Below are 51,729 nucleotides of genomic sequence, written 5' to 3'. Positions count from 1 at the left end.
CAGAATCAGTCGCTGTGGCCATGACCCTGAGCTTCAGAGTGACTGCAGGGGCTGATCCATCATTTCATTAGCACCTGATGAGGTGTGTCGAACTGCAGAGAACTTCATTTCCAGCCTAGCAATGCTGTTCTGGAAAACGGCTGGTCTGCATGCCCGCAAAGCAGGGATGACAGCTATGTAGGCACGACAGAATATGATGTTTCTGTTTTTATAAATGTGACGTGTAACATCGATGGTTACTTTTAAGCATGTTTTCTATTTTTATCTATTTGAATTTTCACCGTTATTGGGAATTATGGGAGGTTAAACAATATTTATGTAAAGACAGTAGATGTTGCAATTCAAAAAGTTCAAGTTTTCTAACCTTTAAAACACAAATTGCCGACATCACATGTCCAATTATATACTGTAAATATTCTTAAATCAAACTCTAGTAAGTTCTCAAGCAGCATTTATCTTCCTTTGCCTAGCTATGAATTTCAATGATTATCAATGGAAATATTTTGTCTTCGGTTTGTGTGTGTTTGGTGAAATCGGTGTTTACTGACATTGCCCGATAAAAACTGAATCCTTCCAGGCCTCCTGATACAACTAGGAATCTGAGCAGGGCTGACACAAATAACAGGGAAAGGCCTGTTTCTCCATCACACCAGCGATGTCAGTTTTGCCAGAGAGACATTTAGCTTATGAGTTCTGGAGAATTTCAGAGGATTTGAGTCTGTGCTGTTGGAAGGGGAAGAAGGGCTGCAGGAGTGTAATGTGTATTCAGTGCCCAAACATGTATGAAGCAAAGATATCACAATCCAAGCTCCACGGCATTTCTCCACTGTGCCTCCTGGGACTGGACTCTTGTGCAAAAGAGCCCAGGGGCAGACTGTGGTTGAATATAGTCAGCTTGTCTCCCTGCTGACAATCTGACACACTTTGCAGCCTGATTCGGGTTCACGTTTCACAGCCCTGTCCCCATGCTGAGGGCCATTCTGATCAGGTTTTAGATCGCTACTGTTGTGCTGGAACTATGCAGCCTCAGCATTGCTGCAATGGAGGTTAGGCCTTTAATAAGTAGATGCATCAGCATCAGTTTCCTCCCTTCCCTTGGGCCAGGGAACGTCTTCCTGGTAATATCATTAGGGCAAGAACACAAAGCTGACAAGTAGGCAGCATGCCATTTTCTACTGAGTGCTGGAAACTGCCTTTCAGCTCAGCCCAGCAGCGCCAGGAATGAGACGGGCCCAGCACACAGAGCCACCAGCACCGCACTGGCACAGGGGAGACACACTGGGGCCAGGGAGACACATAAATTGCACAAACAGTGAAACCAGGTGCAGAGGGCATGGAGCCCTGCCACCATCTCACTCCTCTGATGGGCGTGAGCACACAGGCCCCCTGCTGCCCCTTGGCTCACAGCACCTCTGCTGGCCATGTCTCCTGGCTGTTGCTCTCTGAGGCCTGGGACACCTACCTTCTCTCCTGGGACGGCTGGTTGCAGCTGTAAAGGGATGTCTGATCTCATTAGCGCTGCCTCTGATGGGCATCAGAGTAAGGAGCCGGCAGGGTAGCTAAACAAAGGCCGTGAGAGGACCTTGCCGAGAAGGTACTGGCTGGCTGGCTGCTCGCCCAAAGGCATGGTCTGCACCGAGGCACAACACACAATAGTGAAGAGGGCGCAGAAAAGAGCTGCAAAAGTGATTCAAGGACTGGATAAAATGCTGTACACTGAGAGACTTAAAGCCCTCAAGCTGTTTAGATTATCAAAAAGAAGACTGAGATTGATTACAACGTACTGTTTCAGGGAGAAAATAATGGGTACTAAAGGGCTATTTAATCTAGTGCGAAAAGGCAGAACAAAGACCAGTGACTGGAAACTGGGGCCAGGCAAATTCCAATTGGAAATAACGCCCAGATTTATACCAGTGAGGATGGTGCTGGAAAAAACTCCCAAGAGCAGTGATGGATTCTCCATCTTTTGAGGTCTCCAGATCCAGACTGGATGCCTTTCTCGGAGACGCTTTAATCAAACGCAAGTGACTGGGCTCAATAAACGGTGACGGGGTGAGGGTCTCTGGCCTGTGACGTACAGGCGGTGAGATTAGAAAATCTAATGGCCCCTTCTGGCCTTAAACTCTCTGAAACTATGAATGATTGCTGGGTGTTGACCTAAGTCTCCATTTCTGTACAAACTACAAGAGACACCAAAAGGGAACCGAACAGCCCCTGTCCAGGTGGGAAGGGGTTGTTAGCAGCATGCCAGGCTGCTCCAACACACACTAGTTTTTAGAAATGTGCCAGGTTCCAGACTCCCTGTTGACTTTGTTTCTTTAGCATCTCACTTGAAACCAACTTGAGTTCCACTTTGTGGCTTCCCTGGAGGTCCCAGCACAGTCTGTCAGGTACATCTACTCTTCGAGCTGGAAGTATAATTTCCAGCTCCCAATCAGACATACCCATACTAGCTCTTTCTGAGCTAGCAGGCTAAAAACAGAGTGTACCCACAATGGCGCGAGCAGTGAGCCGGGCCAGTCACCCTGAGTGTGTACCTGTCTGAGATGGTCGGTACCACTCAGCTGCTAGCCCTTCCCACCGTCTGTGTCACCATGGCTACATGCTATTTTTTGTGCACTACGTCTATGAGAGCTGTAATGAGTATGTCTACTTCAGCTGGGAATGACGCCCCGAGCTCCAAGGATAGATGTACCCTCTGGCTGTCAGCTCCGAGGCAGAAGGAGGAGGCCACAGAGGTGGAGGGCACATGGAGCTGCTGTCCAAGCCAGCAGTGGATTTCTAGGACCTTTAAGACATGGAGGGGTGAGGGACAACCCCTCAGCTGCTGAGTGGGGGAACCACGTTCCGGGGTGAACGGGACTGAGCTGTGGCATCCCTGCTGCTCTCCCTTCTGGGCTGATGGAACTGGCTGTGGAGGCGTATGTGTCTGGTATGTTCTCTCTAGACCTAGCAGAGGCATCAGTCATGGCTGTCACCCTAATAGAGACCTCTGGGCTCTGTCTGCTTCCCCCAGGGGAGAGAAATGAATGGCTGGCCAAGCTGCGAGATCAGGTGCAGGAACAGAAGAGCAGTGGCGGGAGTTGTGCTGGGGTTAATGGGGCTTGTCGCCACCCCGGCCCAAAGATTGATGTTCCCACGGCAGAGTGGCCGCGTTTCAGGGACACCACACACTCTGCTGTTGTTCCCTCATTAGGACACCTTTTAAATCTTGCCACATGCAAACTACAAAACTTCCAGGTCTTGGAGTAAAGTGACAAAGCGAGGGGAAAAGAGCAGGGGGCTGCCCATTGCTGGATGGCTGCAAGCTGCTCTGCACAGGGCTCTGTGTTAGAGACAGCAAGTGAGGCAGAGCTAAGTACATTCATTAGCTTCAATGGGCACCATGCAGAGGTCTGAACTTCCCTTCAGAAACCTGCCTTAGCTGTCAGCGTACAAGCCCCGTGCCCAGGGGCGGGGGAGGCAACGAAGGGGTTGGATGTTGGGCTTGAGAGAGCAAAGGTGGTGCCTGACTTTGCAGCCAGGCTCAGGTACCAGGGGCACAGCTGGCTAGACAAGGAGTGCAGGAATTGTTGCATTTGCCTGCAGTGTGCCTTGCCTGTGGGCATGGAACTCGGTGCTGGCTGTAGCTCTTGGGGATTCCCCAGGCTGAGAGAGGGATTCAGCTAGCTTGTCTCAGAACTGCCTTGGGTCAGACACTGCTTCAGTTTCTTTTCACTGCCATCCCCTGCTGTATTAATTTAGATGTAATATATGGGCGCAAAGAGGCAGAGATGTTACACAAGCCTGTGACTGTCTAGCATTAGACGATGTTACACAAGGTTCGGAGTTTATACAGAGACCCCAGCCCGCTTAGTCCAAAGGCAAGCATACTGTGAAACATGACTGGGGAGAGATTTTAAAGAAGGCCCATCTGACAGTCTTTTCAATGGCCTAAAAGATGGAAATAACTGTCCCATTTGGGGAAAAGAGAAGTTAGTTGACAAGGGGTGGGGCTGTCGTTGCTGCTGCTGTTAAAATCCACTCCCGCCTCCTAAAAGACAGAACAAGACAAATGCACACAAAAGGGGAAAGAAGAGAACAGCAAAGTCTGGTGTTGACTTTTACTTGCAACCTCAATTGCTGGAGAAACACGGGCCCAACCCATGGTCTGATCGGCCACTCTGAGACCTGCCACACTTGTACCAGCATCAGGCTGTTTAGGGCATTGCCAGGCTTATAGCAGTTGCAAATGTTGGCCTGCTAGGCCAGGCCCTTATTAGACACAAGGCAAAAGGAGAAGGATAGGAAAGAAAATAAATAAGGTGGGGACAGAAAAGGACACATAGAGTGTGGGTGGGGGTGACAGTCTCACATCCCAAGTGATGTTAAGGATTTAGCCAGAGCCGGAGCAGGTGGCGACATCATCTGGGTCCTGCTCTCTGGCCCAGTCTGATGAGGACATCTCCCATGTTCTGGATGATGAAGGTCCAATTGTGTTACTGTGGATCCTGTGGGGTGGGGGTGGCACCCAGGATGGTGAAGCTCATTCCTTCCCCTTCTTTCATCTTTTAACCAGCCAGCATTCACTTGTCATTTCCATCCATATTTCCTCCCAAAATATCTCTTTAAAAAAAAAAGACCCCCAAAGGGTGTGATGGTTGGAACAGCCCATCCCCTCATTATTTTGTCCACCAGTTAGGCCTGGTTTCCAACACACCAATTCTTGTCCATTGATTTCAGTCCCACTTGCCTCTTGTGTATCAGGTGTGATCTTAATACAGTCCTTGAGTTAAAGCAGGTGGCCTTTTTGTTTGGACTAATGTTGGGCTGTCATAACTTTCCCATCAGCCTTTCCTGTTCTAGGTACTGTGACAGTGTATGAACTCACGCTCACTTTTCACAGTTCAGCTCACAATGAGGCTAACTGGGCAGACCCAATGATCACAACCGCCCCAACCGTTGCTGACACCCCGTTCCGGTTCAGTGAGCAAAGCACGAAAATGCCCTCTTAGGGCCATCCTCCCTGGGCTGTAACCCCCAAAGCACATGTACCCCCAAATCCTCTAGCACTTCCCCAGGGGGCAGAAACCTCCCCAGCCAGGTTTCTCCCACTCCCACTGCAGAGCCACGCCAATGCTGGGCTCAGGAATAGGAGTGTAGCATGGGTACATGCTAAGGGCAGCATGTGGCTGGGTGAGACACTATGAGAGAGAGTGAATGGGTGGGGAGGGGTGAGGTTGGATGGGCAGCTGGAGCCCAGAAGGGATGGGAATGCACCATGCCATGCAAGCGATTGGCTGTCAGTGCCGTTCCAAGAGCTCACTGCAGGTTAACTCCTTGGTGCACACAGATCCAGAGAGCGCTTGTCCTGCCACTCCGTAGCTCCTTGCCATGAGATTCAATAGGAGCCTTGGCAATTAATTTCCCCACCACCTGGCTCTGCTCCTGACACATCTCAGCCCATCTGTTACTAAGCCCTGCTGTATCCCAGCCCCGGAGCTTTTATAATGTGACAGCACCTCCGTGGCCATGTGATTTCTCCAGCTGCCTGGGTCTCATGTCCGACTAGCAGCACATCTCTGTCAGCGGCATGGCCAGCACTTATCTCCACGTCTGCCTTCCACCTGCTCTTTCATTGCCACTGTTCGCCTAATTTCTCCTTATCGCTGCAGTGTATATCTCACTGGCCCCTGTTCCAGTAACTAAGCTCTTTCTTTGGCTTCCAGAAGATGTTCCAGAGACAGCTCTACCCACCTGGCAGGCCTGCAGGGACAGAGCTACTGGGGCCCAGTAATGACTTTTAACCATTCTGGGCCCAGTGTGAGGTTTGCACACCCATCACAGCCTGCTGCAGGCCCCTCCTCCCCCTGAGCCTGCTGCAGACCCCCCACCCCCCCGAGCCTGCTGCCTCCACAGTGCCCCCCCCCCCCCGAGCCTGCTGCCACCTGGCCCTCCCTGAGCCTGCCCTTGCCACAGGGCACCCATGAGCCTGCCCTGCTGCGGGGCATTGTAATGAGTGGTACAGAGTTCTCCCCCACTCCATGTACTCTCTGATTGGCCAGGGGAAGGGGAAGGCTCCACTCCCCGGCATTCCCGCCAGAACATTCATTCTATTATGGGGACTGGAGAGCTGCAAGCAATTGGCTACTGAAGGCCCGACATCCATTGGAGGGCTGGTGTTTGTGCTGGGGCTGGGACCCAGGACCCCTTCCCAGCCCTGAGAGCCTCCACCTGACAGTATGGTGTAGGCAGATGTGCTCTGTGTTCACCATGGGCAACCTGGGCCACCAGGGCCCTGTGATCTGACAGGCACCCACCTAGCTACAGTGGCCTTTAAAGCCTAGCGGGCTGCACAAGAGATCTAACAGCTTGGGTGTCGGTCCTGCCTGTGGGGGACTGAGCTGTGTCCCCAGGCCAGCCAGTCTGCTCCTCTCCTGCATGTGGTGTTGCGGGTCAGTGCTATGGGGACAGCCAAACCCCACTTTGCACTGGGCGAGATCTGTATACAGAGGAACCCTGCCCCGTGTGCTGGTCAGGGGTGGAGAAACAATTGGCCCCTGGAGATAAGGCCCGGCACATAGCACAGGAGGTAGTTCCAGTTTCAGCTGCGGCAGGAGACAGGGCAGCAAGGCGGTTCCTCAGCCTGGCTGGCAAATCAGGGGGCAGTGGGTGCAGAGAGCATCCCAGTGGGAGCCCCTGCCTGCTGCCAAGGGAGGGGGAGCCTGGCTGTGAACACACTCAACAGCAAACGGGCTCAGGATCAGTTCGCTCAATACCCAGCCCTAGGAGCTCCTAGCTCCCCCAGGCCCCAGGGTGTGTATCTGACAGGCATCCATCTGTTATCACTCTGCCAGGCCTCCTGCCATGGGTGTGATGGACAGATGGAATCAGGGAAATGACACAAACATGGAGCAGCCCTGCAGCGCAAGGAGAGTGACTGCAGCCATTGGTCATGCCCCGCAGGTATAGCCAGTGCCTCCTGGTATCACATGTGAGCTTCCACTGTCATGGCAACGCTGGGATACTAGTCCCCTGTCCCCTACACAGCTCTGCTATTGCTGGGGCTGGGGAAGCAGCAGGCTGGATCCCGCATTAACCAGCTGGCCCCCCCGACCCTCTGCCCTGGCTTCCAGTCGCCATCAGCTAAGCTGCTGCCAACATATTCAGCGCCCTTGAGGTCAGAGCTTCTGCTTGCTGACATGATTATTGTAGCAGACACCAGCAGTGAGTTTGCCACTGGGCAGTCGCACCTGTGAAATCACAGGTCATTAGCCAATGTCACCAATTACCGGGAAGCCAATGCTAGTCCTGGTGCCCCAAACGAACCGTTAAAATGGTATCTGAGGGGCTCTGGTACCCCAAAAGCCAGCACAAATCCGTTCGGAGGAAACGCCAGCTCTGCCTGGACTAACTCCTTTAGCCTGGGCACAGGGCAGCACCTAGACAGGCGGGATGGAGAGGCCCTCATCCCTGCTCCTGATGGTGCTGCCTAGCCCTGCTGTGTCCATGACTGGGGAAGACTGAGGAACTCCAGAGGGACTAGCCCAAGCGAGGTGAACGAGCAGCACGGTGGGAGGTGAATGACAGTGCTGACAGGTGCAGAGCAATGCCCATTGGAAGGAACAATCTGAGCCACGCCTTAGGGCACTCAGTGAATAGCGTCAGCTCAGGGGGTGGGATACAGGATATGTCTGCATGCGGGTGTGATGTCTGCACGGTGCAGGTGCATACCTTGCTAGGGGAGCTTGGGGGTGTTGTGCTGGGAGTTCAGCCTGGAATGATGCTGGCACTGAGATGGTCACACAGACCTGCGGGGGAGGCACAATTCATGCATGTGTTCTGGTTATGAAAGGGTTACAAACATGAGTAGAGAATGGGCTGAGGCTCAAACTGAGGCAGCTGCTGGGAAGTGACGCTTCTGTGCGCTCTGGCTCTGAAAGGGTGACAGCTGCTGGGAAGGGCCTGGGAGCAGAGATGCTGTTGCCTGTACTCCAGGGGAGAGGATGAATCCAGGAAGGTCTGTGTCACTGGGGTGGGGGCTCTGGGTCGGCCATTTGAAATCAGAAGGGTTTGGCGATGGGAGCAGAGCTTTGCTCCTCAATCCTGGCCCGGAGCAGCCCAGAGTTCGCTGCAGACGCCCGGCACCTGAACATTTCACAGGGCCGCTGACAAGCCGCTGCTTCTGTGTAAGTTGAAGAACTTTATCAAAGGGGCTGCTGCACTAGAAAGGCAGGAGCTTCACACCTTTGAGCCAGGCAGTTGCGGGCTCTCAGGCTAGTGTCAGGGCCTCTATAGGAAAGCCAGAGCTATGGGACTTGCTTGGTAGGATTTGCATTACTGTGGCACCCACATAGGCTGCACCATGCCAAGCCATGTACAGACATAGGCTCTGTCCATGTGACTGTCCAGTCTCAATAACTGAGCTAGGGCACAGGTCGGAGAAAGGACGAATTATTCTCCCCGTTTCACAGATGGGGAGCGAAGCCCAGAGATGGATTTGCTTCCAGTCACACAGGGAGTCTGGCAGAGCTGATGTAAGCAGGGGAATGGTCCCGCTATTGTGTGGAATTTTCCTGTCTTATACACTACCCCAGTGAAATGGGCTAGCGAAAGGATCTGAGTCCTTGCTCCCACTCCCCTTACCCAGAGGCCTGCCTGACCTAGAGGTCTCCCCTTCCACGCTCCCGTGTGGCAGAGTCCTCATAACCCCAACAAGGCTGGGCCCAGGATTCCTGGGGGGCTCGACCCCCAACCTTGTCGTGGTCACTTAGGGCAGGGGCTAGGGTGTCCCCACTCCGGGGTGCTCTCTCTGCACTGGACACTTCCCTGACCCACTGATCATTGCCTAGAGTTCAAAGCAAATACAATTTATTAAACAGAAATCAATTTTAAAAAAATAAGGAAAGAATGGGAACAGTGAAAAGAAAACCCGTCACCCCACTCTGCAGCACAGGGACATCACAACCAGCCCTGGCTGGCAGGGCCAGATTAAGCCAGGGGCTTTAGGGGATGCAGCCCACGGCCCCAGCTCAAGGGGGGCCCCACAAAAATAAATCACAGGCAGTGATCTCGAATTCCAGGCCGCTAAAAGTCCCACGGCGCAGCGGGGTGCTCAGGCAGGCTGCCTGCATGCCATGGCCCCACACCACTCCTGGAAGCGGCTGGCTGCTAGCACATCTCTGCGGCCCCTGGCGGGGGGAGGGGGAAAAGCCAGCTCCACTTGCTGCCCCCGCCACCATCACTGTCCCCACAGCTTTTGCCAGCGCACTGAGACCCCTCGCGGTGCCCAGCTGCTCCCCGCACTCAGCTCCAGACTACTCCAGCCCCAGCCCCAGCTCCAGACTGCTCCAGCTCCAGCCCCAGCTCCAGCTCCAGACTGTTCCAGCTCCAGCCCCAGCTCCAGCTCCAGCCCCAGGCTGCTCCAGCCCCAGCCCCAGCTCCAGACGGCTCCAGCTCCAGCTCCAGCTCCAGCTCCAGCACTGCTGCTGCTCTGCCTCCGGCCCCCTGGGCTTCTCCTCTAGCTCTCTGGTTCCTGCTCTCTCCTTAGCTCGGCCCCTCTGCTCAGGCAGCTCCAGCTCACACAGAGGATAGCACATATCTGCGGCCCCTGGCCTCCTGACTCCCTCATTGGCCTACCTGCCTTGTCAATCAGGCTGACCTGGAGCATTGGCCTCTCTCCAGTGGCCCTGAGGACTGTCAGTTTCAGGGTCCTGATTTCCCATCAACCCTTCCCCTTCCTTTTGGCATTGGGAGATGGCAAACCAAAACCCCCATGAATTACCAGTAAGGGGCCAATAGTCCCCTTACATTGGGAATTGAGGGCCACGTCTCTGAGTGCCACCCCTGTAGGGTGACCAGACAACAAGTGTGAAAAATTGGGATGGGGTGGGAGGTAATAGGCACCTTTAAGAAAAAGCCCCGAATATCAGGCCTGTCCCTATAAAATTTGGACATCTGGTCACCCTACACCCCTGCTCTCCATCTCACCCTCCTACAGCCTGAGCCCCACAACTGGCTCTGTCACTTTACTCGATCCCACAACTAAACAAGGGACAAATTCAAAGCACTTGGCATTGGCTAACTCTGTCTCCGTTGCAGAGTCAGGCCAGCAATGAGACCTTCTGCAAATCCCACCTGAAATAACTGAATCCCACCTGGATCTTCTGGCCTGGGATGAACCAGGGGGATGCTCCAGTCAGAAGGAGTTTTGTTTACCCAGCTGCTTACAAGCTAGTCCAGGGGACTCCCCACACAAGCCGTCTCACGACTGCCTCAGACAGGCCAGGGTGGGGTGAGCGGGAAGAGAGGAAAGGTTCCTGGGTGGCTGATTTCCAGTCATAGTGAAATCAGTGACAGGATGAGAAGTAATAAGGCAATCAAAGCAACTGGCCCACCACTGAGCTGAGCACTGCATGTGCTGGACGCATTAGGCTGGCAATACCCACTAGGGGTGCAGCTGCTCTGATGTGATGCCAAGAATGTAAGTGCCCCACACCTGTGCCCGGCGGCGCACTGGCCGAGCAAAGCACAGTCTGACACGCCATTCCGTGGCATTTCTCGGCTTGTCTGTGTGAAATAGGGACAGCAACATCTGCACCCGAAGAAGGGAGCTGGGGGACCCAGTGAGGGAAGTGGATGTGAGAAGGCCATGGGCATGAGAGAGACCAGGTGGAGAAGTCCTGTACCTAGAAGGCTGGGTATAACATTGTTGCCGGCACCCAGTGCCAGAGGCGAACAACAGCAAGGTTCATTGCCCGGTGTGCGTCACTCAATAATCACAACAGGGTGGAGAAGCGGAAAAGTTTATTTGAAGCTTCAAAGAAGGTACAGGGAGAATAGAATCTCAAATCCTGCACACAGAGCAGGAAGTTACACAGGCTTTTATACATCCTTTTTTCAGCATACTTATCCAATAGCAAGCTGCCCTAAGTATCCATATAGCCAGCCAATCCAGTTCCCAGCTAGTGCCCTTGTGCTCTGTATCATTTCTTAAACCATACATAAAGCTGCTTTATTCAGCATTGTTCTTCCATATCTGCCCTGTTTGGCCTTGTTTAGTTTCAGGCAGTCTGACTCTGCAACATATTGTTGCAGATCCTCAGCATAACTGCTGCAAGTGCCTCCAGGCAGTGGGGGGGGGGGGCAAGGACACTTGGGCCTAGTGCGAGGGGGCTTCATCGACTCTCGTGGTCTTCCATCCCCTCGAGTTACCTAGTGGCCATGCCCCAGTGTCCCCAACAACTCCCTCCTTTGAGAACACTCAACAACCTTGGCTCTGAGTTTTCTCACTTGGGCTACTTATTTCTTTACAATAGGACTTTGCATAAGCACTTTGTGATAGCCCTGAAGAGAATGACTTATTAACTTTTGCAAAAGGGTCCTGACACATGATACTGCACAGCATAATACCAGTAATACAAGCAATACAGGAAAGAGAAGTTTCAGTAACAGGCTAAATAAACCACCAAGCCAAAACGACAAACCCCAGCCTGAAAACAAGGTTTGCAACCAATTGCTATCGGGGACAGTATAGGCAACCTGTGCTCCGGCTCAGGCATGAGCCTCAGCCTGTGCCACCTTTTCATAGATCTCATAACTGCTATCATTTACATATACACAACATCGGGGCCCGACGAGGGCACAAACCCCTCCTTGGGATGCCAAGAGATAGTCCAAAGCCAGCCTGTTTTGGAGGGAAAACGTCCTGAGCTGCTGTACCTCTTTATTTAATGTTTTTACTGCTGACTCTAAATCGCTAACCAAGTCCTCTAACTCTAAGGCAACTTTCTCAAGTACCATTTGCAGCCTCACAGTATAGCGGCCTATGCATGCCATGGCTGGCCCGGTAAACAGTGGCGCTATTCCCAGTACAGAGCACCCTACAAGCTTCTCGGTTGTGAGGAAATTCTTTATATTGCCCTCCAATGCCGTAGTCAGTCGCCGCAGGGTCTTTTCTCGTGACTCAACAGAGGTATCTCGGGCATTTCTAATCTTTCCTTTGGGCAGTGTGGCAGTTATTGACAGATGAGGAACTCCATGAGCTATATAACAGCTACCTGTCCAGTTGGTTGGCAGCACCTTGTAAGCCTTTCGGCCAGATACAAAATAGTGACCCTGTAGGGCCCAGTAAGTACTGTTTCTTACAGGGATTCCTGGGATATTTAAGGCTGCTTTGGCTGCTTTTCCAAACAGTTCATATACCCCTAAGGGGGCATCCCATCCTCCTGATTGGGTATGTAAGCAGTGTCAGGATGAGCTCCACCCTGACATCTGGTGGTGAGGTGTGGCAAGTTGTGGAAAAAAAACTTCAGGGGCCGATCTCATTTGCATAGGCACACCCACCCCGCCTAGACTGAGGCCATAGCTGCCCAAATGGTCACTTTGGCTGCTGTGGGATCCCCAGTGTCTCTGTTATTGGGGCAGGAAGAATAAATTGTTATTACCCTGATTATGAGAACTGTGCTTGGAACTGTACTTGGCCTTTTGTTATCATGGAGGGACTCACCATCAACTAAGTAGCACTCGCTAGGCAAGGGTCATGGATTCCAAAATTGTGTGACTAGAGAGAGGCTGGGGACAAGTATTACTACTTGGTGGTATGGATCCCTTGGTGAGGGCCTTATGTGCTAATTGCACTTCCTCCTCTCTCCACTGTGGAATATCAGAGCTAATTTTGATTTCATTAGAAGTCTAGTTACAGGCTGCTGAGCTCACTTTGGGCTAATAGTGCACCAGCACTGAGGCTCCCCTACTACAAGCTGAATTCACTAAAGAGCTGACCTGACTAAGAGCTGAAATCACTGAGCATTGTGTTAAGTAGTGGGGGAGCCTGAAGATATATCGTGGAGCAGTTTGCAGGACGGCTGGAGTGCCTTGTGGACAGGCTGGCGGAGCAGTTCATAGGACGGCGGGAGCTGTTGGTGGGACGCGGAGCAGTTTGTGGACCGGCTGGTGGAGCAGTTCGTGGGACGGCGGGAGCTGCTTGTGGGCCGCGGAGCGGAGCTGAGCTGAGCGAAGGAGTTTGTGGGGCGGCTGGCGGAGCGGAGCGGAGGCCTATGGAGCTGTGGGGCGGTCAGCTTCAGATCATGTAAGGTGCCTCTTACCCCCGTCCCATCTCCACCCAGGGTGGGAGGTAAAGCTCCGCAGATAAACTTTCGAACTCTGGGGCTGCCCTGACCAGGGACAGAGACTTTTGGGTCATTGGACTTTTGGGACTTTGGGTGATTTGGGGTTGCTGGACTCAAGAACCAAAGGGAAAGGGGCATGCCCCAGTTTGCTTGGGGTGGGTTTTTTTTGCTCATGGGTTGTGTTATGAATCCTGTTGGTGGTGTTTCCCCAACATAATGCCACATTGTTTCTCTCTGTTATTAAAAGGCTTTTTGCTACACTCAGACTATGTGCTTGCGAGAGGGGAAGTATTGCCTCTTGGAGGCGCCCAGCGGGGGTGGTATATATTTATACCAGGTCACTGGGTGGGGGCTCGAGCCGGTTTGCATTGTGTTATTGGAATGGATCCCCTAGATATTGAACCCGGCCCTTGTTGCTGCCAACTCTGACGGGCAGAAGGGTTACAGGTACAAGTGGGAGTGTTTCTAATTGTGCCGTTCAAATTACACTCGCCATAGGGACCACTACAAATCCACCATTGGCTTGCTACATTGGAGATATTAACTGGACGGCAAGTTATATTTTCAAACCCTTTTTTTGTGGTAAGACTATTTGTAAGAGTTTTCCTAAAAGGGGAGGAACCATTATACCCACACTGCTGGCCTCCCCTTTTGGTCTTTATTCAATACCCATCAGCCCACTGTGTAATAACTCAGGAGCTTTTTCCCACAGGACGCCCATAGTGATCAGATTGGTTTCGGGTAAAACATAATACTCCCTCAGTGAGTACTGCAACTGAATACTTCTGGTCCTGATAGGTGGCTTGCTGTAAAGAGGTCTTGTTCTAGAACAGCGAGTCCATTCTTTCCTGCTCTTTGGTGGTGGCTAATTCTGCTAGGGTCAGGGGCAGCATGTCAAGGGGCATTCCCGTTTTGGGGGACAGTGGAGTTGGAGCACATACCCAGCAATCAGTCTGGTTTGTTAATTTAATTGTTAATTTTGGCATTAAGGTGCCCGCTATTTGTGTCTTTTAAACAGTAGCTTTAGCCCGAGATCGTCACTAGATGAGGAGTCAGCAGGTTGGACGGTCCACTGTTCTGCTGACGAGGGGGCGGGTACTGCCTTCAGACGAGAGTGATGGATCCAGTTCTTGTGTCCCTCGATCTTTGCCGCTGTATGGGAGATCAGCAGGACGGTATAGGGTCCTTTCCACTTTTGCTGGAGAGGCTCGTCTTTCCAGGTACGAACAAGCACGGAGTCGCCAGGCTGTAAGGAATGGACGGGAGAGTACAAGGGGAAAGGCTGGGAATCCTTGGTATACCTGTGAGGAGACAAGAGAACAGCAAACAGGGAACACATATACTGAGACAAAAAACCATTACCCAACTCCCATTCCCCTGACAGAACCAGGGTGCCATTCATAGGCCATGCCCTTCCAAACATAATTTCAAAGGGACTAAGCCCTAATCACCCTTTGGGAGATCGCAGATACGGAGTAGGATGAGGGGCAAAGCATCAGGCCATCGCAGTGTGGCTTCTTGGCACACTTTTGAGAGATGCCGTTTAAGGGTCTGATTGGTACGCTCCACCACACCAATGGCTTGTGGTCTCCAGGGCGTATGGAGTTTTCAGGGGATCTGTAAGGCATTTGAGATGCTTTGGATGATTTTTGATGTGAAGTGTGTCCCACTGTCAGATTCCATCCACCGGTGGAGTCCAAAGCGAGGAATGATCTCTTTAACAAACTTGAGGGCCACTGTTCTGGCAGTGCAATTACAGCATGGGAAGGCTTCTGGCCATCCGCTGAACCGATCCACTAAGACGAGGAGATATTTGAACCCTTGGGTCCAGGGAAACTCAGTGAAGTCTATTTGCCACACCCGTCCGGGGCCTGGAGTGGGTTCTAGGGCAGCTGGTGGCACAGGATGTCCCGGTCGGGGGTTATTCTTTTGACAGACTAAGCAGTCCGCTTGTACCTGGGCAGCCACGGGTCGGAGTCCAGATGTGATAAAGTATTTTCCCATTAGTTGTGTAACCCTTCTGCCCATCAGAGCTGGCAGCAACAAGGGCCGGGTTCAATATCTAGGGGATCCATTCCAATAACACAATGCAAACCGGCTCGAGCCCCCACCCAGTGACCTGGGACAAATATATACCACCCCCCTGGGCGCCTCCAAGAGGCAATACTTCCCCTCTCGCGAGCACATAGTCTGAGTGTAGCAAAAAGCCTTTTAATAACAGAGAGAAACAATGTGGCATTATGTTGAGGAAACACCACCAACAGGATTCATAACACAACCCATGAGCAAAAAAAACCACCTCAAGCAAATTGGGGCATGCCCCTTTCCCTCGGGTTCTTGAGTCCCAGCACCCAAACGTCTCTTGAGTCCAGCAATCCACAAATCACCCAAAGTCCAAAAGGTCCAGCCCCAGAGTTCAAAAGTTCATCTGCATAGTGTTACTCCCCCAGTCTGGCTAAAATGTGCCTGTGTGTGGGGGAAAGGGGTAAGGGGCACCTTACGTGTCCTGAAGCTGACTGCCCCACAGGGCTCTGCTCTGCTACGCTGTCTCACGAACGGCTCCGCTCCACCACGACCGGCTCCGCTCTGCACAGCTCGCCGTCTCACGAACACGCCGCTGTCTCATGAACGGCTCCGCTCCACCACGACCGGCTCTGCTCTGCACAGCTCGCTGTCTCACGAACAGCTCTGCTCAGCTCGCTGTCTCACGAACGGCTCCGCTCTGCACAGCTGCCGTCTCACGAACAGCTCTGCTCAGCTCGCTGTCTCACGAACGGCTCCGCTCTGCACAGCTGCCGCCTCACGAACAGCTCTGCTCAGCTCGCCGTCTCACGAACACGCCGCTGTCTCATGAACGGCTCCGCTCCACCACGACCGGCTCTGCTCTGCACAGCTCGCTGTCTCACGAACAGCTCTGCTCAGCTCGCTGTCTCACGAACGGCTCCGCTCTGCACAGCTGCGTCTCACGAACAGCTGTGCTCAGCTCGCCGTCTCACGAACACGCCGCTGTCTCATGAACGGCTCCGCTCCACCACGACCGGCTCTGCTCGGCACAGCTCGCTGTCTCACGAACGGCTCCGCTCTGCACAGCTCACCGTCTCACAAACAGCACCACTGCACTCTAGATCTTCCGGCTCCCCACTACTTGACACAGTGCTCAGTGATTTCAGCTCTTAGTGATTTCAGCTCATAGTAGTGGGGGCCTTAGTGCTAGTGCACCATAAGGCCAAAGTGAATGCAGCACAGTACCTGTAGCAAGACTCTTAATAGACCCAAAATTAGCTCTGACATTCCACAGTGGAGAGAGACAGAGGTGCAATTGGTGCTTCAGGCCCTCACAAAGGGGCCCACACCACCAGGTACTAATACCTGTCTCAAGTCTCTCTCCATTCACACAGTTTTGGAACCCATGACCCTTGCCTAGCGAGTGCTACTTAGTTGATGGTGAGTCCCTCCATCATAGCAAAAGGCCAAGTACAGTTCCAAGCACAGTTCCCCTAATCAGGGTAATAACAATTTATTCTTCCTGCCCCAATAACAGAGACACTGGGGATCCCACAGCAGCCGAAGTGACCATTTGGGCAGCTATGGCCTCAGTCTAGGCGGGGTGGGTGTGCCTATGCAAATGAGATCAGCCCCTGAAGTTTTTTTTCCACAACTTGCCACACCTCACCACCAGATGTCAGGGTGGAGCTCATCCTGACACTGCTTACAGTTGGATAAGTGCTTCCCTGCCAGCATGAGTGGTTTGATGTAGTACCCCTCAACAAGGCGGACAAGATCATCCAGCAGCTGGTGAAGAAGTGGTTATTCCTTCCCCAGAGAGCCAGCAACGAGCTGGTCTATATCACCCACAGGCATGGCGGTGCCAATGTCCCCCGCATGGGTGACCTGTGTGACATCGCGGTGATCACCCACGCCTTCCGCCTGCTGACGTGTCCCGACGCCATGGTAAGGAGCATTGCAGCGACAGCCCTCCAGGACGTAACACAAAAGCGGATCGGTAGAGCCCCCTCCAGCCAAGACATCGCCAGCTTCCTGAGCGGCTCCCTGGCTGGCGAATTCGGTCGAGATGGGGGCGACATCGCTTCACTGTGGTCCCGCGCCCGCAATGCCACGCGCCGCCTGGGGAAGCGCATCGGCTGCCGCTGGGAGTGGTGCGAGGAGCGCCAGGAGCTGGGAGTCCTGGTGCCGCAGATCAGGTCCGAGGGCAACACCATCGTCACCCTGAGCGCCAGGGGCCTGCTGGAGAGGACCCTGAAGGCAGCCACCCACTCGCTGTACGTAGAAGCCCTGAAGCGCAAGCCGGACCAGGGAAAAGCCTTCGAACTGACCAGCAAGTGGGACGCCAGCAACCACTTCCTCGCCGGGGGCGGCTTCACGCGCTTCGCCGACTGGCGGTTCATCCACCGCGCCCGGCTCAACTGCGTCCCGCTCAATGGAGCCATCCGCCACGGGAACCGAGACAAGCGTTGCAGGAAGTGCGGCTACGCCAACGAGACCCTGCCCCACGTCCTGTGCAGCTGCAAGCCCCACTCCAGAGCCTGGCAGCTGCGCCACAACGCCATCCAGAACCGCCTGGTGAAAGCCATTTCACCGCGCCTGGGGGAGGTCGCTGTGAACTGCGCCATCCCCGGTACCGACAGCCCGCTGCGACCCGACGTAGTTGTCACCAACGAAACCCAGAAAAAGATCATCCTCGTCGACATCACGGTCCCCTTCGAGAACAGGTCCCCGGCCTTCCGAGAAGCCCGAGCTCGGAAACTGGAAAAATACGCCCCTCTGGCCGACACCCTGAGAGTGAAGGGCTACGAGGTGCAGCTGGACGCCCTGATCGTCGGAGCCCTGGGCGCTTGGGACCCCTGCAACGAGCGTGTGCTGCGGACCTGTGGGATCGGTAAACGCTACGCACGGCTCATGCGGCGCCTCATGGTCTCGGACACCATCCGATGGTCCAGGGACATCTACATCGAGCACATCACCGGCCACCGACAGTACCAGGAGGAGTGAGCCGGTACGACCTTGTGCACACACTGTGGGAAAGAGACTGAGAGGCCTTCCCCATCGGAACACTGTGGGAAAGAGACTGAGAGGCCTTCCCTATCGGAACACTGTGCACACACTGTGGGAAAGAGACTGAGAGGCCTTCCCCACCGGACCATATGAACTGGAAACGTAATCCCACTGAACATTAAACCCCTCCAATGAGGGTAGACCCATCCCCACCCCCATATTCACTCACTGTACCCAGCATACTGAACATAGCCGTTGTGTGGATAACTTACCCCATATCTCGATGTCTGTACTCTGACCGGTTAAACTTTCCCCCCAGTCGGGGAGATTGCAGATTATTATGTGATCCTTGTTCCACCAGCTCCTAAATCGCAGTTTGTACCCCTTGATAATCTGTACCTTATCCCCTGACAACCAGAAACTTCTATGCTTGAACTCTGTACCGTTGCTTATTTCAACATTATCTTAATAAAATGATTAAATCTGCAGCACCGGCCGGATCAGGCCCTTTGGTAAGAGGACCTTCCCTTCCGGGGAATGGAGCCATCCCTCCTTTTCCTGGAGACCGAGTTTGTCAGTTAGCTGTCTCTCCTCCCCAGAGTACTGAGGGGTTGGAAGCTCCCCTACTGATGGGATAAGGGCATGCATATGGGCGTTCTCAGTCTGAGGGGATGGCAGGGTGGCAGCGCGCTTAGCCTCTCTATCTGCCCAGGCGTTACCTCTGGCCACATCTTGATCTTCCCTTTGATGGGCTTTACAGTGTACCACCGCCACTTCCGAGGGAAGTTGTACGGCTTCTAGGAGCCGGAGGATTTGGGGCCCGTACTTGACTGGGGAGCCTTGGGCTGTCAGCATTCCCCTCTGCTTCCACAGGCCAGCATAAGTATGCAGCACACCAAAAGCATATTTTGAATCAGTAAAAATATTGACTCGCTTCCCTTTTGACAGTTCAAGTGCCTGGGTCAGGGCTACTAGTTTGGCAAGCTGGGCAGAGGTCCCAGCAGGCAAACCTTCAGCTTCCACAGTGCCATGGAGGGTCACAAGAGCGTAACCCGCCCTCCTTTGCCCATTGATTACAGTACTGCTACCATCAGTGTACCACTCATAATCTGCATTTGGGAGGGGTACATCCTTTAAATCCAGACGGCTGGAGTACTGGGCATCTATGATCTCTAAACAGTCATGTTCCTCTTCCTCTGTCTCTGGCAAGAGGGTGGCTGGGTTAAGGGAGGGGCAAGGCTGTAAGGTGACTTCAGAGTTCTCTAACAGCTTAGCCTGATACCGAGCAATCCGAGCCTGGGTGATCCAGAGCCCACCCTTTGCATCCAATAAGGCTCGGACCATATGGGGAGTATAGATCTGCATAACCCCTCCCAATGTTAGCTTCTCGGCTTCCTCAAGCACTAGGGCAGTAGCTGCGACCGCCCGTAAACATGCCGGCCAACCCTTTGCAACCTGATCCAGTTGCTTAGAAAAATAAGCCATGGGACGTCTCCATGCTCCTAACAGCTGTGTAAGCACTCCTAGGGCCACCCCCTTTCGTTCATGTACATACAACTGAAACGGCTTAGAGAGATCCGGTAGGCCCAGAGCTGGGGCTTCCATCAACTTCCTTTTCAAGATTTTAAATGCCCTGTCAGCCTCTGGGGTCCAATCGAAGGGGTCATGATCTGCTCCTTTTACACAGTCATACAGGGGTTTAGCGCATAGTCCAAACTCTGGGATCCATATCCTGCAAAAGCCTGCCATACCCAGAAATGCTCTGAGCCGCTTACAATTACTTGGGGTAGGAACTTGACAGATAGCTTCCTTTCTTTCGCTTGAAAGCTGACGCTCCCCTTGCCGTATGTGAAACCCGAGGTACCGTACCTCTGGGAGGGCGATTTGAGCCTTACTCCGTGCTACCCGATATCCCCAGAGTCCAATAAAATTCAGGAGGCTCACGGTGCCTTTAAGGCAGGGGGTTTGGCCCACAGTGGCAATTAACAAATCATCTACATACTGCAGAAGGAGGGCCTCCTCATTATCCCACTCCTCTAGGTCCCTGGCCAGAGCCTGGCCAAAGAGGGTGGGGGAGTTTTTAAATCCCTGGGCCAACACTGTCCAGCAAAGTTGCTTTTTAACCCTATTTCGGTCCTCCGACTCGAAGGAGAAGATCTCCTGTGATGGGGTGGCAACTGGGATGGTAAAGAAAGCATCTTTCAGATCGAGGACTGAAAAATGGGTATACTGTCCCCCTATAGAAGCCAATAAGGTATATGGGTTAGGGACAAGAGGGTGCAGAGTCTTAACCCATTCATTGACTGCCCTTAAGTCCTGTACCAGCCGATACGTGCCATCAGGCTTCGTACGGGTAGAATGGGAGTGTTCCAGGCTGACTGACATTCCCAGAGAATACCATACATTAGGAATCGATCCATAGCTTCCTGTAAACCTTCTCTGGCTTCCCTCTTGATTGGATACTGTTTTACTTGCACTGGGCCTTTCCCTGGTATGAGCTGAATAGTAATGGGGGTCTGGTGGGTGGCCTTTCCTGGAATCCCTGATGCCCACATGAGGGGGTACACCTGGTCTTCCCACAGGCTTCATTCTGGGGCTTGCATAGCTGAGGGCTCAACTGCAAGGGTCATGATCCATGCATTCTCAGGGGGTAAGGTAAGGGTTATTTCATCCTCAGTAAAATGCAGGGTGGCACCGAGGCGACAAAGCAGATCCCGTCCCAGCAGAGGTGTTGGACACTCAGGGAGGTATACCAGCTTGTGGAATATAGTCCTGTTTCCCAAAGCGCATTCCGCTGGGGCATACACTGGGCACTTGGTGTCTCTGCCTGTGGCTCCCACCACAGTAAGGGAATCTGCTACTGGCAACTGAAGGGGTCGATTTACGGCAGTTCGTGCCGCTCCAGAGTCCACTAAAAAATCTATTTCTGAGCTTCCCACCCGCATCTTTACTCGGGGTTCCGGGGGTAGGGTGGTCCGTCTACCCTGACACCCCTATTCCTGCTCCGCCATCGCCATCACAGAGGCACCCCCCTTTTCTTTCCTCTTTGGGCACTCATTTTTCCAGTGTCCCTCTTGTCGACACAAGGCACACTGGTTGCGACCCAGTCGTCTCTCCTGCGAGGCTGGACGTTCGTGTCCACGGCCCCTTCCTCCCCGGCCACTTCCCTTAGTACCGGCCTGTACCGCTGTTACCATCAGTCTCACTTGCTTTCTCTCCTTCTCTGTCTCTCTCAAACTATAAGCTTGGTTTGCAGTCTCTAAAATTTGTGCCATGGTCATGCCCATTAAATCCTCCTTTTTTTGTAACTTTCTCTTAATATCAGGGGCTGCTCTGCTCGTAAAAATTCCCCTAATAATTGACTCAGTTGCCTGATCATCGGGGTCTGCACTAGTGTTCTGTCGAATTGTGTCCCGAATATGCTGTAGAAAGGCCCCTGGGCTTTCTTTTAAATCCTGCATTACTTCATATGGCTTTGCCCAATTATTATGTCGGACAGCTGAGTGAGGGAGTCCATGCAAAAGCAACTCCTTATAGGAGGTAAGGCGGGTCATATCCCCAGGATTATTTGGATCCCACCTGGGGTCTGCTCGGGGGACTTGTGCATCCGGGTCAGGGACATTAATACGATCCTGGTCGTACCGTTTCTGCGCCTCCTCCCTTGCCTTGGACACAACCTGTTGTCTTTCAACTTCAGACAATAGGGTTCGCAGGAGGATGTTACAATCATCGCAGTCCAGCTTGTGGCTGCTAAGACATCCCTCAAAAACTGAAATAAACCTGCTTGGGTTGGTGGAAAACTCTCCTGCCTGTGCTTTGAAAGCAGCCAAATCCACAGGGTTAAAGGGCACCTGAGTATAGACCTGCATAGTCATGGCCGGATGCCTGTCCGATCCAGACCGGGCGACTTTAGTTTTGGTGATTAAGGGGTATAGGCCAACCATTGGGGACTTAAAAGGTGTGGGTGTAGGGGCCGAAGGGGACACCGACTCTGCCATTACAGTGGGGGTGGGGGTCTGGGTCTGGGGACTAACATTAACTGCTACTGAACCAGTTGGAGTCAGATTACAGTGCTGTAAAATATCTGGTCAAGTACATAAAGCCAAAAACAAATGCGCATACATATGTTCATTCCACTTCCTTGTTCTCTGACAGAACAGGAGTAACTGGAGGATCGTGTTGTACTTAATTGACCCTCCTGGTGGCCACCACTCCTGGTCCTCTAGTTGATATTGAGGCCAGTCAACTGTACAGAATCGTTTTGACTCTTAGTCATCGGATCCGCACCAAATACCTTCCAGTTTGCTAGAATCCATTCTAGGGGCATACACTGTGCCCTAACCCCCGAGCTCTGTCCCTGTCCCATACCTACAGGGTAACTCTGGGTGTCCCCAGGTTCCAACAGAGCATACAATCCGGATTTCAAAAGGTTCCTACCTTATCCAAGGGACCGGTTCCTCACCGTCACCCACAGCTGCTTCTCCACTATATGAGTGCTTTGCACCGTTGTGCCCTCCGGGGTCCATCAAATCGCGTCTCCTCCAAGGCCCCCGATAAACTCACTGGTGCGCGCTGGGCGTCGGTTCTCGCCACAATCCTCGACCTTCAGGTGGGGTCCGGGCAAGGCTAAATTGCAGCCTCATCACCCACACAGGGACGCCAAAAGCTGTTGCCGGCACCCAGTGCCAGAGGCGAACAACAGCAAGGTTCGTTGCCCGGTGTGCGTCACCCAATAATCACAATGGGGTGGAGAAGCAGAAAAGTTTATTTGACGCTTCAAATAAAGTACAGGGAGAATAGAATCTCAAATCCTGCACACAGAGCAGGGAGTTACACAGGCTTTTATACATCCTTTCTTCAGCATACTTATCCAATAGCAAGCTGCCCTAAGTATCCATATAGCCAGCCAATCCAGTTACCAGCTAGTTCTCTTTTGCTTTGTACCATCTGTTAAACCATACATAAAGCTGCTTTATTCAGCATTGTTCTTCCATATCTGCCCTGTTTGGCCTTGTTTAGTTTCAGGCAGTCTGACTTTGCAACATATTGCTGCAGATCCTCAGCATAACTGCTGCGAGTGCCTCCAGGCGGGGCGGGGGGCCAAGGACACTTGGGCCTAGTGCGAGGGGGCTTCATCGTCACTCGTGGTCTTCCATCCCCTTGAGTTACCTAGTGGCCATGCTCAGTGTCCCCAACAACATAGAGAGAAGGGATGGACAGGGAGTGTCTCTCTGTGGGTTCGTCCCAGGCCCCATGCTGGCACCCTGATCCTCCCTGGGGATATATATGTCAGGATTAACCAGAGTGATTACAGGGAGAAGAGGGGAAGGGGATGCATGCTGGCTCACGTTTTACGATGGCCAGATGCCCACCTGTTGGTGCAGATAGGGAAAATGTATAGGCCCAGTTATCACAACAGTACACTAATTGTGGGTTCAGTTGTCAAAAGTGAGTGTAAGTTCATAAGATGTCACAACAACCAAGAACAGCAAATGTTAGTGGGAAAAGGTACGAAAGGGAGACACACAGACTGATTTAATCCAAGCAAAAAGGCCTCCTGATATAACTCAAGGACTGTGTTAAGATCATGCCTGGTGGACAAGAAAAGTGTGGAATCAGAAACTAGTTAAACAAAATTAGTGTGGTGGAAACTAGGCCTGATTGGTGGACACAATAATAAATGAGGGGCTATTCAGTGCATCACCCTCTTTGGGGTCCTTAGAGAAACAGACTTTGGGAGAAAAAATTGGCTACTGGAATGAACTTCACCATCATGATTTCCAGGCCTGCCATCTCCTGGGACCCTGGAGCTTCATCATCCTGATCCTGAGAGATGTCCTGAGCAGACCAGGCCAGAAAGAGAGGAAGAATGGAGATGACATTGCCACCTCTACCAATGTCGGAAGGTCACCAGGCACAGAGCTGAAAGGGAGAAAGTCCAGTTCAAGAGGGCCAGGAAAAACAGATAGTAGGAATAGCCACAAAAGGGCAGGGGTGCTGGAACAATTTGTATAGTGGGGGGTCTGAGAGCCATTGAACCAAATTATAAACCCTGTATATAATGGAAACCAGTTCAAACCAGGGGGTATGGCAGCACCCCCAGCACTCCTAGTTCCAGCACCTATGCAAAAGGGTCAGTACCTAGAAAGAGGAAAGACAGCAGCATGAGGAGAAAAGAGGGAACGTTCAAGGAAGAACAGTAGAGTTAAACCAGAGGACAAATAAATAAAGAGTCTCCAAGTAATCGAAGAATTATTTGAAAAACATGGTTAGAAAACTGCAAGAAGAGTAAAGAAAGAATGAAATGTGAAGGAAATATGCTCTAATTAAAGAGAAACGGATATAAGAAATAAGGAGGAAGTGAGCTGTAGTGAAAGTAAGAAATAGTAAGGACTCTAACACAAACCATTTGGTAGCATCTTAAGGTATACAAGATGAAGTGCAGGAATAGAGAAATTGTCAGACAGCAAACAGATTGTAAATCCGGGGCTAATTGTTCAATCAAGAAACCAATAATTCACATCAAGGAATACATGTCTTTGTTTAAGCTGGAACTCAAAACAGCCAACAAAGATTGCACAAGAGGATTGCTCAATATCTAACCAAACTAACTTTTCCTCCAAACTCTGGGCGTACAGAGGCTGAAAACTGAGAAACTGAAAAGGGAAAGTATCACCGTTCTAGTGCATTCTATTATCTAATGTCAAAGTCGGTTATTTCATAAATATCAATTGTTACCTACAAAGTGAATTTTAATTAAGATAATATTACTTAATATACAGTACATAGCAGTAATAGTTTACAGTAGTTTACGGTGTGACCCTAAGTAGCAGTTCCTGCTAAAACAACCAATTCTGATTTACATGTGATTATTCCCAAGCCCATTGATTTCTATTTTACCCCAACTGAATGAGATCAAACATAATTTGGCCTCTAGATTGCCTCTTCCTCTCGTTATTGCTCTGATTCAGAACACCCCTCTTCTGGGCTCCTTATACAGGAACTCCCCCTGCTGAAACCAATTGGCAGCAGCACAGAGACAGAGATCCACTGTGCACGGGACCATGGGCCACATAGACAGCAAGTCCAGGAACCCAGGCAACATGCATGGCTGCAGCCTGGCTCACAGGCTTCCTGGATGCGAAACTCGGGTAGCACATGCACCCTCCCCCGCAGAGCAGGCCGAAGCTGCAGGCAGCATTTTTACTTGTCTTGGGCTTCTCACACACAGCTCTGCCAGTGCCCCTCAATCCCGACCTGCAGTCTCCAGCCATGGGCTCCCTCGCCAGCACAGCTCTGCTGCTGTCCCTCAGTCTCAACCTGCAGCTCCCCCCCATCCTAGCCCTGGGCTCTCCCCACATTTGAAGCTGAAATATCTTCCTAGCAGAACAGTGTTGGATCAGTGGAGAAACCGGCAGAGAGTTGGGCAATGTCTGGTGACCTCAGTGGCATCATGGACAGAAAGGAGTTGGGTGTGGAGCCTGCAGGACAGCTCAGCGCAGCGCCAGACACTGCTCAGACAGTCGGTGCCACAAGAACTGGCATATAGTACCGGCAGCTGGGAACGGCTCCGCCAGTCCTAACCCCAGGTGTCTGAGAGGGGCTCCCCTTCCCAGCTGCATGGCGGCCCAGATGTGCCAAGGCCAGGTCTCTGTACAGAACAGTATGGACCTCGTTCAGGCCCTGCTTTAGCAGAGCACCGGGTCCTTGCTCAGTCCTCCTCAAGGGGAGGAGAGGGCTGGGAGTGGAGTGGCACCCACCTCTGAGGTACAAAACCCAGAACATTTGGGATGATCCTGAGCCCACGAAACTGGACAACTGCGCAGGGACCCCCTGTGCATAGGGACCGGGACACATCCATGGCAAGGGGCGGGCTCGGAACAGTGCAGACTGGCCAATGCCACCCTCTTCTGTGGCACCAGAGCTGGGGTCTGGTGACAGATGGGCCAGTGACATAGACACTGGCACTGTCCCCCAACCTTGTAACAGTCTGGCCGTGCCCTGTGTCCCCCAAACAGGCTAGCTGTGCCAGGGTGTCCCTTACCCCTGTAACAGGCTGGTTGTGCCCATGTGTCCGCCAATTCCATATCAGGCTAGACGTACCTGGGTGTCCCGTAGTACCCTAAAAAGAACAGGAGGACTTGTGGCACCTTAGAGACTAACAAATTTATTTGAGCATAAGCTTCCGTGAGCTACAGCCCACTTCATCGGATGCATTCAGTGGAAAATACAATGGGGAGACTTATATACACAGAGAACATGAAACAATGGATGTTACCATACACACTGTAAGGAGAGTGATCACTTAAGATGAGCTAATACCAGCAGGAGAGCGGGGCGGGGGGGGGCGGGGGGGGCGGGAGAGAAAACCTTTTGCAGTGATAATCAAGGTGGGCTATCTCCAGCAGTTGACAAGAAAGTCTGAGGAACAGTGTGGGGGGGGGGAACAGTTTTACTTTGTGTATTACAGGCTAACACGGCTGCTACTCTGAAACCCGCAGTACCCTGTAACAGGCTGGCTGTGCCTCGGTGCCCCCTAAGAAGCTGGCGCTGCCTGGTCTGCAACCCCCCCCAGTAAAAAGATATCACTGCCCACATGCCGTAATATCGCTGTCAAAGCGATGCCGTGACTCGGATTCGAACCGAGGTTGCTGCGGCCACAACGCAGAGTACTAACCACTATACGATCACGGCGAGCTACTCGGGCTCTGTGAAAAGCGCCCGGCGCTCGCCCTATTCAGAGCGGTGCTGATGACGTCACCACGGAGAGGGCGGGCCAGTAGCTCTGACCCCTGCCCGTTCTAAGAACCATCTCTGGTGTAGCTATTGCGCATGCGGCTTCCAAGGGGGCGGGGTCGTGCTCTATCCCGCACGGATCTCCCCGCAGTGACTGCGCATGTGCGAAATAGTGGTGGGCGGAGCCGCAGAGACAAAACTCCTTAGCTCTCCTTCGGCGCGCGCCTGGGGCACTTGGGCGATTTTGCTGTTGAGAGTTGTGGGCGTGCGCGCGCGCCCCCCGTTGGCGGTTGGGCGAGTGCGTGTGTTCGTTGGTTGCACCTGCCGCTGCCCCGCTCGGGGGTGGACGGGAGCTGACCGGACCCACCGCTGTCTGCCGCCTACGCGGGACCCGCACCGCAGCTGCGGAACAGGCGCACATGCCCGCATGCGGCACAGACACACACCGCCCCGTGCAGGCACACATAGCACATTCACACTCGCCCTGCACACTCATATGGGCACAAGTGTCATCACACACACTGTGCAGTCACTCACATCCCCACACAGATCGTGCACTCACATCTATGCACACATTCATATCCACACACACAGAGCTGCACTCACAGACCCCCCCTGCACTCTGTGCACTCACACATCGGCTCACTCATAGCCTGCCACGGCATCACACATGGGTACATCACATCCACACACACCATGCACTCTCACGTGGGCACACTCACATACATACAGTGCTTACACACATGCACCCCCCCACACTCACACATGGGCACAATGATATCCACACACACTCATACATCACATACACTTGCACACACTCACATCTGCAAACACATACACTCACCCCCCAACCCTTCCCTGCTGTTCTCTATCACCAGGAAGAACAAAAAGCCCATTTCTGTTTCTCTGCAGAGTCCCTTCATTTTTGTGCTCTTTAAGCCCTTACCATTAGGGAAAGTCTCTTCCACCTAAGCTTCAAGGGGAGATGGATCATCGTCTCACCCCATCCCCACCTCAGATGACGTAACTGCAGACCAAACAGGTTGCATGAGATCACTCCTGGCAGAGCTGAAAATTGAAACCAAGTCTTGTCTGTTTAGCCACACTTTTTGAATGACTATATGCCATGTCCATGTGCTTGGCTAGACTGTCTGTGAAACGGCTTCTCCTGCCCACCTCCCTACCTGCATAGAGCACTACAAGCCCACAGGGGAAAGCACCCTGTGTAAATGCACATGTACCACCCAAGAGCGTAAGTTCCATGTACCAACCACTCCTGAGGCCATTCCCTTCCTAGAGCCAGGAACAGTTCGGGAGCCCAGATTCCCAGCATTCTGCTGCTGCCTGGTTCATACTCTTAGTCATGGCTAGGGCTTCAGCAAGGCCTACATATCATACTGTTTAAATTCAGGATGCAGCAGTTCCCTTAATTGTGGTATTTAATAGGGTTCTTCAAATATCATTTTTACACAGAATTTCCTAGGTTTTGTTTTTAAGAAAAATGAATAAACAGTGAAATTCTATCATGTGCAACTATTTACAGCTGATGAAGTAGGCTGTAGCCCATGAAAGCTTATGTTCTAATAAATTTGTTAGTCTCTAAGGTGCCACAAGTACTCCTTTCTGCGGATATAGACTAACAGGGCTGCTACCCTGAAACCTGCCTGACAAATAGTTGCACATGATAGAATTTCACTGTTTATTCATTTTTCTTAAAAACAAAACCTAGGAAATTCTGTGTAAAAATGATATTCGAAGAACCCTATTAAATCCCAAAATTAAGGAAACTGCTGCATCCTGAATTTAAACAGTATGATATGTAGGCCTTGCTGAAGCCCTAGCCATAACTAAGAGTATGAACCAGGGTCAAGCTTTGCAGAACAGTAACACACCAGGTACTGACTAATCAAGTAAGCACATTCCTGACTGGAGAGGATGGTACAAGAACACCCAGCATTCTCAAGTAGCTACATAAACAAATCCCAAAAGATTGCACAGGAACACACCGACCCCTCATAAGAGAAGGATAGGATGGCAGGATAATGGATGAGGATGTTTTGTTCAAACTGGCAGGTACAAGATAACTAAGGCTAAGATTTAGTCACAGGTATTTTTAGTAGAAGTCATGGACAGGTCATGGGCAATAAACAAAAATTCACGCCCATGACCTGTGCATGGCTTTCACTATAAATACCCTGACTAAAACTTCACAGCTCCTGGGGTGCCGCTGCTCTGGGGGGCCCTGCGGGCCGACCACTGGCCCCTGCAGCTGTGGAGGTTCCAGAAAGTCATGGAATCTGTGACTTCTGTGACCTCCATGACAGATTTGCAGCTTTAGTGATAACTAACAATACCTGCAGGGTAATATGTAACTTGTTTATACCAGGGTATAAAAGGAGAAGTATTGGGACATCTTTGTATTGGCCAAGGGGACAGCATCCTGTAATGCTGACTGAGCTTCTACCTTGTCACTGGCATGCATGTGTCAGTGTCCCTGTGACCCTCTGGACAAGGTGCTAGTGCCGTGCATTGCTGACAATAAACCTGGCGAAGCGCCTTTGCCACCAAACTGAGCTTGTGGTCTTTGTGTATGAATAACATCGAGGCCTTCTGACCCAACATGATGCATTCTCTGCTGGTGCAGCTAACGCCGGAGCTCCAAGAATAGCAGCACTAGCAGCATTAACGACTCGGCTATATCAGCAACACTCTGCAGCATTAACAACATGATGCAATCTGTAACTATGTGATCATATATAATTTTTTCCACAGGACCTGTACCTCATTCAATGCACAGGTTGGATGGGGCTCAAAGCCTAAGGTAGCTGTGCGATATTTATTTTTATCTCCCTCATTCAACATGTGGCCCCTGCCTTATTTACTGCCCACTCTGCAAACTCTGCACTGAATATGAACATTTTTATTTCTTCATGGGTTTTCGCTGGCACTCCTCCTCGCAATGTCCAAACCACCCACACATTAATGGATTTAACTTCACCACACCCAACATGTATTCTTACCCCCATTTTACAGATGGACAACTGAGATACAGAGAGATTAAGACCGACACTTGCAGTGTCTGCTCAAGTGGGATGCCTCAAGAGCTGAGGCTCAGTTCCTCAGGGCCTGCTGAGCACCCAGAGCTCCTAGCGCCTTCAGTTTGAACTGAGTGTCTCTGAACTGAAAACCAGACCCCCCAGCTTCTCAAACTGGGCACCTAGCCATCAAGAAACTTAATTAGTGGTCACCTGTGAAAATGTTGGTTTAAGAGGCTTGCTTAGCATCACACAGCTGCTCTGGCAGAGCCCACAATAGACACCTGGCTGGATTCTTTCTTACCATAAGACCACCCTTTCTCTTCTAGCAGTCATTTGCCTTGTTCTCTATATGCTATCCTAAGGCCAACAAGCTCATTGATTACACAACCCCAGATTAATTCACTTAGCTTTAAGGGTGTGAGTAGTTCCATTGACTTTCTTCCCTCCACTTGTCTAATGGGTGTTTTTATGGTGTCAAGAAAGAAAGTTTTCAGAGTAACAGCCGTGTTAGTCTGTATTTGCAAAAAGAAAAGGAGTACTTGTGGCACCTTAGAGACTAACCAATTTATCTGAGCATAAGCTTTCGTGAGCTACAGCTCACTTCATCGGAACTCAGTGTGGCTACATATCACTGTTAAGCTCTTTTGCACTGACTCAAAAGCAGGGCAGACCGTTAGGAACCAGGGCACAAATCCCAAACTGGTTGTGAATTCTATTCTTGTGTTTTACCAAACAATTAACAAGCTCAAGCAGTATAAGAGCCTAACCAGGGAGTCAAAGACAGTTCCCTTGGGTACTCCAATCTATCTTGCCATCCAGGTAAGCTTGCCTTTGTGATACATGGTCCCTTACCATAAATCACAACAATATGATGAAGTGAGCTGTAGCTCACGAAAGCTTACGCTCAAATAAATTGGTTAGTCTCTAAGGTGCCACAAGTACTCCTTTTCTTTTTGCGAATACAGACTAACATGGCTGTTACTCTGAAACCTAACAATATTCTGGTCACTACCAGTCCCAAAGGACCATTTACTTACCCCAGGTCAACTGCACCTTACATCTCACACCAAAGATAATGCTTGTAGCCAAACCTATAATAAACTATATAAAGATGTATTTTATAGGAAAAGGAAACAGAGTTATTTAAAGGTTCACACAGGTAAACATACACACACAAATGAGTTACAGCAAGCTCTGTGTGTCCCACAGGGTTAACCCAGGCTAAAATACTGGGGTATTGCTTATGCCTAGAAAACCTTGTCTTCGAGAGTCCAGCAGCATAGAAATACAGTTTCTCCTTGTCAAGGATGTTTATTCCCTTTCCCCCCTTCTCTGACCTTCCAGTTCTGTTGACGGAGGGAACTTGCACATCTCCTCTTTGATTCTTTGCTGGGCAGGAGATAACACCTCCTACTGGAGATTAGTAACACTAGTTAATGCTTTTCTCCTGTCTGGTGATTTACAATTACAGAGGCTTGCAATGCAAACACTTAAATATTACCTGATAACAGGTATGTGACAGTAAGCACCCCTGTATTCACACCTTACACACCATTGTAATAATCTTTGTACAAAATATGCCTTATGATTTATCCTTTGAAAATTAATAACTCACTGATCATTAATATTCTTGTGTGATGTTGTACACAACAGGTTTTAACAGTTATGACTATACACTAGAATTATAACTAAAGTGTGGGTGAACCAGGTATGTCGGGGGAGTTGTTAAACAAGTCTATCTTAAACAATAGAATGTGTGTTTACCTCAATTTACATATAAGCAATAAACAGATCCATAAACAGGGGGTGGAAGCAAAGCTCACACTAACAAGTTGCGGAGAAGACAGCATGGCAACTACACCCAGCAGGAGAGAGAAATTTTGGTCTGGGTTTTACTTTTCAGAAGATACATTTCAAAAGTTTACTGGTTTATAAAGATGGGGGGAGGGGCAGGGCTGAACCTCAAGTAACAAGCAACTCAAACAACTGATTGCGCACAACATTACTGTCTTACAAAAGTGTACAGAGTGAAGTCTTCGGAAAGCTAATGAGGCACTGGTAATTAATATCATTGTGAAATGTCTGTGTTAACACTATATAAGGAATTATGGATACTCACCAATATTAGGCTGTACAGTCTGCCCAGACAAGAGGGAATGTCACAGCCATCCGCCTGTCTCCTATGTAAATTAAGCCTGGTGGAATCAGAAACAATGGAAGCCCCATTTACCTAGAAATCATCAGGGGGATGGGAGGCCCGCAGGAAGGTAAGAACAGCATGAGTTCATCCTGCTTCTTGAAACAAGCTCATTGAACTTTGGAAGATATAAGCAAGCACTGAAGCCATATTTGGCATCCAGCACTAGACAGATAGGAGAACAGAGCCCCTCCAACCTGAGAAAGATGGGTCCTTCAACCAAGAGGAGTTGAAGTCTCTGGAACAGAATACAGGTGAGAAACTTGCTTAGGCAAAGATCTTTCACCTAAGAAGACATGGGAAGCCAGCACTTTGTACTTTTGTGGAAGATCCTAACTGAGGGAAAGTCAGTCATGGCTGGGAAGAATGACTGGAGTGAGAAACCATCTTGAACAAAGTCTGTATCTTGCTAAATTAAGTTTCAGATCTATAGAAATGTATTTTGTTTTATTTTACTTGTAACTCTTTCTTGCGTCATTCCTTATACTTGAACTCACTTAATCCTGTGTATGTTAACAAATGTATTTAATTTTTACCATAAGCCAACTCAGGGCTGTGTTTAAAGGGAAGGGTGTACTTATCCCCAGTTAAGTTAATCAGCTGTGATGTGTTTGTGTATCTATAAAGGAACACACGAACCATATCATTTCTCTGAACTGCCCAGGATTTGGCTGGACACTGCAGAGAACACAGTTTTGGGAAAATTCAGGACTAGGAGTGTGTTTGGGTCACCCTGCAAGTAGTAACCCAGGTTGGTGGAAGCCAGAGTGGGGCTGTAGATAGGCTGCTGGGGTCAGAGCTGCTGAACCAGGGCTGTCTAGCTCACACTCAGGGAGTGACCAGAGGCTGGTTGTGAGCACCCCAGGTTGGGAGCTACAACAGCAAAGCATTGTGAAGCACTTCAGGTTCCAGGGTAGGTGGTGACAGAACCCTGGTCTAGATTGCACCCCAGACTCTGACAATGGGATACAGATGTTATAAGTGAGATTAATGCATGTGACAATCTGCAAACATTCAATAAAGTCTAAACACTAAGCACATTTTTATAATTCTAATACCTATTTTAACAATACTAGCACATAGGTGAACAAAACTAATTCCTGCTATGTGTTTGTCAGTATTCAAGTAAGGCATAGGGACCTTGGCATAAGATGGCACCTGGTTTGCCAGTGTCACAGTCACCCTTTAGTGGGTTCACCACATAAGAGACTCTTCTGCTAGTTAAAGGAAGTACCCCTTTAGCTCAAAATGTAGAGGTCTGTATTGTGGGTTAGACTTTTGAAAACAGCTAATTTTTAAGGTGCCTTATCTTGGGAACCCTTTGTTCAACTGACTTCACAATGTCCTTATAAAGTCTTGTCCGGCCCCTTACCAGATATTCCAATTTGCACACAACTGCCTTTGTATGGAATTTTAGAGAAGGTATAAAATTCAGTTTTAAAACAGAAATTTAGCTGCTACTTGAATTATCAGAGCTTAGTGTCCCTCCCAGTGCGGCACTGGCAATGTACACATACGCCTAGTGACAACTGCCATTGAATAGAGGATGTCTCAGTATTCCATGAGATGTGCAGATATGAATTTAAGAAAATGGTATTTCATAGGCTCTGAAGACTGAAGGAAAAAAATTGTGATGTTATATTGTAGATGAAAGCCAGTGTGAGAACGTACAACCAGACTGTTATAATTTGTAACGGGGGGACAGAGTTAAGATTGCATGTGCTAATTAGCATTTCCCAACTTGTAAAAGAGTGCTTAACCTATAACCTTAGCAGTTTCAGTGTGTTTCATATTGAATTTATAAAAGGAAAGAACATAAGAGCCAGGGATAGAACTGTAGGATGTAGAGCATTGCTGTGTTTGCAGCAAATGACAACGTGTGTAAATTACAGAAACTTGAACTATTGGCTATGTGCCACCTGACGCCCAGTGCTATGCATCTTAGGGGGCTCCAGCAGGAGGCTGCAGTGATCTTGCACCTTCTCCAGCAGCTTTGGTGCTTCTGTGAGGAGAACAGCTTTTATGGGAAGACAGAGATTATAGCAAATTAAAATAGTGTATTTTAAATGAGTTTCATATTGATAAGCTTCAAAGTAACTTTTCTCTATCAAGATGCAGATTCCAAAAGATACATTGTTTGACCAGTAATAGCCCAGATCTTGAAAGAATATGTGTCTGTTTTTAGATGAGCAGAGAAGAATCTGGAAATGATTAAACTGATAAAACTTTAATTTTTTTTCCTGATGGATGAATGAATGTTGAGTGATATGTTTTGTTGCTAGGGTTTTTCCAATTAGCTATTTTTTACAGGATTTTTATACTGAGCTTTCGGTAAACTGTTGACACAATGTCATCTTAAGGCCTAATAAGACCATGCCACCTTCCTCAAAAGTGCTGTCATGGATTTTTGATATTTTGGGGGTCTGAGGTGGCGCCCTCTGCGGTCACAGACCTATGGTGGGCAAAACACTGAATATTTTTGAAAATTGCTAATTTAAATGGGATTTTTCCAAGTTGACCATCACTACGGATGACCTCGTTTGAACATGATTGGACCAAGTCATATATTTCCAAGGTTGGCCTCACACCTGATTTTTCCAAAGACCTTAGAGGGAGGTGCTACAAGGCAAAGCTGGTGAAATTCATAAACTGCAAGTACAAGGGAAGGCCAAGAAGCCTCCTTGCCTGTGGATCAACAAGCCACCCGAGGACAGACTGATGTTGCAGAATCCCCAGGGTTTCCTTAGGGAAAGAAAGTCATGACATCAACAACCAGGCCATTCCAGCCATTGACCAATCTCTTGGCACCTGAAGGAGGCCTGCTAATGAGAAACGCTGCACCAGCAGAATATCGACATCTGGCTCCTTGCCTGCAGCTCCATCCCCTACTCTACGAGAGTCTAGGAGACTATGAGAGCTGAAGAGTTCATGAGCCCCCGTTATCTGAAGTACCTTATTTTTTCTTTTTCTATATTTATTAGCTGCAAAACTACCCAGCCTTTTCATATTCTTTAGTTTTATGGAGTGAAAGTGAAAATGACTGTATGCATGCCATGTGCCTGGGATCACCCATAACATTTAGACGGGGAAGGTGCCAGAAAGAAAAGTTACCCACAGCCATAAGTATTGTCCAATAAAGTTACTTTTTAATATGTGTTCTGTGTCCTAGGGTTAAAAGTCCTGAGAGACACAAAATTGTCATCAGCAGTGTCTGTTAAGAGTTGTCAAACTTCTGGTTATCAAGAACATTCTGTTAAAGTCTGTATTATAATATCTCTATTGGAGGTGTGGGTCGGGGTGGGAGGTGAGGAAAATGTTAGCTACTTGTCACAGGGTGCTCTACTCACTGCTGGGTGGTTCCCCTTTCTTGCGATTCGCTCCACCGGGTTCAGCAACTCCTTTCTTCTCTTCCACCATCGCTACTTTCCTCAGGGATGCCATTTCAGATTTTTTTTGGGGGGAGGGGCAAATTTAACCATGATTCCAGAGGCTACTTGAGCACCTGAAAACTCTTGTTTTTTTGCAGATAATAACTTAGATACAGTGCTCCTGTCGGATAACAATTTCTAATTCCTACACAAAGAAAGAAAATTAAATAAATATTAGACCTACTCAGCTCTAATGCTAACGTGTTCTGACAACTTGTGTCAAGTCACTTAAGGGACACTGGTTAGGTTTAAAATTTTAATGTATATTCTTAATTTGTTACTAACTCTTGAATACAACAATTGAAACAATTGCAGAAAAATCTAGATTACTTTCTGTCACCTTTTTGCAGTTCATCAAGCTTGGAATAGATCATTTAACTTTTGGAAACATTCTGTTAGGGCAAGGTTCCATGAATTTATACAGCACCTGCCTGGAGCACTAGGGGTGTTACCTCACTGCAAATAATAGACTAGAAAATTACTTTAAACAGGAGTGACACTGACACTTTCAAGTGACTTTCATAATATTGCCAAGCCCAAATGTTCAAAAATCAAGAATCAGGCTCACCAAAAATCATGAGATTGGCTTTAAAATAATGATATTATGTACAAATAATAGATTTGGTGGGTTTTTTAATTTACGTTTTGCTTTTTGAGCCTTTAAGGTGCGCTGGGGTCACATGTTGAAGCTTTCTCCACAGCCACAAGAGCTAGAAACTTCATTTTTCTTTAAGAATGAAGACTGAAATAATCACATATCACTTGACTCTAGGAGCTGGGGCTTTAAGGAAAACAATAATTATGAGACTCATGACAAAATCAGGAGAGTTGGCAACACTGCTTTCACTTCTGTTTAAAGGCTAGTTACTTTCGAGAAGGGTCTTAAACACAACACTACAGTAATTGAGTTGCAGTTTTCACAGGAGAATATTTTAAATCAAACACCAAGAAAATTCCACATTTTAAAGTTGGGGGAAATATTGAGACTTCTGAATATAGCAGGGCCACTGCAGGCAGCAAAGGAAATAAACAGTTGAAATAAAGTTGGAGGGTCAAATCTTCTGATCCTTAATCAAATAAAACTTCTATTGCCATCAATGCCTACACTCATAGATATAAACATCACAGTGAACATGTGATAACATGTGTGGTCAATAACTATACACTTCATACTTAAATATCTGAGCCATCTTATCCAGAGTTACACATCTTATATGCATTGGCTCAGAGACTACATTTTTTAACAGTGCTAAGCACACAGATCGTGCCCAGTAAATAATAAAAATCATGACAATAATCGTCAACTTTATGGACTCTGTGGATGCAATTTCTGTTCTATGTTCTGGAATTGGCCTGAATACAGCTGAAACCCTAAGAATTTGATATATAATCACCACTGATACTCATATGACACTTTCTCATTCCTTGCTTTTCTCAAACTCAGAACAAAAAACGGCAAACCAAAATGGTTTTCAGTTAAAATCTAAAATTGCACAGCAGGCATTGATGTACAACTCAGTCTGGGGCAGAATCTGCCACCCATTGGCAGTTAAGTGCTCTCCTCTCATCTGACTCTCATTCTCTTTCTTTCGTCATCCTTCCAGACCTCTGTGCTGCTTTTCATACTGTCAACCATGGCATCCTTCCCAATCACCCAGGACCAATTGCTGGAGTCTTAGAGAACTGGCCTTCTTGTTTTTTCTCCCATCCATCAGGGGCCTCTTTTTTAGCAGCATGCTGCAGGGAGAAATGCTGGTCCAGTGGATAGGGAGCTAGCTCTGAGAAACCTGAGTTCTACTCTTCCCACCCTTTCCCGCTCTAGAATTCCTGTATGACTTCAGGTTCATGCCTTAGGGACAGAGTTTGAAAGGTTTTTAGGCACCCAAAGATGCAGCTAGGCATCTAGTGGGGTTTACAAAGCAACTAACTTTCTAGGCACTTTTGAAAATCCCACTAGATACCTAAATACCTCTGAAAATCTGTGCCTCAGTGCCCCATCTGTACAATGGGGATAACAGCACTCTCTATCTCACCGAGGGGCTGTGATGTGAGGTGCTCAGATACTACGGTGATGGGCCCACATAAGTACCACAGGTAGAGTGGGAACTTCTCTAGACCACTGATATCCCTTCCCTGGGTTTTAGCCCCTTTTTTTCACTTACGCTCCTCACATCTTCCTCTTTTCTGAATGTAACCTTGGACCAGAGGGCTTGGCTGTATGTCTTCTGCATTCTCTCTTCAACCCAGTCCTCCCCTGCAGAGGGATTCCTGTTTTACAGATTCATCTAATGACTTCCAGATCCTTAATTTAATTACCAGCCTTTTCTTATCTTAATCACCCTGCCTCTGTTTGTAAACAAAACACGGACTCCCTGCTCCAGGGACAGAAGCTGGGAGAAGCACCTCTCTGCAGAACTCACATGTGCAGTTAAGAGCTCTGCCTGGGAGCACACCTCCTGTATGAAACTCAGGGTGAGGGTAGCAGCTCCTCCCCCTCCCCCCCGTCCCCCCCACACCTAACTGGTGCCGTTGGCTCTCCTCCTGTTCTCGCAGTACAGCTACTTCATGACTCGTCCCTCCATCCAGGTCACGCTGTGATTCCCCTTCCTGGGAAGTCTTTCAAAGTCTCTCTCCTCAAGTAGCACCAGGCAGAGTTCATGCCCTCCCCCCTATGTCATTCCCACAGAGACTAAATCAGGCACTCTTCCTACTCACTGCCCCAAAGCAATACCTCTCTGCAGTGGCTATTGGGAAACCCAGGCCCATCCTCTACTCTGGGTTCCAGTCCAGGGTCCTGTAGTAAGCAGCTAAGGTCTGCAGCTACACCAGCCTTATTGCTTTTGCCCCTCTGGACTACTTCCTACAGTGCTTCTCTATGCTTTTATTTTCCATCCTTCCTAGTCAGACCCTTCTCTTAGGCCTACTAGGTAAACCCTTTCTCAGGGCTTCCTATACCCCTTCCTTCTCCCTTACCTCAGGGAGAGAAACTACAGGCCTCCTAACTAGCAACCTGTACACCAGGGGTTCTCAAACTTTTTCTTTCTGAGCCCCCTGAACATGACATAAAAACTCCACAGCTCACTTGTGCCACAACAACTGTTCTTCTGCATGTAACAGCCAGGGCCAGTACTAGGAGGTAGCAAGCAGGGCAGTTGCCCAGGGCCCCATACCACAGGGGACCTTGCAAAGCTAAGTTGCTTAGGCTTCGGCTTCAGCCTCGGGTGGTGGGGCTCAGGGTCCTGGGCTTCAGCCCCATTCAGTGGACCTTCATCTTTCTGCCCTGGGTCCTAGCAAGACTAATGCCAGCCCTGCTTGGTGGACCCCCAAAACCTACTCGCAGCCCTCCAGTGGGCCCCAGACTCCTGTTTGGGAACTACTGCTCTACACAACCTAAGTGTCCTCTGTTTGCAGCTTAATTGGCTGACTGGGCCCAGCTGGCCAAATTCAACTCTCTCACGGGCAGTGTGGCACCTCTTCACACCACCACCCTAGAACTGAAGTGTAAAAAAAGGAAGCTCTAACTGGCTCTGAAGTTGTGGTTTAGACATTAGGTAATTTGGTTTCAGTATTAAACTATTTGAACAGCACCACACTGAAGATCTGCCTGACTTTGGTAAGATTCCTCAGTTGGGATTTAAAGCCAAATGGATAGCCACCTTGGATTCTTTCTTAGAATTGATACGGTTCAATTATTTGTAATATTAATTTGATGATTTAGCTAACATGATGATAGTGAGACTATCCGGTTAATGTAACTTTGATTTGATATGCATATTCTTAGTTTGAATTAATAGCAGAGCTTTGGTGATATGTGTAACACTTCCTGGGGTACCCAATTATGGGGCGCCTCACTACCACCTGGCTTTAGCATGAGGCAGCCTTGCCAGTGCCTGCCAGGGGGTCAGCCCCGCAACTCCTCTGGCCATGGACAACACTCCTTTCTAGGCCTCGCTCTTTCTCTCTAGAGTATAGTGATAGGCACACCCCAATCCTCAAGCCCCCCAAGCATCTCCCTGGAGTGTCCATCCCCTGGTCCACTGTACACTCACAGTATTCACAGAATCACTGCTTCCAAAAAAGCAGGCCCCAGTTTACCAGTTCCACCTCAGTTCACCGCCCCGCTTCACAAAGCACTTGGATAGGTTTATAGTGAAAGTTTAGGTTAAGGACAAGTTTATTTTACAAAGATTCAAGTAATAGCAAATAGAAGTATTGGAAAGAAATGATTACATATAAAATAGAATCATAATGTGCATTCCAGAAGAACCTCGACTTAATTAACAAGTTATGCTCATGTCTTGCAGAGCAGTGCTCACCCAAAGTCCTTGCAGCATTTGACCGCCAGGCTGGCTGGGACCTTCCTTTCATAAGACAAACATGCTGTTAGCTTATCTCCTTAGTGCAGGATCCCATGTGTTTCATCTTTTATCTTTATTCATAAACAGGACATCCCCCTTGCTGATTTTTTCCTGTAGATTTTCTCTCTTGTAGGTTTCTCAGTCTTTTGACTGGTATCTGACTCAGTATGAAAATAGGTTTCCACTGTGAGGCAGACAAGACACACATGGCCAGCCAGAGCGATAAGCGTCTGTTACCTTCTGCCTGACAGGGACATGTCTGAGGTATGTCACCTCCTGGTGACCTGCCTTAACTCCCAGACCTTAAGAACATTTCCAGTATAGACACATATGTAGCCAATGATTTTAGTTTAGTATCCATTTATTGTGTGATGTTATGATTAATCAATATGTTATATTACATATATTCACTGTATGTTAATTAGAGTTGATTTGTAGGATTATAAAAGTATAAGATTGATCAATATTTAGAGGAACTAGGTAGTAGACATGAGTAAGACAAGCTGAAATGCAAAAACCTGTAGGTCAAGGCCTGCAAGACTCTAGCTAAGCTATTTTAGGCCTTGGAGACAAGAAATGATGGTGCTAGTCAGTGACCGAGAAATAACCCAAAAGATGATGGGAAAGAGATACCAATCGGTAATATTGTGAAAGTATAGCTGGGAAGATTAAAATTAAATCATAACATGCTGTAACAACAAATACTGTCTCTAACACATGCCTTAACACAGACAAAGGTGGTACGCCAATGTTGACAAAACCTACCCCGCCTATAGAATTTGGGATCCCTTGAGTTTCCAGAGGATACAAACCAATAGGAAAGAAAGGGTTGACACTTCCATGTACATGTGCAGAATATAGGTATAGACAGACTCATAGTATAAAAAGGAGTCTGGTGGCACCTTAGAGACTAACATACTGGCACTATTTATGCCTGTATCTGTAATTTTCACTCCATGCATCCAAAGAAATGTTTTTTTACCCACGAAAGCTTATGCCCAAATAAATCTGTAAGTCTTTAAGGTGCCACTGAACTCCTTGTTGTTTTTGTGGATACAAACTAACATGGCTACCCCTCTGATACTTGAGTATAAAAAGCGGTGCCCAGAGCAGGCGAAACTCCATCAGGAACCACTCCCATATTGATGGTCAATCCATGAGAGGGCCAGCAGACTCTAACACCAACTAGGAGGATGTGAGTAGGCCTGTAGGTATAACCAGTTCATTATACGTATCTATAGGAATTGTATACGCTATGACATTTATAGCTTTGTTGGTAACTTTAATAAAATTACTAAAAGATAGATGCTCTTGTAACTGTATGTGTTATTTGCCTATCCTCTCATGTGTTCCTATGAACTCTAAATCTAGTTGAACTTGAGACTAAAGCCAACAGAGCCGAACCAACTGTGTGCCAGGCTCTCGGTAGTGACCTCACATGCCCCCCTTCTGTGAACTGTTATGCAGATATCCGATCCAGGGGAATCGCTGTTAATTCCTGTGCCCTCTGCCCAGGGGTGTCTGGGGGTTACAAAATGTTTTCTTGGTTTTGTTTTTAAGTGTTTTAATAAAAGTTATAAGTTATATTTCTTTTGATAAGCAACGTGGGTCCAAGGCCTTTAAGGAAGTGGCTGGGTACCAGTCACTCACCTAAAAGCGTGACCAGCTCCTCCTAATTAGTCTTTGGTTCTCACACTCACAGAGCGCTAAAAAGCTGAACCCCGAGGGGAAAGGCTGGCCCTGCCTAGGTTCCCCCTGCCCTGGTAACAGGTTGGCCCTGTCTTAGCCCCCCCATCATCATGGCTGTGTCTAGGTGTCCCCAACCCCATATCAGGCTGGCCGTGCCTGGGTGCCCCCCAACCCAGTAACAGGCTGGCTGTGCCTGGGTGCCCCCACTAAGAAGCTGGTGCTGCCTGGTTTGCAACCCACCCAGTAAAAAGCTTTGGAAGCCCACATGCCGTGATATCGCTATCAAAGCGATGCCGTGACTCGGATTCGAACCGAGGTTGCTGCGGCCACAACGCAGAGTACTAACCACTATACGATCACGGCGAGCTACTGGGATCCTATAGCAAATGCCTGGCGCCCGCTCTCTTCAGAGCAGCGCTGATGACGTCACAACGGAGAGGCTAGTCCAACTGTTCTGCCTCTTGCTCTTTCTAAGAACCGCCTCCAGAACAGCTACTACGCATGCGGCCCTCAATGGAAGGGCGTGAACTCTAGGTGGCGGAGCGCGAAGCCAATGGATTTGGGAGAGGGAGGCGGGGCGAGCCGGAAGCGTCATTAGGCGTGAGCAGCTGGTGCGTGTTCCCTGTCGTCAGGCGCGCGCAGCCTCCTCTCAATGGGAAGGGCGGGGTTATGGTGGGCGGTGTGGCCGGCAGCCCTTCCTGCGCCTGCGCTGGGGTCGCGCCAATGGTGGGCCGGTTTGCTCGACTGCGGCCTTCGCTGTCCCGCCTGGCACCGCTTCTCTCGCGCGCGGAGCGGCCTGGGCCGCTCAGAGGGTCCAAGCCGCGGGGCGGGGCCGGTGGCTTCAGCGGAAAGTTAATTTATTTGGGTAAATAGACACATTTTTGGCAGTAGTATGGCTGCTCATCTAAGTATGTATTTCCTTGGCTTTAAGTCTTAAAAAAGCACCCAAACTAATACATATGAATTAGGAAAACCCTGTGCTCAGCTGTATGTTGCAGAATATCTTTTGGTATTTATTGTTTGGATCTCAGTAGTAGGTAGGCACTCAGTTAAGATTGGAAACCCATTGTGCGAGGCATTGTACACAACACAGATGGTCCCTGCACTGAGAAGCCAATAAAGGCACAAACCCGTAGGGTTCTTTCTGTCTGTAGCCTGCTCCTGTATCAAGGAGTCCTACCAAAGTCATTTTGTGAAAATCTCTAAATTGGGATAGTGATGAGCCATCCAGGATAAAGAAAGCAATCTCTGAACTATCAGTGATTGTCTTTGAGAACTTGTGGAGGACAGGTGAGGTCCCAAAGGACTTGAGAAGGGCAAACATAGCACCTGTACTTAAAATGGGGGACTAAGGGTATGTCTACTTTGCAATTAAAAGCCTCCAGGTGGTCCATGCCAACTGATTTGGGCTCTTGGGGCTTAGGATAAGGGGCTGTTTAATTGCAGTGTAGATATTCGGGCTTCAGGTGGAGCCCAGGCACTAGGACTCTGCAAGTTGGGAGAGTCCCCGAGCTTGGGCTGAAGCCCAAACCCGAACACCTATACCACAGTTAAATGGCCCCTTAGCCTGAGCCCGAGTCAGCTGGCGAGGGCCAGCTGTGGGTGTCTAATTACAGTGTAGATATATACAAAGAAGATCTGGGAAATTGTAAACCAGTCAGCCTAACTTCAACACCTGGAAAGATACTGGAACAAATTATTAATCAATTTGTACACACCTAGAGGATAATAGGGTTATAAGGAATAGCCAGCATGGATTTATCAAGAAGAAACCATGCCAAACCAACCCAATTTCATTCTGTGACAGCGTTATTGACCTAGTGGATAATAGGAAAGCTGTAGACATTATATATCTTGATTTTAGTAAGGCTTTTGACATGGCCCCACATGGCAGTCTCATAAGGAAACTTGTGAAATGCAGTCTAGATGAAATTACTACAAGGTGGGTACACAACTGGCTGAAAGATCATACTCAGAGTAGTTATCAATGATTCACTGTCCAACTGGGAGAGAGTATCTAGTGGGATCTCCCGGGGTCAGTCCTGGGTCTGGTACTATTCAATATTTTCACTAATGACTTGGGTAATGGAGTGGAGAGTATACTTACAAAATTTACAGATGACACTAAGGTGGGAGGGGTTGCAAGCACTTTGGAGGACAGGATTAGATTTCAGAACAATCTTGACAGTGCCTCCTTTCGTCCCCCCATCAAGCAGGCCAATCTGTGGGACGCTTGACCGTCCCCCCACCATGCCCTCTCTATATGTCACTTCTGCCAGCTATGCGTTTTTGGCACCACTCTGGCCTGCAGCCATTCCAGCCACACCATGGTGCTGATTCCTGTTTGCATTTTATTATTCAAAATGGAAATAGCTAACGGGAAGAATTGCACTGACTTTGCTGTTTCATTCATCACTCTCTGCTGCCACCCTGTGGCCTTTTTGTGTCTTTGAGTTGTAAAAATGGAAATGCCTGTAGAAGATTGCATCCTGCTTGTGCATCCACTGGACACTGTGCAGAATGTTTCCCCCCTGAGTATTAGCTATCATGTAACTAGCTTCAGTGTTTCCTACCAGAGTTAAGGTTAGATCAGGATTTTTATTTTAATGCCAAATTTTCAGTTGCTCACAACTTTCTGAAAATTACTCCTTTTAACTATAATAGGATATCATTCATGATCTTCTCTCTATTTCTTATTTTCCTTCTCCCCCCTCATCCCTCTGCAGATTTTTTATGCTTTGGTTAGTGTTCCTGAATTTCTTTGGCATTTTTGTCAGAAGAAGGTCTGTCAGGAAGGAGCTGGACAGGTTATTTTCACGTTTTACTCCAAAGACCTCTCATTTGTAACTTTCTCACACAGAACAAGCGAATGTGACTCTGGTGGAAAAGTTAAAATCAATGCAATGGCCAGTTAATTACAAACCATTTTTCAAAGCACAAATCAAATTGCGTGGAAATACAGATTGACAAGCACAGAAAGTGCATCATGGCCTAACAGCATTACCATTACAATGAAATTTCAGTACTGACAAGCTGAAATGTTCAAATATCAGAGTCAGACATTAAAAAATCATGAGATTTTACAATATAATAACTGTTGGGTCCCTAGTCTTTGCCCAGAACTTATGAAGGGGAAAGAACATTCATGTCATTGTCAGCTATGCACACCAACTGTGGCTTTCACAGGTCAACGTGTGTGAAGCTGTAATTGTCTTTAATGTCCCCGGGGAGCAGTGGTAGGGATAGTGCAGCGACTCCTGATGCCACGTGGAATGTTGAGGGGGGTATAGGAAGGTCTCAATATCGAGTTCTCAGTGAACTGCAGAGGGAGGCGACCATGGGATGGTTGAACCTGCAGGGCCACCAGCGTCTGTAGCATCTGTGTTGGCTGCCTGAGAAGCCCCAATATGTCTTGGTGCATCTCCCTCTCCTTTTCTGGCTGGGACTCCTGGGCCTCTCTCCTCTCCTCCCTTTCCTTCTCCAGGTGGCCTGCAGTGTTCATCCTCCAGGCCCTGTGCTCACAGTCTGATACAGCACTGGCTTGCAGGATCTCCGGGAACATGCCAGCAGGGCCGTCCTTAGCTATTCTGGGGCCCTACGCAGCTCCCCTGCGGGGCCCGCAGTGGGGTGGGGTGCTGTGGGGCCTTGGGCCTCTGCACGGGGGCGGGGGAGCGGGGCTGGTTTGGGGGGCAGCGGGGAACTGCCCCCCAGCACTCACCGGCAGCGCAGCTGGGACCGGGTCGTGGCACTTCCCACTGCTGGTGAGTGCAGGCCTGGCCCTGCTGCAGTCCTCAGGGGTGGGAAGAGGCGGGCAGTGGCTTTGGGGAAGGGGTGGAGTGGGAGCAGGGCTGGGATGGAGTAGGGTTGGGAAGAGGTGGGGCAGGGGCTGGAGCAGATGTGCAGGGCACTGATGCCCTACGCAGCTGCGTACTTTGCGTATGGGTAAGGACGACCCTGCATGTCAGCGCGCGTCCTCTTCTTTCTCATTCTCTGGCTCCGGTGTTCTATGGGTGTGGAGGGGGTGACCCTGAAGGCCGCAAGGGCAGCAGCTGCAGATACAACACACGGAGGTACCTTTGTCAGTGTATTCACTACAAAAAGCAAAACTTAAGATGCAGACCTCACTCCCCTTGGTCCGCAAAAGTTGTAAGCACTACATTCTTATGTATGCCTGGGTTGGCTTGTGCATGCACCTGGCACAGCACCAGCCACAGTGAGTATGGCCAGCCAGGGGTTGGGGAAATGTGGTGGGAATTGCTCGGACGCGTGATTCTAGTAGTGCAGAGGAATTGCACTGAATACTGGCAGCATTTTCCACAGGCCGGGGTGATTTTAGCTGATATCTCACTCCTCAGGGTAACAGAGGCAGAGTGAGACCAGCTGCTGCTGACATCCCGAAGCCACCCGGGCTTGTATGTTGCTAGTCTGTGTACTTCAATGGTGCCCGATGAAGTTATCGCTGAGCGGCGTGGGAAAATGTCCTACTGTGGAGGAAGCAATAAGGCTGCCATTCCTAGAATCCTTAAGGAGAGGATTGCAGAGGACCTCCATGAAAGTTTCACTGAGATCTCAGGAGGATTCAAGGGACATCCCTGGGTACATAAACAAATGGCTCTGCATAGCCCCTGCGCCTAACCCTCCGTGCTTGCCCGTGTTGGACTGGCTGGACTGCGGTGGAGTCAAAAACAGGTCCTGGCTCACTGTGCAGCTGGATCCCCTGGTTGCCTGTCCCCCATACTCCTCCTCCAGCTCTTCCTCATCCACCACCTTTTCCTCCTCACTGTTCATGGCATGGGCCTGGGACTCGGGCTCCTTGGAGGTATCCATGGTGTTGTGAAGGGTGGTGACTGGGTTTCCATCCAGTAGGGCATGCAGCTGCAGGTCTGCAGCTCAGCAACAGATCGATTGTCAGCCTCCCTGGCCTTCTGGTGTGCCTGTCACAGCTCCTTGGCTTTCATGTGGCACTGCTGCTGGTCCCTGTCCTACCCCTTCTGCATCCCCCAAGCAATGTGCTCGTAGGTGTCACTGTTTCCATGGCTGGTTCGGCGCTGTGCCTGCACAGCCTCTTCTCCCCACAGGCCCAGGAGATCCAACACCTCCTGTCTACTCCAGGCTGGAGCGCATCTGGAGTACGTAGCCACCATTGTAAGGATAAGGCCTTTTTCTGTAGCCATATTGTAAGGCCTAAGGCCTTTGTCTGCAGCCATTTTAGGAAAGCAGCAGCCATTAGCCAAGAAGCAGAAAGACACATCCTCACTTTCCGTTTAAATACATTAAAACAATGTAACATCGGGCTGTTAAGAAGGAGATCCTGTCCTAATAGCACCCACTATCACCAGATAAAGAAACTGATCTTAAGATGGTTAAAGAACACTTAGTTTCACAGCATTCTGTATGGCAAGAAACCACTTAGCAGTAGTTGTTGTAAGCAGAGTCAGGATGAGCTCCACCCTGACATCTGGTGGTGAGGTGTGGCAAGTTGTGGAAAAGAACTTCAGGGGCTGATCTCATTTGCATAGGCACACCCACCCCGCCTAGAATGAGGCCATAGCTGCCCAAATGGTCACTTTGGCTGTTGTGGGATCCCCAGTGTCTCTGTTATTGGGGCGGGAAGAATAAATTGTTATTCCCCTGATTATGGGAACTGTGCTTGGAACTGTACTTGGCCTTTTGTTATGATGGAGGCACTCACCATCAACTAAGTAGCACTTGCTAGGCAAGGGACTTGGGTTCCAAAACTCTGTGAATTGAGAGAGGCTTGAGACAGGTGTTTGTACCTGGTGGTGTGGGCCCCTTTGTGAGGGCCTGAAACACCAATAGCACCGCTGTCTCTCTCCAGTGTGGAATGTCAGAGCTAATTTTGGGTCTATTAAGAGTCTTGCTACAGGTACTGTGCTGAATTCGCTTTGGACTTATGGTGTGCTAGCACTAAGTCTCCCACTACTATGAGCTGAAATCACTGAGAGCTGGAATCACTGAGCACTGTGTCAAGTAGTGGGCAGCCGGAAGAACTAGAGTGCAGTGGTGCTGTTCGTGGATAGGCTGGTGGAGTGTTCGTGAGACGGTGAGGTGAGCTGTGCAGAGCGGAGCCGTTCGTGAGACAGCGAGCCCTGAGCAGAGCTGTTCGTGAGACGGCGAGCTGTGCAGAGCAGAGCTGGTCGTGGTGGAGCGGAGCCGTTCGTGAGACAGCGGAGCAGAGCAGAGCCCTGTGGGGCAGTCAGCTTCCGGACACGTAAGGTGCCCCTTACCTCTTTCCCCCACACACAGGCACATTTTAGCCGGACTGGGGAGTAACACCCTGCAGATGAACTTTTGAACTCTGGGGCTGGACTTTTTGAACTTTGGGTGATTTGTGGATTGCTGGAGTCAAGAGACATTTGGGTTCTGGGACTCAAGAACCCGAGGGAAAGGATGTGGCCCAATTTGCTGGGGTGGGTCTTTGCTCATGGTTTGGTTAATGAACACTAGTTGTGGTGTTTCCCCAATTTAATGCGGATGTCGTTTACCTCACGTTATTAAAGATTCTCTGCTACACTGAGACTCTCTGCTTGCGAGAGGGGAAGTATTGCCTCTTTGAGGCGCCCAGGGGGTGTGTAAGATTTTCCCAGGTCACTGGGTGGGGGCTCGAGCCAGTTTTGCATTTGCTTTGATGAGAGGGAACCCCTGTGTACTGAACCCGGCCCTTGCTGCTATCAACTTGGCCTGGCAGAAGGGGTTACATTGTGATTGTGAAATTCTCATTTCTTTATTGTTTTGTTTTTATGGTCCCCACTTCTTTATTGTTTCTCTGTATGATCTCTGGTTCTTTGATTGTTTCTGTCTTACATAATTAATTTTGCTAGGTGTAAATTAATTAAGGTAGTGGGGTATGATTGGTTAGAGAATTTTATTACAATATGTTAGGATTGGTTAGTAAAATTTAGTAAAATGATTGGTTAAGTAGGACTCAAGTTTCACTATATAAACTGGGGTCCAAAAGGAATTTCTTGGGAACCAACTCCAGGACACAGCCCCAGGATCAGAGTTGCCAGACCTCACACTCTGCCAATCACACTGTGCAGAAACTGGATTCCCCCAGATGACCTGATCCTGACTGGTCAGCTGGGAAAAGTTCCTCAGTCTTATTGGGACTGGGAGCGGTGAGCATTGTATGCATAGTGTGTGCATTCTTTTTTTTTTTTTTTTTTTTTTTTTTGGTAATTGTTAATAAATAGAGGTTAAGTAGGATATTACTGTGTAAGGCTTTCTCACTGGTAAAAGACCCTGTAAACCCACAAAAGATTAAGCCCTGAGTCCACAGGGAATTGGTGTTTACCCGGAGCCTGGAGGAGTAGAGCCCAGAGCCCACGGAAGGGTAAAGTTAGGTGCCTTTTGCCTGGATCCCTAGGAACTGGGAAAGGGTGGGGGTACCTAAATCAACCAGGTTATGCCTTGAGCCCAAGGAAGTAGGTAGAGGTGGGATGTCCTAGAGTATGCGGGCAACAAATTTAGGGTAAAGTTGGGTGCCCTAGAGTGTGCAAATGACAGAGAATTTTGTGCCGGTAACAGCATAGTTCTGTCCTATCCCCTTGCTCCGGGAGAACAACCACAGACAGACAAAAGGGGAGTCTTGTTTCAATTTTAAAAAGTTCTAGCCTTCCCATTGGCTCTTTTGGCCAGGTGCCCACTCACTTCCTTTTACCTATGCATCACAGTGACTTTTAACCCTTTACAGGTAAAGCAAATAGAAAATAGCTACTAAGCGGGATTTTATAGCTAATTGGCTGGCTGGGTCCATAAAAGGAAGCGACCCCCTCCCGCCCTTCATTTATCACAGGGTTGGAGAAAGCATTTTTTCCCCTGGACTCAGGTGTGAGGGGGATCTGCCAATAGCCCTTCATTAAGTCTAAAGTGGTGATATATTCCGCCTTTCCCAGCCAGTCGAGCAGTTCATCAACCCGAGGCATCGGGTAGGCATTGAACTTGGATACTGCATTGACCTGGCGGAAGTCTATGCAAAAGCGGGTGCTTCCATCAGGCTTAGGGACCAGTACCACGAGGCTTTTCCTGTCACTAAATGACTCCTCAATCACCCCTAATGCGAGCATCGAGCAGCGTTCCTCTTTCATGGTCTCTCTAAGCTTCTGGGGAAGGGGCTGGGGGTTTTCTCTGACCTTAACGCCCGGTTTCGTCTGAATATGATGAATTATCAGGTGAGTCCATCCTGGTCGGGTTGAGAAAATGGACGAGAAGGCAGTGATCAGTTCTTGGGCCTGACCTCTCTGCTCAGGGGTAAGATTGTCCCCAGTCTTGACTACCCCGGGGTTTGAGGCCTCCCCGGCCTGCGGGCCTAGTTTGGGCTCTGGTGGGTAGGGTGCTATTAGAAAGCCTTCCTGGGCGTTCCACGGTTTTAACAGGTTCACAAGGTAGATCTGTCATACCTTACCTTGTCCAGTTGCTTGATTTCATAGTTGACCTGTCCCACACGCTGGATCACCTCGTACAGTCCTTGCCAGCGGGCCAGGAGCTTCGACTCTGAACTGGGCAACAATAACAACACCCGGTCACCGGGTTGAAACTCCCGGAGGTGTGCTCGTTTATTGTTGGCTGCTTCTTGGGTACCCTGGGCATGTAGTCTAAGGATTTTTAGGGAGCCTATCTGACCAGAAGACTTCGGGGAGCCTTACAGTATATCTCCCGCTGGGTCCCCCCTTGAGCCCATCTATCAGAGCTGGAATAAAAGAAAACACACGGATACGAACACACAACAGCACTTTATTTACTAAAGGAGAAGGAAGGAAGTGGAGGGAGATGGATTAAGAACTCTGGATATTTGGAATATAAGCACACACACTCAATAAAGCAAACGTGTTTTTCTACCTCCTTCAGGTACTGCCGGTGGCGAGGCTGCAGAATCTGGACTGGTGAGATCAGCGATGGACACCAACGGTGGATCACAGATGTCGAAGACAGGTAAGTAACCCTATCTCAGACCCACCCTACCCTCTTTGCGTCGGCTATGCGTGAGTGTCAGATCTAACTAACCGGATCTAGTCCGAGAGTGCACGTCTGCTTCCCAAAAGAAAATAACTAATAAACCCCAAGATGACAGCTTCATTCAGTGAGTGGCTACTGCAGGCCAGTAACCAGTGTGGACCATATACCACACCACAGAGAGAGAGCTTTTAGACACCTGAGCCCCTCAGATTCCAGCGCTCAAGAGCCCCTGGCCCCTCCTTTCGTTTGTTTATATAGAAACTGGTTACTTAGCAACAGCTGATTCCGGCTCTTTTCACATTCCCGCCTTTTGCCCAGAATAGGGGAACAAGAAACTATCACAACATGGAGGTCACCTTGTTCTTATCCAGACCAAGATGGCCACCTAATAAATAATGCCCTAAAATCCAACTGGGTGTGTGCCTTCCCCAAGAATTTGGTAGGGCTGTAATTAACAGTTGGAGGTTCTCCCTCTCAAATTAACCTAGGGACTCAAGTTTCTCCTGCAGGTTTAGCAGATACTGTACCACATCATCGGCTCAGGATGGTTGCTCCTCCCACATTTCTTAAATGAGGTGTAAAATCCCCCCAGGTTGCCTCCCATATAAAAGCTCAATGGTGAGAAACCAGTGGAAGACTGCGGTACTTCTCGGACTGCGAACAAGAGAGGCAGGAGCAGCTGGTCCCAATGTCGGACATCCATCAGGATGAACCTTCAGAGCATTGTTTTTAGGGTTCAGTTAAAGCGCTCTACCAGGCCGTCCGTTTGGGGATGGTGTGATGTTATTGACAATCTGTAACCATATAGATCACTGTTGCAACCACTGTTATATATTTGCAGCAAATATTGTACAATGGTTGTCGTGTAAGGTGTCTATGGAAAGATTATGGTTTGCTGATTATCATTATGCTATCTGTATGCATGCATGATTTTTGTAGTTGAAGTTATGACTATTGGCTATGTACTTGTATATCAATGTGTTTTAATTTTGAAGTAACCTTTTAGTAAAGCATTTGATCAGCTTTTTGAGAAAGGAATTTACAAGTTAAGTGCCCAGTCAAGAAACACTTAACTGACAATAGACCTTGAGAGACTCCAATCCACATAAGAAGTCTTCCTGGGGATGTTCAAGATAGCATATGCGCAATGGCTGCCGCCTGTAAAGAACTAAGTCATGCATGGAC

The 51,729-nt window shown here is 49.3% G+C and overlaps 1 long non-coding RNA gene and 2 other non-coding genes across 3 annotated transcripts; all 3 read right to left on the bottom strand.

Moving 5' to 3' along the window:
- Positions 1-26,744: 26,744 nt before the first annotated feature.
- Positions 26,745-26,816, bottom strand: TRNAH-GUG. Its single transcript has one exon. It is a non-coding gene; the product is annotated as a tRNA-His (tRNA).
- A 15,043-nt stretch (positions 26,817-41,859) lies between these two features.
- Positions 41,860-41,931, bottom strand: TRNAH-GUG. The gene has a single exon. It is a non-coding gene; the product is annotated as a tRNA-His (tRNA).
- A 3,620-nt stretch (positions 41,932-45,551) lies between these two features.
- LOC119567276 lies at positions 45,552-50,766 on the bottom strand. The gene is made up of 3 exons (XR_005227220.2): positions 50,428-50,766; positions 49,994-50,087; positions 45,552-45,617 (listed from the first exon to the last, which is right to left on the bottom strand). It is a non-coding gene; the product is annotated as an uncharacterized LOC119567276 (long non-coding RNA).
- Between the last annotated feature and the right edge of the window lie 963 nt (positions 50,767-51,729).

This window comes from Chelonia mydas, chromosome 10 (assembly GCF_015237465.2).
Source record: "Chelonia mydas isolate rCheMyd1 chromosome 10, rCheMyd1.pri.v2, whole genome shotgun sequence".
NCBI classification, from domain to species: Eukaryota; Metazoa; Chordata; order Testudines; family Cheloniidae; genus Chelonia; species Chelonia mydas.
Note: the sequence above shows the minus strand (reverse complement) of the source record. Positions and strands in the feature narration are given on the sequence as shown.